Source organism: Pinus tabuliformis, chromosome J (genome assembly GCF_031772625.1).
Source record: "Pinus tabuliformis cultivar Carrire ecotype Pingquan chromosome J, CPIR1, whole genome shotgun sequence".
NCBI lineage: Eukaryota > Viridiplantae > Streptophyta > Pinopsida > Pinales > Pinaceae > Pinus > Pinus tabuliformis.
In genome coordinates this window covers 1,328,491,729-1,328,563,817 of record NC_142295.1, presented here as the reverse complement: position 1 = coordinate 1,328,563,817, position 72,089 = coordinate 1,328,491,729, and the positions used below count along the sequence as shown (strand labels likewise).

The following is a 72,089-nucleotide window of genomic DNA, read 5'->3' as shown; positions in this document are numbered from 1 at the left end:
GATCAAGAAGTGCAGAAGATGACTAATGCTAGTCAACTGGTAGAATGGAAAAAATGTGTGGCTAGAGCAAGGAGAATCCTCCTGGAGGGAGTTCGAGATCACATTGTCTCGAGCCTCCATGGGAAGGAGACTCTGTTTTCGATGTGGAAAACATTGAAAGATATTTATCAGAATAGCAACGATCAGAGGAAACTGGAAATGAAGGAGAAACATCACAAGATCAAGTGCAAAAAGGGCAACACAGTCTTTACGTTGCTGAATAAGCTCACCACCTGCAGGGATGAGCTTGCAAGTGTAGAGGTCATGACTATTGATGACGACATGGTGAGTCTAGCACTCCTCGGTCTTCCAAAGAGCTGGCATAGCTACTAGGACTTGGTTAATGGAAGAGAGACACTGCTAGATTGGGAACGACTTCGGTCGGACCTAATGTAGGAGGAGATAAGGTGGAGCACCAGGGATGGATCTTCATCAAAACAAGATGATGAAGAAAATCTAGCTTTAGCGAGTAAAGCTGAGAAAGGGAAAGGGAAGACATCCCAATCCAAATCTTCTCATGGTGGGAAGAAGGTTGACAAGTTGAAGGTGTGATGCTTTCATTGTCATGAAGTGGGCCACTATGCTATGAATTGTGCACAAAAGAAATCCAAGAAGGGTTCCTCAAAGGGATCTGATGGTGATGCACTAGCTTCACAATTTGAGCTGGATTTCTTGCTTATCACATGCATGGTTTCATCCATGGTGGGATGTGTTTGGTACCTGGATAGTGGAGCTTCTTTCCACATGTCGGGTGACAAGAATCTTTTCAATACATTGGAGGAGAAGGATCTCCAAATGCAGATCGAGATGGGCGACAATGGAAAGTATTGTGTCTCAGGTGAAGGTACAATTGTGTTTCAGAGGGAGCATGGTGCTCCTCTCACCCTATCTATTGTTAAATATGTACCAGGTTTGAAAAAGAATCTTGTGTCTGTTGCTATGCTAGAAGATAAAGGCTATGATGTAGTCTTTAGTAAAGGAAAAGTGTTCCTGAGGCATATCGGCACCGGACAGACCAAGCGAATAGGGATTCGAGTAAAGAATCTCTACAAGCTGGAGGTAGATGACTATGTTGCACTGAGTTCCAAAGCAGAGGTGGTGCAAAGCCAAGATGTTGGCGAGCTGTGGCATAGAGAGACTGGGCCACTTGCATCACGAGGCCTTGAAGATCATGCAACAAATTTCTACCAGCTTACCCAAGGGAAAACTGGAGCAAACAGATACATGCAAAGGATGCACCCTGGGTAAGTATGTGAAAGCTTCCTTTCAGGATCGGGATAGTAGAGCTGGAGCAATCCTGGAGCGAGTTCACTCAGATGTATGTGGACTATTCTCTATAGCTCCATCGCTAAACAAAGGTACTATGTTATTTTCATTGATGATTTTTCTCATAGATGTTGGATCTAATTTATTCAAAAGAAGGATTAGACCTTCTTGAGGTTTTGTGAATTTAAAGCCTCGATATAGAAAGAATATGGGAAGAAAGTAAAAGCCTTGCATAGCGACAATGGTGGAGAGTATATCTCCCAGCAGTTTAAAGACTTCTGTGCAGTAGAAGGAATTAAACGGGAACTGATGGCACCCCATAACCCACAATAGAATGGGCTGGCCGAAAGGAAGAAAAAATCTATTGTGGGAGCAGCTCGAGTGATGTTGCATGACCAAAGCCTACCACTTCATCTGTGGGTTGAGGAATGCAATACAGCAGTGTATCTTCAGAACAGAAGTCCTCATCGTGTTTTGGGGATGAAGACGCCTATGGAGGCTTTTTCAGGGAAGCAACCAGATTTGAGTCACTTTCGTATCTTTGGATCACTAGTTTTCTGTCATGTGACCAAAGATGCTGAGAAGAAGCTAGACCCAACAGCTGAGTTGGGGATACTTGTGGGGTACACATATACACCCCAAAACTATCGTGTGTTTCTGCCTACCAATCACAGGACCATAGTGCGCAGGGATCTGAAGTTCGACGCGCAGAGAGCCATGTGAGTGTCACTTGAGAGGTAGCTCAAGTTGCATGGCGATGAGGAACTTTTAGTTCCAAAGGAGGAGGAGCCTCCTGATGATGTGGATCAGCCACATGCAGAGGATCTAGTAGTGAAGACCATCACTCCTGGAGAGTCTTCCAGAGACAGGAAGAAACACTCGTGGGAAGCTGACAGATTGATCCAGGATGTGAGAGAGAATGTGGGGCAGCTTGTAGGTTTTAACCCTGTACAGAAATTACTTGCATACGAATTCTAAAACACAGAAAATAAACAATGTGAGAGAATAACACATAAAACACATATACACAGAGATTTTCCCCTGGATCCCAAAACCGGGACTACCAGCTTGATTTTTCATTATGTTCCTTTCAATGTTACAATACATATTTATACATGCCGAAGCATCCAATACCATGGACCGAAAACCATCACGTCCAAAACCATGGACCGAAAACCATAGGTAGGTTTGCCCAGCCTAATATAGGGTCCAAAAAAAAATTTCCCGGGGCACTGCCCCAGACCCCATAAAGGGGGGCTACCCACCACCCTGTGACCCCCCCGATGCGCAATCAGCGCAACAAAGGGGGGGCTCCGCCTCCACTTTGACCCCCCGATTCACTACATAGGTTAGTCGTGGAAAGGATATAACACAACCCAACATTCTCCCACTTGTTGTTTTCTTTCCACAAGGGGCCACAGGAGAGCTTAGTCATTTTTCTAGCCCTAAAATGCCCATTGTTTCTCTACACCAGGAGAACTTCTCAAAGCTCATAGATTTTGTCAATGCATCTGCAGTATTCTTCAAAGTGTCCACCTTTACCAGCAACACCTTTTTGTCTTCTATCATATCCCTCACAAAGTGATACTGAACATCAATGTGCTTTGTCTTTGAATGATAAGTAGCGTTCTTCGCTAAGAAAATTGCACTTTGGCTATCACAGTCTATCCTTATAGCTCCCTATACTAACCACATACTTGAACACAATCTCTACAACAAAACTACTTCCTTGCTTCCATGAGTGGCTGCCATGTATTCTGCCTTTGTAGTTGATAGTGCCAATACAGATTATTTCTTACTCATCCAACTGACTGCACCTCCAAATAGGTTAAATACATACCCACTTGTAGATCTTCTCTGATCCAAATCTCCAGCCCAATCTGCATCAACAAAGCCATGGATATACAAAACTGTGTCCAATCCTATTCTTCCTTGGTAGCACCAACCATAATCTCTAGTGCCATGCAAATACCTGAAAACCCGCTTCACTGCTGTCCAATGCTCCTTCCCTGGTTTTGACATAAACCTGCTCAATACTCCCACTGCATGTGCAATGTCTAGTCTAGTACATACCATTGCATACATCAGGCTATCGAATTCACTTGCATATGGAACACGGGACATATCCTCTTCCTCTTCTTGTGTCTTGGGACACTGTTCAGCAGATAACTTTACACCTACAGGAATAGGAACCTTCACCGGTTTACTATCCTACGTATTAAACCTCTACAATATTGTCTCGACATACTTCCTCTGGTTTAACCAAAGCTTCCTCTTTGCCTGATCTCTTTTAATTTCCATGCCCAAAATATAGTTTGCAGCACCAAGATCTTTCATGTCGAATTTGGAGGACAATTGGGTCTTCAAATCCTGGATAACTTCTTTGTCATTTCCAACCAGCAACATATCATCCACATATAAGACCAGATAAATAACATGTTCACCAATTAATTTAAAATACACACAATGATCTACTTTGCTTTTGGTGAAGCCAAGTCCCCGTATAAATGTATCAAATTTATGATAACACATCCTTGGTGACTATTTTAACCCATACAGAGACTTCTTTAACTTGCATACCAGTTCTTTCTTACCCTTCACCACAAAGCCTTCAGGTTGCTTCATGTAGATCTCCTCTTCCAGATCCTCGTGAAGAAATTTTGTCTTCACATCCATTTGTTCTACCTCAAAATCAAAAGCAACAGCAATAGATAAAAGTAATCTAATAGGAGTTACCTTGGCAATAGGAGAAAAAATATCACCAAAATCAATTCCCGGCACCTGGGAATAACCTTTTTCTACCAACCAAGCTTTGTATTTCTCCACCTTTCCTTTTGCATTTGTCTTCTTCTTGAACACCCATTTTCTGCCAATGGGCTTCCTTCCAGCCGGCAACTCCACCAGATCCCAAGCCTCATTTTTGTGCAAAGATGCCATTTCATCAACCATGGCCTCTTTCCAGAGTTTTCCATCCTCTGAATCTACTGCTTCCTTCACAATTCTGGGATCATCATCAATAATAGATAAAGCAAAATTTGAACAGAAATCAAATGGAATATACCTTTCTGGCTGCCTTCTTTCTCGAACTGATCTTCTCACACCCAGAATTTGTGGCTCTTCATCTTCTGATTCCTCCTCTGCTGTAGAGTCTGATTCTTCCTCCTTTAGCTCAAACTCTATCTTCTCAGGTTCCTTTGGTTGGAATTCATGTTTAATAACATATTTCACCTCTCTAAACACCACATCTCGGTTGTACACAACCTTCCTTGTTGCTGGGTTCCAAAGCTTATAACCCTTTAAACCATCCTTATACCCAATAAAGATGCACTTTTCAAATTTACTATCCAACTTGGTTCATTTCTCCTTTGGAACATGTACATATGCATCACATCCAAATACCCTCAGATGTGAAAGAGAGGGTTTCTTACAAGTCCATACCTCTTGTGGAGTTTTATCCTCCAACACTGATGAAGGTGATCTATTGACCAGGTAACATATTGTCTCCACCACCTCTACCCAGAATTCTTGTCCTAACCCGGCACCACTGAGCATGCTTCTTGCCCTTTCCATCAACGTCTTGCTCATTCATTCTGCAACTCTATTTTGCTGAGGTGTATATGGAGTAGTCTTCTGCCATGCTATACCACACTTCCTATAGAATTCTTCAAATTCCTTACTGCAAAACTCTCCACTGTCATTTGTCCTCAACACCTTTATCTTCTTCTCTGTCTGGTTTCCACCAGAGCCTTAAATTCTTTAAACCTGTCAAAGACTTCAAATTTCTTCTTAAGGAAACATATCTATGCATTCCTTGAGAAGTCATCTATAAATGATACATATTACACAGACTTACCCAGTGATGGAACCTTCACAAGTCCAAACACATCACTATGCACAAGCTCTAATATATGTTTCACCCTCTTACCACCAGAGGGGAAACTCACCCGATTCTACTTCCCATATACACAATTTTCACAGAAATCAAAATCTAGAGAGCTATTATTCATACCTTATACCATACCTTTACCATGAAGTATTCGAAGGCCTTTCTCTCCAATATGTCCAAGCCTTTGATGCCACAACATGGTCTTCTCTCCAGAGACCACTAGATTTTCTGCTCCACTTTCAGGAACCACAGAACTGTTGCACCCATCAACAACAGTGCTACCTTGCAACTTGTACAGAGTTCCAATCCAAACTCCCCGCATCAATACCAGTGCTCCTCGAACCATCTTGCAGGTATCTTTCTCGAACACTGTTTTTACACATGCGCCATCCAACTTGCTTACAAAAATCAGATTTCTCGCTAATGCGGGAATATGCAGAACAACCAGAAGTGTTCTAACCCTTCCACCTTGCAACTTCAGCTTTAATTTTCCGCGACCAATGATTCTAGCCTTCCTATCATCCCCTAATAAGACATCACCACCATCGTATTTATCATACTCACAGAACCACTCTCTATGGGGAGCGAAGTGAAAGGATGCACCTGATTCAATCAACCATGCCTCATGATCTACATGTGTACTTGAAGAAGCCAAGTACACATCCCCACCTTCATCTGAGGTGGTTTTTGCCTCTGCAGAAGGAGCATCATCAGATCCCTTTCCTTTATCAAGAGCTTTAGATTTACAGTCCCTTTGTAGTGCCCTTCCTTTCCACATTTCCAGCACACCACCTTTACAGGTTTTCCTAGAGATTTAGATCTCCCACTTGATGACTTATTTTTGTTTCTGTTCTGGGACCGTCCTCATACAGATAAGGCATCACCATTCTAGCTCTCCATATTTTTCCATCTCATCTCCTCCGTCAGCAAGGATGAGACTATTTCATCAAACTGCAAGTCAGTTACATTGCTACCTATTGCAATAACTAGACTATCCCACGAATCTGGTAGATAACACAACAGCTGATGCACTTATCTTCATCTGAAATTTTAATATCAACAGATGCTAATTGACTTACCACAGTATTAAATGCGTTCAGATGCTCTGTCACCAAGTCTCCATCTTTCATCCTCAGGTTATACAACTTTTTCCGTAGGAATAGTTTGTTCACCAGAGACTTAGATTGGTACAAAGTCCCTAACTTGTCCCACAAAGCCTTCACCATAGCTTCTCCTGATACATTCAGCAATACTGAATCTGAGACACACAATCATATTGTGCTCTTTGCCTTCCGATCTAACTTCTTCCATTCTTCATTGGACACTCCCGTTGGTTTAGTACATGGATCTACCACAATCCATTGATCTTTATCCACCAACAGATCCTCCATCTTGAGTTTCCACAACTCAAAACTCTGACCATTAAATTTCTCGATCTCTATCTTTCCACTGCTCACCATCTTCTTTCACCACCAGAATCGATCTCGCAGATCTCCCACTGAACAGGGTCTACCACAGGCTCGAGCGAAACCCCTCAGCAACAAAGGCATCCCTCTGAAGCAAAAACAGCTTCGATACCAAATCTAGGTTTTAACCCCGTACAGAAATTACCTGCATATGAATTCTAAAACATAGAAAATAAACAATGCGAGAGCATAACACATAAAATACATATACACAGAGATTTTCCCCTGGATCCCAAAACCGGGACTACCAACTTGATTTTTTATTATATTCCTTTCAATGTTACAATACATATTTATACATGCCGAAGCATCCAATACCATGGACCAAAAACCATCGTGTCCAAAACCATGGACCGAAAACCATAGGTAGGTTTGCCCAACCTAATATAGGGTCCAAAAAAAAATTCCTCGGGGCGTTGCCCCGGACCCCGTAGAGGGGGGCTACCCGCCCCCCTCAAACCCCCCTGTGACCCCACCGTTGCACAATCAGCGCAACGAAGGGGGGGCTCCACCCCCCCTCTAACCCACCAGTTCACTACGTAGGTTAGTCGTGGGAAGAATATAACACAACCCAACAAGGCTACATGGCCTTGGTTGGGGAGTGTGTAGCAACTAAGCCTTCTTCTTTTCAGGAGGCAATGCAGCAACCAGTCCGGGTTGATGCAATGGTAGAAGAGTACAATTCTATCATACGAAACAGTGTGTGGTATGTTGTCCCTAGACCTGGGGACAAGTCAGTGGTTCATTCCCGATGGCTTTACAAGGTAAAGCAGGCAGCTTATTACAGTGTTGAGAAACATAAGGCAAGGTTTGTTACCTGAGGTGTCTCACAGGCAGAGGGATCACATGCAGCCATACCTCCAGGTAGGAGGTGGGGCAATGTGGAGTGATAATTCCTAGGAGGAGGGGAAGGATCCTTTAGGTACCCAATCTCTTTGATTCAACCATGCTACAGGAGCCCCAATGAGGAGTAGCAGGACTGACTGATTGGGTAGAGACAGATGCGGATGGAGTGGCAGAGAGAGCTACAGTGCAGGAGTCCTAGGACTGTGTAGAGCTAGGAGGCTACAACAGTGCGAGATGCATGGAGTGTTGCAGCAGCTCAGAGGTCAGAGAGGGAGCACTTGTCAGCAGCAGGTAAAGCTTCAGAATCAGAGTATGTTTCTAGCCCAACAAAGAGGTCAGTGGGGCGTTTTTTGTTCCAAGAGTTGCTAGAGCAACCACACTTGGTAGATGTGTTGCATGCAGAACATTCCAAATGTACAGGATTGAGTTCATGTTGAAGGCTTTCTTGTTGAGAGGGGGTGCTGAAAATGGCAACAAGAAATGCTAAAAATAGCACTGCTATAAATAGCAGTTTAGGTACTAGCGTTGGATTGAGCAACAGGGAATGAAAAATGGAAGTGCTAAAAAATAGAAGTTCTATTTTTAGTAGTACAGGTTGGATTCTTATTTTAGTCAGTCCTTGGACTAAACATAGGAAGTAAAATTCGAATTTGATATCAACAGCAGTTTGAAAATTAATTAATTAATTCATCTTGAGTTAATTAGTTAAGGAAATTCAATCTTGAAGTCTATGTGAGGACATGCAATAGTTTCTCCATTAATTGAGGAATTTAACCTTCAATTAAAGAGATAAGGATGAGTTGTAATATTGAGTTGTAATCAGTTGACTTAGTTTAACTTAGTTAAGTCCAGTTAGATTAATTTAACAGTTTGTTAAATTAATGAGAGTTCAGTTAGTTAATGCTTGCATGCATGTAACTACTGTAATTCAGATAACTGAGTATTCACTCATGGATAACTCATGCATGTCAGTTAATTCAGAGACCCAGTTGAGATCAGATGGAGGGACAGTGTACTATCAGTTGCTAGAATATTCCTTGGTGAATATTCCTTGCATGCAGAAGGAATATTATTCCTTATGGATTGCGCAGTTGGACCTGAGGTTACAGTGATTGTGATGAGGCCAATTCACACATGTGATATCATTGGACCCCAATCAAAATTGTGCAAGGAAATAGAAGGCTTGGAGGGCTTGAGGAAGATATATTCTGTTTGTTGAGTCTGTGAGCAGTATTGTTGTGAGTGCAGAGAGATCAGGATAGCTTGATAGCTAATTCTTTTTGTAACTTGAACAAGATTTCCACTTGTATGATAATACAGAGTTGGGGTTTTAGGTTGGTGCTTTCCCCGATGATATATATTCTGTGTTATGGTTGATTACTTCTCATTCTCAGTTATATATGTTCATGCTTTATGATGCTCATATCTGTTTAAGCTTCTGCAAAGTTTATGGTAGAAGTAGATCAAATAATATGCTTTAGGACATTGCATATATCAGGTTGATCTACAGGTGAAAATTCTACAGGGGCGGGATCCTTGAGGTGCCCAAACTCTTGTATCACATATGGCTACAGGATATCTTAACGACAGTATCATGATGACAGGTGTCGAATGGAGCAAGGTGTGATGGAGCGGGAAGGTAGTGCTAGAGTGCAGAAGTCTGTAGCAGCACAGTGGAGGTTGTAGCAAAGCGAGAAGCACAGAAGAGGTTGCAGCAGTGCAGTGGCAGCAGAGGGAGCATAGAATAGCAGCTGAGGTAGCTTCAACATCAAGAGGCTTCTAAACTAACTGGGATGTTAGTGTTTGGGTGAAGTCAGTTACTTACTTCTCGGTAATTGAGTTGCAGTGCAACAGTTAGCAATAGAGTGCTATGGGCAGCATGATGCAGCATGTTGAGAGTGAGTTGCAGTACATATGTAGCAGTGGCAGTGGCAATGTCATGGGTAGCAGTACAGGAAGTAGCAGTGCAGTGGATGTAGTGCAGCAAGCCTAGCATCAACACAAGTACCGATGCAGAGGATCAGTGTGATGTTTCAATGGTGAAGCATTACTAGAGCACATTCCTTGCTAAGAGGGAGTGTGAATTTTGGTAGCATCAGATGTGCTCTAACCATGAAAATTGGTGGAGAGGCTAAGAAACATGAGATATCCAAGACCCTGAAATAGTTTGGACAAATTCTACCCATATGAGGAGATATTAAAATAATTAATATTTTTAATGGGGTTCCTAAGTATAAACTTAGGAAAAATAAAATATTAATGTGTATTAACATAATATGGGTGAGAAAGTTCTAAATAATGAGGATCAAGCCAGATCTAATCTTAACCATTGATTAGGGACTTAATCTTGGTCGTTGAATCATCAACAAGAAAAGTATAACAGGAGGCTTGAGGGTCAGTTGGAGATACACCAATAGAGATTAGTGAGTTTTCTTTTCTAGGGCGAGGTTTGCTGAGGAAATCAAACAAGTGATCAGTTGCAGTGAGGGGCAGTTCGACAGGAGGCTGAATAATACATATCAGGGAGGCAGGAGAGTGCCTGAAGAGGCAATGTAGAGCATAGGAGGGTTGATGCAGAGGCAGCAAGGGCTAATGCATAGGCTAAGGAGGTTAGTGAGAGGACGCAGAGGCCATAAAGGATAACATAGAAGACGCAGAGAGCTTAAGAGGTTACGGTGAGGTGATTCTGTGGGATAGACTGAGAGCTGATTGGCTGACATAGAGCCAAAGAGGGTGACGCAGTTCCGAAGAGGGTACGGCAATTCCATAGGAGTGCGTGGAGCAGCTTTCGTTGTCTAGCACAAGAACAGTTGGAGTCACTATGGGATTGTTCATCGAGTTGTTGATCAACTGGAATATCTGTCTCTGGATAGAGGTATTGTTGCCAGGGATATTCTATTAAGGGTGAGCCATTTCTGGCACCTAGTTGTATTCAGAATCTTCTTAATAATAAAACCCTCTATTTGCTGCACCGGTTTTCCCACATTGGGTTTTCCTGGGGACGATTATCCAAAAATAATGGTGTCCCTTATGTTGTCTCAGTTTATTTCAGTTGTTGATCTGTATATTTATGAAGGTTTCATTTTTTTTACTTCCATATTTATGCATTTAAATAGCTTGTTAATGCAAAGAACAAGTAGGATATAGTAAACCAAAAAATTCAATATGGGTTTCTGATGTGTTAGATTCAGGAATTTTCACAAAGTTTTGTTTATCATTTGCGGTTAAAAGGAGTGCTCAAACTGATGACCCGAATTATTCCCGCCAAGCTCTACATCGGAGGGGTAATTCCGCCCCCCCACACTCCCAATGGTTAACATGAGGCGGGGGGGAGAAAAGTGATTTCCACTGAAACCACTTGGAGGGATGTGGTGTCTCTTAGAACATTTTGGGGGGTCCCCTCCCGAAACTACTTACCACCTACACCCCCCCACCCCAAAATACCACCATCTTCCGCCAACTATCCATTACATCTGCCACTCCATTCCACCACCTGTCTTCTCATCCACCACTTCACTCTCGACGTTTGTCCTACCATGTCACCACCACCACGCCAACTAGTCATTCAATGTTCAAATATTTATCGCCAAATCTAATATTGAACGTTGTTGCATTTAATGTTCCTGTTGTTTATCCGTTTTCTCTTAAATTTTCCCCGCTCCATAACATTAAGTTTTCCGTTATGCAATCAATTGAACTGCTATAAAAAACCTCGAAAGCCTACAATTCGCTCCTTTCACCACACCATTTATTTTTTAGGTCGAAGATCGAGTTGCCTCCAACTTTCAACATTCTACCGCAATTTTTCCTCCACAAAGTTGACCAAATTTTACCTAGGTAACCTTGTCCTTTAGAATTCTTTCTATCAAGTATTTTTTGATACTGTTCTTTCGCCTTCCTATTGTTCCATTTCCAAGATATCAAAATGCAAAGGAAAGGGGAAAGTTCCAGAGAAAAATCCCATGATTCCCCCTTGTCCCAGATTTTGATAAATCCCCTCTGATCGACACCTAGTATAAAATCTTCGAGACCTACTATGAATTTGACCTTTACGAACTTCACAAATGGGAAAAAAAAATTCCTTCACAAAATTGATTATTTGAAAGTTTGGGAATCCCTTCTCCCTTAGTTTATTTTCCACCAAACTCACTTTTTTCTTGAATTATCCACTTGGTGCCATCTCCGATACCTGCCAACCCAAAAAGTTATTATTTCCCAAAATAATGAGGTCATTTTCTCAATTTCTCCTTAAAGTATTTTCCAGGCCCTGCAATTTGAATACCAAGACTCCCATCATCCTTTCTCAGTTGATGTATTGATGGAATTATACAAAAGGCTGACTTTCCCTCAGAGAGCACAAATATTTGAATGTTTCCTTCCCTAACAATACTGAATTACCTCGAACCAATCCTCCATACCTAGTCTTGATCTTCCTAGAAATGTCCAAACAAGTAATTTCTATGGTAACCTCGCTTCTTTGGTATTATAATGATCAATGGGTAGATGAAACAATTCTGGGATTTTTGTTAATTTTTGCAGTTCGAAAAAATCCATCCATTCTTTTCAATTACATTAAATTTATGTCCAATGCAATGCATGATCAATTTGTAAATTTCATAACCGAAGGTGTTTTCAAATATCAATCGGTATTGGTTTATCTTATGTTATTTCATCATTCGACAGGTTCAAAATTCCTTTACAGAAGATAGATAATGAGGGAAATCCTTTGTCAGTGATTCCTTGGACTTCTTTGGTTATAAATAACTCAGAGGAGTATACTTACACTGATTTTGTTGATAAGTTTCTACATAGCTCATTATGCTTGATTTGCAATGATGTGATCCCGACAATTTCACCATAGATAAAGATGATATTGCACTTGTCAGAGAAATCAAAAGTTGGATACTGATATTTATACCATAATTATACTGAAATTAGAATATATGAATTAGAGTTACCTCCTTACAGGTTACCAGATTTTGTACTAGTCAAAATATTTGCATTAGAATACACTAGAAAAATGTTGAAAATGGATGAGATGTTCTTTATATCCCACAAAAAGAAATCATAGTTCAAGCTAAAGGCTAATATAGGTCATTATATTGTCAACACTAGCGCTGCAACAAAGGAGGTGGAAGTTATTTTAATTCAAATGAAATTTAAGCCTAGTTTCTCTTGGTCGTATCATCCTCTGGGCATCATTTCATAACTTAGATTGAAACAGAGGGTACTTCCTATGCACATACACCGAGGCCCAAAATTGAACAGTTATCTAACCAAGAGGAATGGACAGAGGGCACTTTACAAGATGCTAAAGAATGATTGGTTAGTCATTCATCCATGTAGACACCTATTCCCAAGGAAAAGGAGGGGAAAAGGGAGAGAGAGGCCATGTCCCCTACTGAATCTGAAACATAAGGTACAGAATTTGTTGTTTTTAAACGAATAAAGAAGGACCCAAACAGTAGTCAAAAATCAGACCCTCAATTTTGACCCTCAGGTGATTACTATCCAAGATGAATCTCTAGAAGAAAGGGATACACAGAAGCTACCCACAGTAGTTTTGACAGGAACTCTTGTCACTCCTTTTCCTCAAGTTGAAGAAACAATTCAGTCACCTACTATTGAACCAACAATTTAGTCTCCAGTTTCTTCTAGTTCTCAAATTTCAACTCAACAGAGTATATTTTCAAGGTACAAAGAAATAAAGTTGAAAAATGAAGCATTAAAGGCTTCAACTTACTCAAAGTTTTGGAAGCAGACAATAAAAACACAACATAGATTTCTCTCTGCATTCGACTCAGAGAAAGGACAGTTCTGAATTGCCTTCATGGAACCCTTATTGCTATCTCCCAGGAGTGTTGAAGACTACAAAACCTCTATTTTCGCAATTGATACAAAGAAGATAGATGAAATCGATTTACACAAGCAAAGAGGGGAGTTGATCTTTTTAACAATTACCAGTTCAGCCATGATTGTTTCCAAATTACAATCATCCTTGAACAACATGCATTCTAAGTTGAAGATTGAGAAGATGTCCTCATTTTATAAAGACGACATAATCAAATCTCTAGAAGATTTGATAATAAAGCTAGGACATGACCCTGCTAATATCAAGGCTGCAGAAGAGATCCTAAAGAAAGAAGAGGCAAATATTCAAGCATTAAGAAAGCAATTGAAGTTGCCATACATGGAACATCCTCAACCTAAATAAGTTGCTAACATAGAAATGGAAAAGGAAAAATTATTAACAATAGTTGTTGAGAAGAATGCACAAATACAAAAAATGGAGGAGGACATGGAAACACTGTTAAGAGAAAAAGAACAGTGGGAAGAAGCAGGGACATCTACATCATGCACAAGTACAACAGTAGAGACTTCAGCAAAGGCAACATCTTCATATTCTACAAAATAGCTTGCTAAAGCTTTGGAAGAATGATCATCAGTTAAGGCGGAGAAAAAGAAGTTATCAGCAGCATTGATTCAAATGGAGGAAAATAAAATTAAAGTTGATAATGCTTATTTAACAGAAGAACTTCAAGCTCATTCAACAAATTCATAAATATGAAGACCAATCTTTTATCATTGAGATGTTGGCAAAGGCCAAAAATAACATTTGAAAGAATATAAATGCTAATATAACAAATATGTGGCCATTAATTCAAATCAATTTTGAGCAAGAAGAATTCATGCAAAGAGTTAAGACAACAATGAAAAATACTAAAGCAGATTTAGAGCACATGTGAGAAGAGGCACGAAAGATTATGAAGTTGTTAAACTCCAAGACCAAGGATGAAGTAGAGGACCTAAAAATTCCAAATAGGACAACAAAAATAATGGAGGTTAAAAGAGTGTTAACAAAAAAGAATTTGATGATACAACTAGAGAATAATGTAAAGAGCTCAAGTTTCAAGTTATAAGATTCAACATAAATTTCACACTACTGTAGCGAAAGGGTCTACCTACTATGGGGAATTCTAATGGAAAATTGATTCCATTAGAAAACTACCATGAACAATTGTGTAACATAGTTGTTGATGCTTCAAAGTTTGTAAAGGCCAAAGGAGTTATTAGTGGAGAAGCATTTATAGAAGGCCTATAGTTTCATTTAAATATTCAACATGAGATTCATCACCTTTTTTTCAATAAGGAAACTTTTGAAATTTACACTGAGGTGGATGAAAGGTTTAGAAACATGATAAACTTTTCTATCCCAAATGAAGAAAGGTAGGACCAGTTTCTAGAGTTGATCGAGTAAGTACAACTGAAGCCTTAAAATTTCGACAGCAGAGAAACAACATTTGCAGCAAAATAGCCACACTTAGCACTAGATTCTTTCAAAGACTCAACATTTTACCAAACTTTCCTTATCTTCTTCTTCTATATCTAAAATATTTTTGTATTTAATATATATTATTTTGTAAATCTATTTTATTTTGAAGTTTGATCTGAGATGTAAAAAGTTTTTATAAATACTTAGTAAAAGGACTTAGAGAGGGTTGGAACTTGTATGAAGAAAGGAGCCACATTTTGATGTAAGTTGTGCATTGTACTGAAGTGATCAATTTGCAATAATATAGAGAAGTTTTGTTCCAGGATTCCTGTGTCAAACCATTTAGTGATGTACTTTCTCATGTGAAATTATTATTTTCTCAGTTTTCCATATGTTTTCTATCTTTATTGTTTCAAGAAGATTAAGAGCTAGATTTTCTTAAATGTACTCTGCTCTGGCTTGTAAACAATATTAATGTTTTCACTCTGATGTTAAGTATAGAATTAATCTCAGCATGCTCTATATTTAATTGAACTTAAGTCATTTTCATCCTAAACACTCCACAAATACTTTAAAAGATCCAAAAGTTTTCATATCAGGCCCTATTATAGTTGCTAAGTTATTTTTGTATTTAATCACCCTAAGATTCATGACTCCATGCCCAATGGACTTTCCCTACAATTTTCAAACAAATATTTGAAAAACCAACCTCATAACTCAATAACTAGCCTAATATCTTAAAACAAAAATCTAAATCAAAAAGAGAGATCCCTCTCTGAAACTCGAAGGGCTAAATCCCAACTTTGCAAGTGGTTTTGTGGTTACCTATAGGTTTCTCTCCACAACCTTGAGAAATTACGGAGTGATAACAAGGAACAGGATAAAAGATACAGGTGCAGGTTGTGCTTAATCTTGAGTAAGCATATTGTATTCATCCAGATTCTTTGATTAATGCAATACATATAGTAAGGGCTTTTGAGTAGTTGTTTTCCCCTAAATAAAACTTTGTTCATGTGTGATGTTTCTTTTTGCATGTCTATAATTCTTGTTTTATATGGTGAATTAAATTTTTCAGATGATTAGAGTAGCTTCAAGTCTTGTGATTTAGCAAATTTCATGAGCATTATTGATTCTACACATTAATTTCTACATGGTATCAAAGCTAGAATCACTGTAGAGAAGATATTTCAAATTTTTCATTGTAGGAGATTCGAATTTGAAGACCAGTGTTGCAGGTTTTCTTGAGGAGTGAGAAGATGGATTCTAATGGACTCAGGCTCGAGTAGGCCTTGGAAGGTACCTCAAACTTTTTCGCATGGAAAGAAAAGATAGAGGCAATATTGGATGATAATGGGCTGCTATAATACATCAAGACAAATGTAGCAAACCCCTAATCATATGATGCCCAAAATCTTGCTTAGTGGAAGAAGGATGTGGCCAAAGTGAGGAGAATCATATTGGAGGGAGTTCGAGATCATATTGTCTCGAACCTCCAAGGACAAGAGACTTCATTCGCAATGTGGAAAGTATTGATGGAGTTGTTCAAGAACAATAGTGACCACAGGAGCCTGACACTCAAGTACAAGCTTCGAAGTATCAAGATGCAAAAGAATGAAACAATTTTGCAATGCCTGAGCAGATTTACATAGTATCATGATGAACTTGACAGGGTCGGCGTTATTGTCCCTGAAGAAGAATCGGTATCTTTATCCCTTTTGGTCCTTCCCAAGAGCTGACATAGCTATCAAGATTCAGTAATGGTAGAGAAAAACTATCGATTTGGGATCGGTTATGGTTCGATCTAGTGCAAGAAAAAATAAGGTGGAATGTCAGAGATGGGACCTCTTCCAAAGAAGAAGAAGAGGAATTTTCATTAGTCAGCAAGGGAAAGAAGGCCAAGGAGAAGAAGTCCCAAGGTGAGGCTCATTCCAGCCAAGAGGGCAAGCAGAAATACTTGTCCAAAATCAATTGCTTTCATTGTCATGAATTCGAGCAGTATGCCACAAAGTGTCCACATAAGAAGGCAAGAAAGAAGGATCCTGCAGTAGCTACAGAAGGTGATTCTTTGGCTTCATAGTTCAAGCTTGATTTTACTCTCATTACATGCATAGCCAACACAGTGATGGGAAGTGTGTGGTATCTCAACATCGACGCCTCGTTCCATATGACAAGGAATAGATTTTTTTCTAGTGACTTGGAGGATAAAGGTCTCCAGATGAACATTGAGTTTGGAGATGACGGAAGGTACAACACGGTTGGGATTGGTACAGTCACCTTTTAAAGGGAATCAGGCTCTCCTCTCAGACTCAAGGATGTGATTTATATTCTAGTTCTAAAGAGGAATCTTGTCTTCATTGAAGTTTGGAAGATCGTGCCTACAACGAGATCTTCAGCAAAGGAAATGCATTCTTTAGACACACAGCCATGGGACAGGTGAAGAAGATCGGGGTTTGAGTCAAGAACTTGTATGCACTTGAGGTAGAAGATGCATGCATAGCCTTGAGGATCAAGGAAGAGACTAGAAATTTGATGGTTGAGAGGGAGCATGTTAGACCTTTCAACATGCAGCCTCAGAAGAAGACTCAAGGAATTTGTGGAGCATCCACAAATGGAGAATCATAAAGGAGGCAAAGTGGAGACATCCACTCAAGCAGAGACCTCTAGCAAGGGGAGATTTTGAGCCAAGTGGGAAAAGAGATCACATTCAACCATACCTCTAGCTGTGAGGTGGGGCGATGTGAAGCCCTAGTCTAAAGGTTGCATAAATTTGAGCAGGGCCCATTGAGGCATTCTCCTCATGGATCATTACCTTGCTACGGGGGCCCACAATATTCAATAACAGGAGGATAAGTGCCAATCAAATACTGAGGAGTGCAGAGGAGTGTTGACAACAGAGCAAGAGGCTTAGTAGTAGAGTCAACAGCAACACAATTTTCCTAGTAGACAGATGTAGACACTGTTGATTTAATCTTTTTTGGATTCTTCTTAGTTACAGGTTTCAGGAGCAGAAGAAGTAGTGAGAAGTGCTGCATGCAGTACATACCAAAGATGCTAGATCGGGGTAGTTAAGAATCCCTTTCTTGCTGAGAGAGAGTGTTGAAAATGCAGCAAGAAAGTCACAATTTAATTTTTGTCTTAATTAAATTGAGGAAATTAAAAATTCCATATCCGTAGACAACTTGAAAGATTTAACTGAGGTGACATGGCACTTGTCACTCAGTGAATAACACTCAATTCGAGTTAATGAGTTGAGTTTTAATTTACTTGTGTTGATTCCTAAAATATAGGAGTCTAGCTCAGTTAATTCAAGTTAGGGGCATGAAATTTAGTTGTGTGCAGTGGGTTCCTAAATTTTAGGAGCCTAGGTTGAGTTAATTTCAACTGTAGCAATTTAATTCAATTAAATTGAGTTATGGTCAGTTAAACTAGTTCTAACTGTTGGAGGAACTAGTGGAAGGTCAAGTTGTGGAATTGGAACTTCAACCACACTGAGTGACCATCTAGATTACTAATCAATGAGCCTAAATTAACTCATACATGCAGAGAATTTGAGTTACCTAGTTGAGATTGGAGTTCAAGGGCAGTGTTCTATCAATTGTAAACTCTTCCAAGTTGTACAGGTGGTGCATGTAGTTAGAGAATTGACTTAAAGGAATTGCACAATCAAGATGAGGGAATTTCCTAATTAATGGGGGCATAATTCCCAAGGGAATAATGCAAGGAATTGGGAGTTTGGAGGGCTTGAAAATTGGCTAAGTATTGGTCAAGTTCAGTCAATCAGGCAGAGGATAGAAGATACAAGTGTAGGTTGTGCTCAAGTTTGAGCAAGCATATTGTATTCATCCAAATTATTTGATTAATGGAATATAGATAGTAAGGGATTTTGAGCAGTTGCTTTCCCCTAGACAAATCTTTATGCATGTGTGATATTTCCTTTTGCATATCTATGATTCTTGTTTTAGATGGTGAATTAACTTCGGCAGATGAGTAGAGTAGCTTCAAGTAAATTTCATGAGTAGTATTGAATCTACACATTAATTTATACAACAAAAACATAACTTCCCAACTCATGAAATGTTTGTAGCATTAATTTGCAACGTTACATGTAAGCATTGGTATAATTCATTACATGCTTGGAGTGTTAATTGGCATTATTGATAGTGTTACATGCTTGCAGTGTTATTGTTCGTCTTGGTATAATTCATTAAATGGTGGCATTGATATATGCATTATACATTAGCATTGATATTATTATTTTATTGAGTATGTTATGCTGGTGAGCTATATTATCATTGATATAATTTGATGTTCGTTACATTAGTTATATTGGTAACATCACTTATACAACTTATGCCACACTTGAACCCACACTGTAATTAAATGCAATACTAACGAACATAGATACACACTATAGAGTATTATTGCATTATTTATATGTCGAGGGTTTTTGGAAGAATTTGCAATAATACATATTTTGTTTTGTGAAAGCAGTAGCAACAAAATTTAAAACAGTGTAACAAAGATGAATGGTTGCGTTGAATTCTTGGTAGAGAGATTGAAAAATCAGTTGCATTGAGTTGAATTGGTAGTATCTAATAACAATGTGTTTATTACAATGCATTCATTGTTTTTATTTGGCATGTTTTCATATCCTTCACTCTTCTTGGTTCTTTGTATGTTGTATCCATTATAATTGGACTTTGTTTTGGAGTTTAGTAGCCTCTATCGTTTGCTATCGTCTCAAATAGTTTTGGACTCAAATATTATTATTATTGGAGCAAATTCAACATCATTCTAGTTCAATAATCAGAGGAATGTATAGTGCAGTCGATATATTGTAATCTGATTTCAATATTGCATTCCAATTTGAACCAGAAAATGCAACACCATTCCAATTCAATAATCGGAGGAATGTACAGCACGGTTGATATATTGTAACTTGATTTCATTAAATTTTATTTTATTGCATGTTTGTTGAGGTTATAATTATATGGTATTCATTGAGGTTGAATGGTTATATGGTATTGAAAAATGTGGTAACACTTTTTAGATTTGAAAACTTAGAGAAAGAAGCTCTATTTCAAAAAATATAGAATATATGTGTTGGTATGCCTTGGAAAAAAAACATCCTCATGATGATTAGAGCCTAAGTCAATGGGTGGTAAATGGGTCATATAGCCAGAATACTCCATCCATGACTCCCCTTCAATTTCCAGCCACTTGAGCTACTCGAACTGCTCACAACACTCACTTGATGGATAATTGAAGACAAACACCTCATTGGAATATAGTCACAATGAGCCAATAATTACTTGAATGATGAATCTCTACAATTTGGTGCTTCATCTTCACTATTCAATGATTACACCAAAGTTCCTGGGCATTGAGGTCATTGAGAGAAAGGATGTATGGGGCGGTTGATCTAGTCTCCTTAAAAACATGTTGATTTAATTGATGGAGAGACAAAGAAGATAAAACAAATAATTCGCACACAAATCACACGAGCTGCGACTTTTCTATTGATCACACAAAACATGATTCTTACAATGAACCCAGTGAAGGGTATTTATCCTTTTCCAACTAGTGACTTGCCTAAAAAATCTTGACATGCATCCACATGCAACAACACACTAAAAATCGTCTATCACTTAACTCGACTTGACTCAACAATCAAACACTCAACCCTCAACACTCAGTTAACTAACTCTCTATGTTTAGCTAACTCCTCATGCGGGAGTAATTACAATTTCTAACACTCCCCCTTAATTACAATCGTATGACTCAACATAATTCAACATAACTCAACTAGCACACAAACATGCCTGCTGGTCTATGTCTCAACTAGGCTTACAATGACTCAAGAATATTACAATTTTGCATTTTCTTTTTCTCTGCTTCCACATTATATATCCTCGAAATTGCTTCATTCTCTATTGAACTTTCTTTTTGTAGGCTTTATTCACTTGTTGCTGCTGCAATTTTCTTTGACTTGTTTTGAACTTGTTCTGAAAAACAATTGGATCATGTCTTCTACACCTTCCTCTTCAAATATTTGTTCAACTATGGACTGTTGCCACAACATTGCATCTTCAAACTGTCTTCTTTGCTCTTCATATTCATGACTTTCTTTCTGCCATATTTCTTGATAGAAAAATGTTATCTCTTCTTGACTCCATTGCTAAAAAATGGTTTCAATGCATTCATCTTTGTCTTCATAAACATCCATATCATTCTTTTCACTTTCATCATCAGGTATTGCTGCTTTTCCCTATAATCTGCATCAAATTTATTAACAACTTTGTTTTCAAATTTTTCGCCCATGCTATTTTAAACACTTGCATATTCAGAAACAATGTTAAAAACATCTTTAATATGATTCTCTTCAGTGAAATCTTCCTGCTTTACATCTACCTTCTTTTCAACTAAATGGAGGTTGCTTTCCACTGTTATGCTATTAGTAGATATTCTCATAAAAAACTATTCAATCACTTTATTTTGTTCTTGATCATCAACTGCTGCTAGATGGCATACTGCTTCATGAGCAGTTCCAACTACTTCATATCTAGTTGCTACAGTGGCAGCTTCAACTTTCAATGTTTCATAAAACATTGCGCTTACCATATTGTCACAATCAATCCCTGTTTCAAAAAAGAAACCACACATATCATCAACATAATGTTTATCCACACTATGGTGGCATATCTGAGCATGCATGTGCTCATTGACAATTTCAACTTCACCAAATCCATCAATTGCGGATGGATTCACCAATTCACATATAACTTTGCAGTCATCATCCACATGTGTCTCATCACAGTGGGATTCACCATCATCTGTATCATCCACATTACAGTGGAGTCCTTGAGCATTTATATGCTCTTTCTCTGCTTCACATACAGAGGCTACTGCTTCTCTCTCTGCAATCTTTGTTGCATCTTCTTCATCCATATGCATGCTTGCATAATGGGTTTCAATTTTATGGTCTTGACAACCATCATCCACTTTTGAGTGGGATTCTCCAAACTCTGTTTTCCTCTCAGAGTCTTGCTCATCTACTCTCAGATCTGCAACTAACTTCTTTACTTGTGACATAACATGATGTTGCATGTCACTCCCCCTTGCACCAAACTCTACTTCCAGGAACTTCCATGCTTCCTTGGAAGTTGTAGCTTTTTCTACCTTGCACAAACACTTCTCATCCAATGCCTGTTTTATAAAATTCAATGCTAAAGCATCGCATACTTCATCATATGGGTTATTAGACTCGTACTCAATTAACTCTTTAGCTCGAAGAAAAGTTAACATCTTGATAACCCAATGATCAAAATATTTACCTGTAAACATAGGAGGTGGTAGCAGATCAAAGCTACACCAATCACCCTCGATTTCTTCTTTGTCTTCAGCTAGACTTCTTAATTCCTCGGCTGCAGCCTGAACCTCTCTAACCATGGCAATGATCTTTGCCTCTTCTTTTTTATTTCTTTTCTAATATGCTTCAGTTGTGTTTTGCGACCCATGACTGCAGTCATTCCTCTGTTTTATAAATTATTTCCTGATTGCATGAGGCTATCTTCCATATCGCCCCCAAAAAAAATATAATTTTCAATATACACCCCCGTAAAACACAATCTTCACCACAAATCAACAAAAAAATTTTGCAAACAAACAAACTTTTGTAAAACCCTAAATACCCTTTCCAATAAAAAACCTTTTTCCTTTTTTTTTAAATAAAAAATTACCTTCATGTATGAATCTTATTTTTCATTATGCTCATAAAACATTCACACTTTTGAATTCACTTAAACTTCAATACATCTTCCTTTTTAAACTTCAACCCAGATAAACCTTCCAAATTTTGGGCGGCCGTTTTAAAATACCCCCTTTCAATTAAACCTTGGCTTTGCCCATTTTAAAAACTTTGACTTCGTCTTCTAAAAAACCTTTGGAAAACTTAAATTTGTTCGAACGCTTGGGCGACTCACATGCGGAGAACGCAATCAGCACTTCGGCCCTCACTTTGTTTTAAAACGAAACGAAAACTAATGCTCCACGAACTGTTGACGGCGACTCCACTGTTGGCTCAGGACGGTGGCGACGACACATTCCTTTCTTTGCGGCGGCACACTAAAATTACTTCGTTATTCTCGGTCGGTGTGACTTAACGCTCACATGGTGCGATTCTGCAAGCAGGCTCTCTCTGTTTGAATGCGGTTCTGCACGTAGGTTCTCCCGGTTTGAAATCCCAAGCTTTAACTTAACCTAGCTCCATACCAATTTGATGGAGAGACAGAGAAGACAAAACAAATAATTTACACATAAATTACACAGTTGCGGATCTTTTATTGATCACATAAAACATGATGCTTACAATGAACTCGGTTGCGGATCTTTTATTGATCACATAAAACATGATGCTTACAATGAACTCGGTGAAGGGTATTTATCCTTTTCCAACTAGCGACTTCCCTAAAATATTTTAACTTGCAACCACATACTAAAGATCATCTATCACTTAACTGACTCTCTATATTTAGCCAACTCCTCATACTAAAGTGATTACAATTTCTAAAAAAAATCCAATAAAAAACTACATTAAGAGAGCAGTCTACTTGAGGAGAGATCCCAACTTGTACGTGAACAATATCACAATGTGATACTAGGCCATATGAACAAGAAGAAGTCAATAAGAGAGGCAATTCGAGGTAGAGCAAAAACTTCTCTAGTCAAATGAATGAGCAGAGGATAAGGATGCGAATGAGTTTTACCATGTACACGTTAGTTGACATATACAGGGAGGGGTGAACGGTTGTGGTTTTGGGTGTGTGTTTCCTACGCCAGTTCACATTATTGCAGGGTTATATTACTAGATGGGAAGGAAATACTGAATCATTTGTACACGAATGTTGTGCATTCAGCTATGCATGCTCATTTATGGTCCCCACATCAAATCCATGAGTCACGCCAGTTCACATTATTGCATGGTTATATTACTAGATGGGAAGGAAATATTGAATCATTTGTACACGAACGTTGTGCCACATCAAATCCATGACTTTTTCATATTGATAATCATGTTATGCTTTTGTTTTATGTTATCGAAGTATTCTCAAAAGTGGGGAATAGCAATAGCCTGGATCCTCTTCTGACCATAATAAGTGATGGATAAGACCATAATAAGTGATAGGATAATTTCAGGATGAACTCCAGAACTCCAACGCCTGTTGTTGATGGTTTCATTGCACTATTCTCCTTGTAGATGTAAGATAATGATATAACAAAAACTAAAGCAGAAGAATTTTGTATTGTTCGAAAATATCTCTAACGCAGAAACTTATTATATCATTCACAGATAGTTAGACTTGAAACCTTTATAGGATTCAAGCATTATAATAACAACGACTGTGTATCCAGCGTCAATGCTATTTATATAATAGGTCGATACGGTGACATCTATTATATATTGGGAGGTCGATACTATTGCCATATTATAACAGGTTGATAAACTCTGTTATGGACTGTGAATTATTTGGTTTGGATCAATTTTCGTTCCCGTTATTAAAACCTATAACTGAGAGATGCCCACAGAGAGAAATATCAAAGAGATTCTAATTCTATTTCTACGTTAATCTCTGGAAAAATGGGTTTCCAGTGGCTCTCCCGATTGACCTCTCCCAATATAGACTCTGTCGAACAAAAGAGTTGGCCAATATAGAATTTCACATGCACGACAATTACTCATTATTTCATCATGTAAAATCGTAAGCATTGGTGGTTGCAGTGTTATCTATCCAATTGAAGACCCCAGACATGTATTGATCTTTTTCCAACTTTCTTTAGAGCACTCAAGTAAGAGCTAAAGCTAATGATATGCGCACTGTATGTTGCTACCAGACTTTACTGTATATGACCCCCTTTTTGAGCAAACTGTATCGAACTCAATTCATGATGCCATGCATTCCCATTGATCCTTAATTATGAGAAAGCATTCCCATTTTGAAGCATAGTTGAAGTCGACTTCAGAGCATTGATGAACAGGATGTAAAAGTACAAGTTGATTACTTCAATTGATGGTTATTTCTACATCAATGGCAGAATATAAACACTATTCATATTTTCTTACAAAACCCCTTGTCATTGTTGTCAAAGGGAAAGGTGTTGTTTAAGAGGATTGATACTGAAAAGAGAAGTAATTCTCACAAGAAATAAGATCAGCCTAAAGTTCAATTTTAATACCTTTATTTTTATCAAATTCAAAAGAGGAGTAGTTTTATATTTCTATAAGTTTATAATTTCAATAAAATTGTATTGAAATTATGAGAGATTTTTACTTGAAAGAGTAGCTTTATTTGCTTATTAACTGTTTCTATTTTTATATTAATTATTTAATTATTCAAAATCAAAAATTAAAAAATTAAAAAGAAAAAAAATATAAAAAAAAGGCTTAGTCTAATTTATAGATAAAATAATCATTTTACAGGAATTTACTAAAATACGGCAATATAATTCAATATTTTTTATTATTTAAAATAGGTTTTTGAAGACATAAATGGATTCAGCACCCTGGAAAACCTCTAGGACACTAGAATTATGAAAATTAAACAATTTAAACTCAAGTTTTTAAAAATATCTGTCAATTTTGATTAAAATTAACTGGAAAAAATGTTAAAAATGTCATTTCATCTATAAATTAGACTATGCCTTAAAAAAATTAGATGTAAAGGAAAATGAAAAAAAAATGAAATAATAAAGAATTTCAATTGAAGGTATTCAACATTTATCATGATTAAAATTAACTAGTTAAAAATGTCATTTCATCTATAAATTAGACTATGCCTAAAAAAAATGAATGTAAAGGAAAATAAAAAACATGAAATAATAAAGAATTTCAATTGAAGGTATTCAACATTTATCACTAAGAGAACTAAGTTGGAAACACTAAGTGCAAAATCAATAAAAGAGTAATCAAATCTCTTGAGATGCAAAGCTCTTTTAGAGTGAAAAGATATTTGATTCCTCTTATTAATTTTTATGAAATTTATGATGATATCTATGCACACATTGCTCTTCATTTTATATTTAAAAGAATTTTTACACTTTTATTTAAAATATATATTTATATATTCAAAAATTGTTTTAAATTTTTTTAGTGATTTAAAATATGGAACATATTTTCATACTAGTTGAGTAGCAATTGAATTTATATTCAAAGTATTGCAAAATTTAAAATTCAAGTTTAAATTTAAATTTTCTCAATATGTGATTTAAAAAAATAAAAACACTTAGTTTGCAAGTAGAAAATAAGGGAACGGCAAAGAAATTAAACATTTTAGGTAATGTTTTTAAATAGACTATATTAGAAAGGAATATCATGGGAAAAATCATGGGTTAATGTTTACATGACATGACAACATCTCTACCATATTGGGCTATATTGCACATGAATACCATAAACCAATACCATGGTGAATATAATTTTTATTTACAAAATAAAATATTACATGTTTTCCATTCTAAACTCAAAAATAAAACAATAATATAAAAATCAAAATAATATAACTAAATAACAATCCAAAAGCACATTAACTAAATGAATCATATCATAAAGGAAGTACTAAATAGATAAAAAGAAAATGTATAAATTGCGATTCTCTCACTTTGAAACCAAACAAATAATTAATATTATAATTGATAATCCTGGGAAGTGTGTATTATGTAAACGAATATCCTACTTACTCATTAGTTTTAGCTTTAAAATAAAATCTCTTTGGAAGATATTATGTGCATTGCATTATTGCGTTATATTATACAATTAGCATGTAAAATTTATTTAATTTTATGAATTGATTTATTTTAAAAACTTGGAAGAATGATTGGTATTCCCTCTATCTGAATTCAATTCCTACGAATACCATAATAAACTGAGGTAAATTCAATTCCCACGAATATCATAATAAACTTTGAGGTAATAGCCTCAAGGCAGGTTGAAAATAAAAACATATAGATTCCTCACTTAAAATATAAAGATATCTTTAATACAAAAATATTTTTTTCATATATATAACTTCAAATTTAATTTTGGATTTTATTATGAAAGGCAATCTCACACCGAAAAAAATATTTGAACTTATTGTCAAGACACACAATATTTGATTATATAATTCAAGAGAAAAACTACTCTCAATAACAGAAGTAGATCGATGCATATACTCGATCCATGTCATTGCATTTCTAGGACAATGTATTTTCATTTCGCGTAAACATTTAACCATTTTTTTCAACAAACAAAACGATCTGCAATTTATTGCACTCCCAAAAAAAAACTTAATCTCAATAGCGTAAATAGATCCTTGCATGTTAAATTCTAATTTTAAACAGCGCGCGGTGGTTTTTGAAAACCACCCTGGTCTCCCCGCACTGCCATTCACCAAAGGCGGTATCCGTAGCTGAGGCTCCGACACAATCACACTCCGCCACGCGTCCTTAGTACGACGCCGAAAACCGCTCTCCCCGGACGCTAAAGGTAGTTTTGTTTGCGCGACCTTGGCGAGCGAATTGCGTTGGATCGAGTTTGGTGGCTCGGATCGGCGCGAAGCTGCGCGGAGGTTAACGACCGGGCGCGACAAATGGGGTGGCGACACGTGGCACCGAAGTGACATCAGCCAACCCCCGCCCGCATCAAATGAATTTTTTTTTGTCGTTTTCCTCGTTGACCGCCGTGGAGGAAACGTTGTGGTCTTTAATGCATTTACGTAGAATTGGGTGGCGGCTTTTAATATGGTTATGGGCATGTGTTTAATATAGTTATGGGCATATGTTTTTATATTTTTTTATATGTTTGTTTTATATATGTCGTAAAAAAAAGTCTACGTGTGGTAGTTTTGTTTTGTGCGTTGTGAGTGGTGGCTATGCACGAGAGTGCGATCTTCTTTTGTAATGGCACAGCAGTGCGATATAGAAATGGGTATGTAATGTCTAGATTTAGCCATTGAAGAATATAGAGCTGTTTATGTAATCTCCACAGCAGTGGAAAATCTGTGAGAGCAGCAGAGTTTTTTTTGGTTCCCTCTTTGCACAGAGGAAGAAATATGTAACAGAATGTTTGTTTTTAAATTAATAGAAATGTGTTGTGACTGTGTAATGGACTGTGTTCTGAGTTAATTTGTTTTTAAAGAGGTTCTCTGCAAAAGATCCTGGACAGAAGAAACAGAGCATTGTCTCTGTGGTGAATATTTTATTTGGTTTTGGCATTTTCCCCATTAAAAATACCCAACAGTGGTATCAGAGCAGGCTCAAGCTCTTTAAAGAAGTTAAAGAAGCTGAAAGGAGAAGGTTGTTGCTGCAGCAAAACTTCTCAGGCAGACAGAAGACTCAGACAGCGAAGGATTCAGGTATTCCCCAAAAGCATTTCTCTTGTTATTGCTGAAGGCAGTCAGTTTTTTTTTTTTTAAATCACAGTCAAGGATTTAAAACCATAGTTCAAGATGCAAGGAATGGCCAGCACAAGCACTGGTATGGGTATGTTTAATACCCAGCTTCCATAGTTTAATGGGAAGAACTATGACTACTGGTCAATAACTATGACAGCCCTGTTTGCCTCCCAAGACTTATGGGAAATAGTTGAGGAAGGTTTTGAACAACCAGCAGATGAAACTGAGTTTAATAGATTAACTCCAGCAGAGAGAGATCTGCTGAAGAGCAATAGGAAGAAGGATTCAAAAGCCCGTATGTTGTTGTATCTAGTAGTAGACCAGAGTATATTTCCAAGGTTAGCAGCAGCTAAGACAGCAAATGAAGCATGGCAAACCCTCAAGACGGCCTATCAAGGCATGGAGAGAGTGAAGACAGCGAAACTACAATTGCTGAGGAAGGATTTTGAGAATCTGTGCATGAAGGAGTCAGATAACATTGACTCATTCTTCACTCATGTGATTGGTGTAATCACACAAACGAGAACTCATGGAGAAACCATTGAAGATAGAAGGATTGTGGAGAAAATATTGAGGGTCTTACCCTCAAGGTTCGATGCCATAGTCACCACCATTGAAGAAACAAAGGATCTCTCAAACTATTCAGTTGATGAGCTACATGCATCACTGATAACACATGAGCAGAAGTTGAGTAGGAATGAAAACTCATCTCTTGAGCAAGCTTTCAAGACCCAGATGTCCTTTGGAAGAGGAAGGGGTCAAGGAAGAGGAAACCGAAGAGGAAGAGGCAGAAGCCAGAACAGAGGAGGAAGGAACAGCCCATCAAATGCACAAGGAAGTGGCAGCAATCCAAATCATAACCAAGGTCAAGGCAGCAGCCAACAAAGAGAACAGTATCATGCTCAAGGACAAAGGTATGATAAATCTAATGTTCAATGCTATTATTGCAAAAAGTATGGACATTATGCAAGTGATTGTAGAAAGAAACAGCATGATATGAACAGTAGACAAAATGCAAATGTTACAAGAGAAAACAACAGTCAAGAAAATGTCATGTTAGCTTGTAACATGGCTGAAACACATAGTGAAGACATATGGTTTTTAGACTCAGGTTGCAGCAACCATATGACAGGGAATATAGCCCTCTTTTCAGCCTTAAATCAGAATTTGAAATCAGAGGTCACACTAGGAACTGATAGTAAAGTGTCTGTTATGGGAAAAGGAGAGGTAAAAATATTTACAAAACAAGGAGAAAGGAAAACCATAGCAGATGTCTACTATGTCCCCGGAATGAGATGTAACCTCTTGAGTATTGGACAGCTTGTCCAAAAGGGTTACAATGTTTACTTTGTAAATGATGTGTGCACCATCATGGATATACCACCCAGCAAAAGATGCATTGCTGAAGTGAAGATGACAAGGAACAGGATGTTCCCTCTCCAGATCAGGGCAGACATGAAGAACAAAAGGGAAATGGCAGCAGTCACCCAAGAGGCCTTCCAAAGCGTGCCAAAGGATGAGAATTGGTTATGGCACTTGAGATTCGGGCATCTAAATTTTGGAGGTCTAAACTTATTGAGCAGAAAAGGAATGGTAAGAGGATTACCATTGATAGAGAAGCCGGACAGCCTTTGTGAAGGTTGTATATTGGGCAAACAACATAGAGAGAGTTTTCCATCAGGGAAAAGTACAAGGGCAAAGGCACCCTTAGAGATTATCCACTCAGATTTGTGTGGACCAATGCAAGCTCCATCATTAGCAGGCAGCCTATATTTCTTGACATTCATTGATGATTTTACAAGGAAGACTTGGATATATTTCCTTAAAAACAAAACTGAAGTGTTTGAGAAATTCCAAAACTTCAAAGCACTTGTGGAGAACCAAAGCGGGCTGCACATAAAAGTATTGAGAACTGATAGAGGAGGTGAGTATATCTCCAATGAATTCCTAAAGTTTTGTAGAGAAAATGGAATTCATAAACAGTTTACAACTCGGTACACCCCACAGCAAAATGGAGTTACTGAAAGGAAGAACAGGACCATCATGGATATGGCGAGGAGCATGCTAAAGGCAAAGCATTTGCCAAATGAGTATTGAGCTGAAGCTGTACATTGTGCAGTTTATATTTTGAACAGGTGTCCTACAAAAGCAGTCATGAACAAAGTGCCAAAAGAGGCATGGAGTGGGAGAAAGCAAGGAGTCACCCACATGAGAGTTTTTGGATGTGTGGCCTATGCACACATACCAGATCAGCTAAGGAGGAAGTTGGACAGCAAAGGGGAGAAATGCATCTTCATTGGATACAGTGATGAATCCAAAGCCTACAGGCTGTACATCCCATCTACTAAGAAATTCTTTGTTAGCAGGGATGTTCAATTCATTGAAGAAGAAGCTTGGGATGGAAGCATAGAGAAAACAGTGAACATTCAAAGCTGTTTGCCTCATGATGAAAATGAAGAGGAAGTGGCTAAAATGAATCCCCAAACAGCAGCACCAACACAAGAACAGCAAGGTACACCATTGAGGATCAATGAGAGTGCTTCTCCAAGCACACCACAAGGAGGAAATTCAAGTGCATCTTCAAGCACTTGCACACCAAATGAAAGAGGTAAGAAATTTAGAAATCTAAGTGACATTTATGATGAAGGAATGAATTCCTTATTTGCCTTGTATTGTCATGTTGATGATCCTATTCATTTCGAGGAAGCAATTAAAGATAGGAAATGGATAGAAGCTATGGATGAGGAGATGAATGCCATAGAGAGAAACAAAACATGGGATTTGGTTGAATTACCAAAAGGCAAAGAAGTCATTGGTGTGAAATGGGTCTACAAGACCAAGAGCAATGCTGAAGGCAAGATTGAAAGGCATAAAGCAAGGCTGGTTGCCAAAGGCTACAAGCAGCAGTATGGAAGAGATTATGAGGAGACTTTCGCCCCGGTTGCAAGAATGGAAACCGTGAGAGCAGTGTTGTCCATAGCAGCACAAAACAAATGGAAAGTCTACCAAATGGACGTGAAATCAGCATTCCTAAATGGAGTGTTAATGGAAGAGGTTTATGTGGAACAGCCTCTCGGATATGAGAAGAAAGGTGAAGAGCACAAAGTGTGCAAATTGAAGAAAGCTCTTTATGGGCTGAAGCAAGCGCCAAGAGCATGGTACAGCAGGATAGATTCATATCTATTGGATAATGAATTTGACAAATGTGAAGGAGAACCCACAGTCTACATTAAGGAAAAGGATGGTAAAATTTTAATTGTTGTCTTGTATGTAGATGATGTTATTTTCACTGGAAATGATATTCAGCTTATTGAGAATTTTAAATCAGTCATGAAGGATGAATTTGAAATGACTGACATGGGTTTGTTGAGATACTTCTTAGGCATAGAAGTAGATCAAAATGAAAAAGGAATTTTTATATCTCAAGCAAGATATGTAAATCAAGTTTTGGGCAGATTTAACATGCAAGAGTGCAAGGCAGCAATCACTCCCACAGTAATGGGATTAAAGCTCAGCAGAGAGAACAGCAGCAAGGATTTTGATCCTAGCTTGTATAAAAGCATTGTGGGCAGCCTTATGTATTTAACAGCGACTAGGCCTGATATTATGTATGCTGTTAGTTTGATTTCCAGATTCATGGAGAGGCCGAAGGAGGCACATTGGCAGGCAGCAAAGAGAATTTTGAGGTATGTCAAAGGTACCAAAATGTTTGGAATTCTATATCATGCCTCAGAACATTTAGATTTGGTTGGGTACACAGATAGCGATTGGGCTGGAAGTGTAGATGATCGGAAGAGCACTTCCGGTTATGTTTTTAATATGGGTTTAGGAGCCATCTCATGGGCTTCTAAGAAGCAGTCCATTGTAGCATTATCTACAGCAGAGGCAGAATATGTGGCAGCGTCAGCAGCAGCTTGTCAGGCAGTATGGATGAGAAGGATGTTGAGAAGCTTAGGCCAAGAGCAGGCAAAAGCGACAGTGGTCTTTTGTGACAATAGCTCAGCTATTGCTTTGTCAAAGAATTCAGTGTTTCATAAGAGAACGAAACACATCGATACAAGGTTTCACTACATCAGAGAATTGGTGAACAATGGCGAAATCGTCCTAGAACATTGCAGGACCCAGGAACAGGTTGCAGACATCTTGACAAAGCCACTGGTTCAGAAGAGTTTTGAATTTTTGAGAAAGTGTTTGGGAATGACCGAACGCGCGGCTGTTAAAATTAAAGGGGAGTGTTAAATTCTAATTTTAAACAGCGCGCGGCGGTTTTTGAAAACCACCCTGGTCTCCCCGCACCGCCATTCACCAAAGGCGGTATCCGTAGCTGAGGCTCCGACACAATCACACTCCGCCACGCGTCCTTAGTACGACGCCGAAAACCGCTCTCCCCGGACGCTAAAGGTAGTTTTGTTTGCGCGACCTTGGCGAGCGAATTGCGTTGGATCGAGTTTGGTGGCTCGGATCGGCGCGAAGCTGCGCGGAGGTTAATGACCCGGCGCGACGAATGGGGTGGCGACACGTGGCACCGAAGTGACGTCAGCCGACCCCCGCCCGCATCAAATGAATTTTTTTTTGTCGTTTTCCTCGTTGACCGCCGTGGAGGAAACGTTGTGGTTTTTAATGCATTTACGTAGAATTGGGTGGCGGCTTTTAATATGTTTATGGGCATGTGTTTAATATAGTTATGGGCATATGTTTTTATATTTTTTTATATGTTTGTTTTATATATGTCGTAAAAAAAAGTCTACGTGTGGTAGTTTTGTTTTGTGTGTTGTGAGTGGTGGCTACGCACGAGAGTGCGATCTTCTTTTGTAATGGCACAGCAGTGCGATATAGAAATGGGTATGTAATGTCTTGATTTAGCCATTGAAGAATATAGAGCTGTTTATGTAATCTCCACAGCAGTGGAAAATCTGTGAGAGCAGCATAGTTTTTTTTGGTTCCCTCTTTGCACAGAGGAAGAAATATGTAACAGAATGTTTGTTTTTAAATTAATAGAAATGTGTTGTGACTGTGTAATGGACTGTGTTCTGAGTTAATTTGTTTTTAAAGAGGTTCTCTGCAAAAGATCCTGGACAGAAGAAACAGAGCATTGTCTCTGTGGTGAATATTTTATTTGGTTTTGGTATTTTCCCCATTAAAAATACCCAACATTGCAGATACTCGATCCAAGCATGCTACAGCATCCATATTCTCAAAAAGACTTGCACCCAATCGAATACTACTAAGACCAAATCAAAAACATATCCATGCAGATTCTCAAAAATAATTGCATCCCAACTAACGTTTCCCTGGATGTCAATTTAGCCCCTACTATTAGTTAAATGCATGAAAAAGAAACCAATAACTACAGCTCAACTTCTATAAACTGTGCATCTACCAAAATTCTTACACAAAAATAAGAGGCTGACAAATGTAAGTAATTAACGTGGCAGATCCTTGCTACTTAGCGGATGACTTACCTGATCCAGCGAGAATTACTTCAGATTCTGCAGCATGGTCGGCAGTGGGATTGAGCTCATCCCAAGCTTCAATCCAAGTGACCATGGCATCTGCTAGCTTCTAGAAATACGGATCTATTACTCCAAGTTTCTCCCTTACCTGCTTTGACAACTCAATGTAGCATTGCTGGACAGAGGTACATTCCTTTGGAAGTGAGGCAGATCGAAAAAATAGAATAATGTCCTCTTACCAGAATATTCCCTTGTACTCTTTCTTCAAATTAGCAAAAGGGTTACTGGCCTTGCTGTGCCAAATGTATGGCAGCCCTGTCTTCACACCCAATCCCAAGTGGTCGCAGATGACCTTGACACACCATGCTACCCACATATCGTCATACCGACTAATAAGCTGGCCATCACCCATCAAGCCAAAATACATGGCAGGGCCAATCAAGTCCCGATTGATTGAAGGCCAAATTCATGCCACACATGGGGAACAGAGTACCCTTTGGAATTGTCAAAACTGCATCAACATATCTGGTGTTGCGTTCAGAAGGCTTGACAAGCTGTGTTGGGGCACCATGGTCAGGGATATTCATCCAGAGGCCATGAGAAATTGCAGTGGGTGTTCCATGGCGAAGGCTGAAGGGGTACCCACGAACAAAATCCGCGCGCTCTTTGTATGGATCATACACAGTATTGAAAAAGAATGGAGTTGAGGGGGAAAGCAAATTCATAATGTGCTGCTGGAGAGCATTGATGTCATTGCCGGAGGGATCATTGGCAACGAAGCAGTCATCATCAATAGTAAAGATTATTTCTTCTTGGAGACCATGTAGCCGAATCAACGGCAAGCACTGTCCTTGAAAGAGATGCAGGAGGCCTTGGGGCCGAGGATCCTCTCAATATTATTTCTGTTGTACAGTTCGTAATCAAAACCCTTAGGCACTCTGATGGTCTTCGACGGATCGCCATCCTGCACAATGATGAGATGATAGGGCTCACAGAATGGCCTCCACATCTCCAAGAATTCCAAGTTCCGGATCGTAGGTATCACGATGTCCCTCCTCCTTCAGGATTGGGGTCGCAGCACTCCAAGTCGAAACTGCCATTGTCACTAGATCAACTGATCTCCATGCCAAGAAACAAGAAATGAGGGAAAATGAAATACACACAACCCAATGTTCCACAACCCCAAACGACTTTTCCCTCTCAACCTTGATTTGGTTTCTCTACGTACGTACATATATATATATAGGTGTGGAAGAGCAGTCCCGAGCAAGGGGTTCAAGAGATTTGTTATTTGGGGATTCACGCTATGCCCAGACTCAGGTTTTGACAGTAATTTTGCTTTTATAAAACTTGCTTCCAAACAATTTTAAAGTAAATTGTCCCGACCAGTGATCAAATTTGAAGGGCAGGTCTTAATTTCATTTAGAAGGGCACATATTCAGGTCGCACTTCTATAATGAAAAGCATAAAAAAAAAAAGAGCAATTCAATTGACAACAGTAAATTATTTTCAAATTTCTTTTTATTTTTTTCACAGGAGAATGGTGGAACAACAACCCCATGGATGTTGTGTATAAGGCAGGTCTGATATGAGCCGCAACTATAATATCGGATGCATTTACCATTAATGGATAAACAGGAGACCTATATTCCTGCTCCAGTTCAGATAAGGATTAATTGTAGGAAATTTTTGTGACCAGAACGTTCAAGCCAATATACAAGTAGCTCAATCAAATTTAAGTTTATTGCATGAATGAAAAAATTCAGTAAAATTCTAAACAGGTTTAGGATTCAACAAAAGAGTGTACAAAGGTGTATATGTTTTTGGTATCTCCTTTTTTAATATGAAAACATACCAGGAATTGGGAATCCGCAAACAAATCAAATCCAGTATGCTAGGAAGCATGTTGAATGCGCTCCTCTCCAAGCATAAATCGTGCTTAAACCTTGCTTGACAGACGTTTGCTGAATGATGAATCTATGCTCCTCTCCAGCTTAAATCGTCGTCAAACCTTGCTTTGGGCAGCCTTCAGGACAACCCAGTGAAATTACAGACCTAATACATGGCCCATATTGACATCTAGTTGCTCTCAATTGAAACTACCAAATGTAATGGTATCAAAGGGTAATTGTGACATAATAATTAATAAGAACTTCCATCATATGCACAATTAGAAAAAACAACTCAAAAAGACACTGTTGTGGGAGCAACTCAGAAATTGCCAAATGTAATGGTATCAAAAGGTAATTGTGACATAATAATTAATAAGAACTTGCATCATATGCACAATTAGAAAAAACAACTCAAAAGGAAACTGTTGTTTTTGAAACGTTGTTTTTGAAATGGGAGTTTCTGAAATGGGATTTAAGTTTTAACATGAAAAGAAATTTACAAATTCAACATTCCTAAAATTCTAATTTCAGAAAAAATGAAATTTAAAAAAAAAAAGGTTGACAATTTGACAGCACTTCTTAAAAAATTTTAAGATATTATTCCAATTTTATTTTTAAATGACAAAAATCAATTTTTAAATGTTTTTTGACTGGTAAAATTTTCTCCCTACTTCTCTGACGTGCCAGAAACCCTTTGAAGGGCTCTGATGTGTTCAATCTTGATCCCTGGTCCCGACTCCATATCATCAATTTTATAAAAATTATTAAAATAGAAAAGCAAATTTTATTAAATATAAAATAATATAATTACCATATATTAAACACAAATCATCAAATTCTAATTACCCTGCTAACAAAACTCAGGAAACATAAAATACTTTAATGTCCCCATACTAAATGCAATCTACCAAACATAAAATGATCTAATTACCCCCATGTCAAACGCTTCTCAACTCATCAAACACAAAATGATATAATTACCACGGCATCAAACGCCTCTCCAAAAGGGCTCCACGTAGTTGGCACTCCTTCTTGTTGGATTTTGCCAGCTCCCTTCTTTAAAGGAAAGGGTGCTATGAGCCACATTTCCTCCCACGGTTGCGAACATGCCATATCATGTGCCCATTAAGTCAATGGGGTGAATGGGTGTGAACGTCCCATATTTTAGGTTAATAATATCTCACAAGTATTTATGTAAATTTGTTTTCTTTTTCTGTTTTTTTTAAGTAGGTTAAGCTTAACTCGGGGTATGGAAAAAGGATTGTTTTGTTTTTTTAAAGTATGTTAAGTTTAAGTGGGGTAAGGAAAAAGATTTATTTATTAGTGGAATGTTATCATTGGAATTGTTAACCTATTAGTGGGATGTTATAAATAAGAATTAGATGGAAGAACGATCTACCCACTAGTGGGATGTTATCACTATGTTTGCTAACTCATTAATGAGATGCTATGAATAGGAATTAGATGAAAAAATGATCTACCCACTGGTGGGATGCTATCACTATGATTGCTATTAGTGGGACGCTATCATCACGGTTACGAATTTTTGAAAGGTTGGAAAGCCATAATAAATGGCATGGCATATGATTACGAATTTGTTTTGAAATGTTGAAAAGCCATGATAAATGGCATAGGGTTACATTGTAATGGCATATGGTTAAACAATGTAATAGTTCCATACTTTACAACCAAACTGTTACCATTTTCGAAATGTTGGAAAGCCATAATAAATGGCATGGCATATGATTACGAATTTGTTTTGAAATGTTTAAAAGCCATGATAAATGGCATATGGTTAAACAATGTAACAGTTCCATACTTTACAACCAAACCGTTACCAAATAACAAATGCGCATATGATAATTGCTTGCCAAAACCACATGTAATGGCCACGGTTGTTATAACCGCCCAAAGCTAGCCGCACGCCCCATGTTTAGCGTTAACTATCTGAGTTTAGCGTTAACCGTGTAGTTTAAAAGTAATAAATGTGCACCAATTTTCACAAGGGCAGGATTTGATCTCCCAACCTACCTACTTCTAGTACAATGCCTTAACCAACGCACCTATGAGTATGCTATTGTAAAATTTTCCCACCAACTTTGTATTAAAGCCGACTTCATTCGACAATGGAGGGATGACAAAGAGTGTGGAGGAGCCAGCATGTTTTTCAACCAAAATTATTACTTTATTGTAGAGGCAGAACCGTGACAGGGCGAAACCATGATTTGAGGCCAGAGGCGGAACCATGATGGCATGCATTTCGAGACAGATTCTCGAAGAATATTCCTTGATCCCTGAAAGATTCCACGAGGAGGTAAATTTTCATTTTGTCTGAATGAAATGAAGTTTACAGACATTTTAACCGGAATTTCGCAGGGAATGCAATGGTGAAATCAGAATCACCATCTGAGTAGCAAATTGTAGATTCCCAAAAGAGCAAAATCTTTGAAGAATCTTGAGGGAATCTTCCAGATTCATTAGAGGTTGAAATTCATTAAAGCCATAATACAACCAAATTTATACTCAAAAGTCTCAGAATCTCGCAAGAATCATGATGGCGACATCAAATTTGTGATCTGAGTTGCAGATCTCTAGTCAGCCCAGAGAACAAAATCTTTGGAGAATTACGGGGAATCTAAAAGATTCCTAGAGGCCCAAATTTTGACGGTGTTGGAATTTGACAAATGGATAGTTGATTTTACACCTCTCGATGACACAAATTCATTGGTGTAGTCATTTTTTGTAGCTGAGCCTTCTAAATTTCATCCGTTTTCCATATTGGAGCGACTGTGTCAAATTTCAAAGCATGGACAATCGATTTTATGCCTCGACTCCATGATTTTGATGGTGCATTCAGATCCAGCAGCTAAGTATTCCATTCTTCAATCAGCATTAGAGTTGAGGTATATGAAGTGTTGTTGTCACGTACTTCTTTGATCATTTGTTGTGAGATGTATGATGTTGCTTCGGTTCCTCCTCAACTTATGATGCATAATATTTATGTCTATTTCATGTGAGATGTATTCATCATGGATTGTTATGTATGTTTTGATTGATATCCCTTTGTTGCCATGATGTCGGGATACTCATTGTCACCATGGGTGTTTTGATTGAGATCCCTTTGTTGTCATGATGGTGGGATACTCATTATCACCATGGGTGTTTTGGTTGAGATCCTTTTGATGCCATGATGGCGGGATACTCTTTGTCACCATGTGCAAGATTATTTCATACTAATAGGAGGTCTATTGTGAGTGATAGTTCCTGTAGCAGAACGTATTGTGGAGATACCTCGCCACTCATGTATAGGGCACATGTCCTTGTATGACAGAAAAAATAGTCCATGTACATCTTCACCATTTCCAGCACTGAATGAAGCAACCAACACCATCGTGACATCGGGCCCGGAGACACAATCCACACTGGACGAACTCTGTTATCAATGTCTCTTGTTTATGATTTGTTGATCTTTATTATGTTTCCATTTGCTTATGAATGCATATATGTTCATTTATGCTCTTATAAAATGAAATTCTAACTACATCACAGAAGAAAAAGATCTTGGTTAAATCCGAAAGTTGAGTCAACTCAGAACAAGCACATACTTTATATTGTCTATATTGAATCCATAACATAACAATTGGCTTAGTTCAACAACATGTAATGTAAAATTTGTTCATGTCTAGCATTCCTCATCATTCAAATCTTATTATAAGAGTATATGGACAAACAACATCAAGAAATGAAATCTCTTTTGTTTGAGAACAATTCTCTGTCTAGTTGATGTGTGCTCAAATGATACATAAATCATGAGCCCTAATGATGGATGGTTTGGTATTTTAACCCACTAGAGTTAAACAACATGGAACCGTGCACACAACACTTTCTTGTGTTAAAGACATCCAATCATTTTATCCATGAGAAAACTACAAAGAGAAACTTCAAGAAAGTTGTTGTTGAAAATTAAAAGGCTTCAAAGATACACATATTACCAACTTGAATATGGCATGTAATCAATATCAAAATAATCTTTTTGGTAATATACCCATTGAACACAAAATCTTGCACTTGGACATTAAAACTATTATTAAAGAGTATGATCTCATAGACATTGGCATATTGTGTTTACAAGAAACATTAACAAACTTGACTGAAACGAAGATTATGCTTGAAAAGAACTATTGCTAGCTATCAAAATTTTGCATTCATGGCTTTGTCACAAAAATAAATTGATAGGTAACTACAATTGTCAATTAGTGGGTGAGCTCATTGGTTCTCTCCATGTTTTGTTTCAGGGTATATAACCAAAAATTGTGAAAAGTGCTCAATTTGCGTGAAGGTGTTGTTGCTTCATGATTTTCTTACAAAGACTTAAGGAGGAACGATTGAATGATGCTTTTCCTCTCAACAATGGTATTGAAAACATATTGGGGTAATGTAAGAAATTCAATGCAACACCAAAATCTCCAATCCATGATATCTTAGTGTTTTGTAATTTAATCATAATGTAGTGTATGAATTATACACTTTAATATTGATAACCACCTACACTCTTAGAGATACCATGATGCAACCTAATTTTGTACCAATTTTTACATCATTGGCCTAAGGATGTATTGTTTACCTCTCATTGCTCATATCAGATCTCTTGTGCACTAGAATACTCTCCCTTGAGACACTCTCCCTTACCTTATATGAGTGACCTCCATTGGATTATTATTTAGCACTAGGATAGGGTTCCTTATTACTGTTTGTGCTAATTTTGAATCCGACCCAAGTAAATGTGTGAGACGCAACCAACAAACCCCACTAGATGTTGGCACTTTCAACATCACCTGTAAAACAAGTGAGGTATCTCTTATGGCACCTATGGGGCGGTGCGAGAACCAGGCTTCTGCAATAATGAGGGGAATGGGAATTCAATATATGAAAACATCCTATAGTGCCCATCTTCTTATTCGAATGCTTACCTTGATATTACATATTCAAAGGGATTATGGAAACATTACCAAATAGGAATAAAATTTTAAAAAGGGTGCCTCAATTACTCATATCAGTGAGATCGATTCATCCATACATTATAGCTTTCATAAATAAACAAGACTAAACACAATGTGACCGTCTTACAAAACATAGGAAAATCCAAATAAGTTGAACTTCAACCATCTTTTATTAATACCAAACACATACAACCTTACAATAGTTTTTCTCCTCCATTCACTAGCCTAAATCACCCGACTTCACAAAAATAGGAGACTTGAAATAAAAAAACATCTAACCAACCACTAACTTGCCAAGAAAGTCTTAGCCAACCCGAACCCCTTCAACTTTTGCCTCTTTATACAAAAATACATAGACTTGAATACCATGGGAAATACCTAGGAACACAATTACCATGGGAAGGCATGTTATACTTACTAAAATAGACCAAATTAATGCAGGTTCAATGATATAGTCAACTTTTATAATTCCCACCTATTTGGTTTTTACGTTACTCCTTTCTACGTGGTTCCTCGATCTGTGCCAATTCTGCACTCTAACAAAATTGCACGATGCTCTATTGTGTTGTTTATGCTCTGCATCTCTACACACAACTCTCAAAACGACCTCAAAATTACATCTTTTCTTCCTCTCAAACTTGGCCCCAACAATTACCTCCACCTTGCATTTGGTTTTCGGTACCTAATTTAACCTTGCTAGACCATTTGTGGAATTCACATGTTCTTTGGGTTCTATCTTAGGCTCAAATCCTCAACTTCATCCCATAATTGTTATGGTGCTTCACTTTAGGTCCTTAATAGCTCAAATCCATTTGGGAAAATTGGGGATCAATTAGCTTAATATTTCTAGGTGACCCCTATTAATCTATTTGCACCAAGTGTACTATGCCTTTCTTGGTTTGTGTTGCATTTGTGTGTCACAACCTAGGAAAAGAAATCCACTATTTGATGAAAATCCTTATGGTATGGACCTTTGAACCCATGATTCTTTATTAAAACACATTGCATATGGACTAGTCCAGTGTTCACTTACAGCTTAAGGTTGTTTCCTTGCTTTTTTATATTGCTATGTTCACCTATGTGAAACCATTCTAATTCCACTTCCATTCCTCAATTTATTTTGTAAGAACACTTACAGATTCATGCTAAATCTTGATTTAACTCTTTTACTCTATCTCCACGCTCTCAACATGTTTGTTCTTTTCATCTCCATCACCTTTTTAGGTACCATTGGATTTTTGGTTTTCTTTCTTCATTCAAGGCTCATAATTTTGTCGTAAAGCATCTTTATTGGCTTATCTCACTCACACCATGGATAATTCAACTCTTATACCTCAATGAAGCTTCTAGCACAATAAGGGAAAGAGAGATATGAATTTTCTAACAAAACTTTAGGTCACCATACAACATTTTATTGTTTCATTTTTTTATATGATATAGCTAAGGTGTTTTATTTCATTACAATAGATATAGTAGTCAATTATATTTTGTTGAAGCTATAGAATTTGTAATGTCCATTCAGGAGGACTAATTTTTTCCTCCAACTCAGTCACATCTCCCTTCTTTAATGCAAGCAATGTCAATTCCTAAAACAATGTTTTTATGGGTGAGTTCCTTCCTTTTTAACTCTTTCATCTTTAACAATTCACTAAAATAGCTCACCAAAGAAAACCAATGTATTAAGTCTAGTTCATATGTTTTCCTTTGTTTTTTGTTAGTACTTTCTATTTGTTATTGAGCCATAATTGATCTACAATCATAGATAAAAATAGCATATTTATGTCCACTTAAACCAATTTCGATTTATTGGACAGATGTTAAGCCCCTTTGTTGATAAAGTGAAACCAATTTCAAAAGGTCAATTACCTTGGACTTAAAATATGCACACACAAGAGAGGCTCTACACTGAATAGGGTTTGAACTTATGTTGCTTGCATGATGGTACCTTATTCACAATGTTAAAAGACATAATAAAAAAAACCCTGATTAATCTAAATACATTCTCTCCTCTTTCCTTCCTCTCTCCCCTCCTTAGGTTTCTTATTTTTGTCCTAAAACCAAGTGACAACTCCACCATCCTTGTGGTAGCATGATCCTTCACTTTTGTCATGACACTACACATAGCAATGACCAATGCACTCTATTATGACAACTAAGTGGCATAATATTTGTGTAAGGACACATTTTTTTTTTTTTTTTTTGCTTTATAGGAATTATTATTGGTGACCTTAAAGTGCAATGTGACTCCTTCCATTATCACATCTTTATTACAAATCAACATAAATCCATCTTAACTTTAAATATAATAAATAAAATAAAAAATACAAATACAAATTAATAAATACTTAAATTCTAATTGAATTTTTTTTTTATAATAACATCTTTTCTTGATTACAATTTTAAAAATATGCTTTTGATTGATTTCAATTTTTTTATTTAAATTATATTTATTGTAAATAAAATTTATTATATACACATCTCCCTCTTAGAATGGAAATGCACCCGATTAAGAAATATAGTTCCATGTTTTATACACATCTGTCGGCTTAGAATGCACCCGGTTAAGAAATATGGTTCAAATTCATGGAGATGCACCTTATTAACAAACACATTTCACATTTATGTAAAAATTGTATTAAAAATGGAATAGGTTAGAATTCGAACAAACAAACTTGCCTTTAAGGGGAAATGGACTACTTCAGTGAGATTTTTGTGCATAATCACAATTCAAGAACTTTACTACAAATGTCTTGCTTCATTTTCGAATGATCCACATGCTTGCAAAATATATATAAATTTCTGGTTAACCAAAAATTTAAATTATTACAATCCCTTTTCAAGTGACTTATATGTTCAACAAGAGGGGCTGTGCGGCAGCTAGTCCCTGCCCTATGTGAATGTCGAAAGCAATGGTGGGAGCAAATTGAAATTGTGAAGTGTAGTCTTGTGCATTGGCAGGTTTGCATTTGAGAGGCTATACACAACTTTCAAAGGTTGTCCATACATTATCAATAGACTCTACAAGCGAAACTATTACCATGCAACTGCGATTGGAAAACCATTATAGAATTTATCTAAACTATATCTGTATATCTATGTCACTTGCAGGATGCTGAGTTGGGATTATTATTTCGGTAGCAAAATAAATATATATATATATGAATTGTGTGTGTTTTTCTTGCAGGAAGTTGAGTTGGGAGAAGAGCGCAGATTACTTTTGGGCAACACACAGGACTACGAACCCCCAAGTTCTAATAAGGACCATGCAAAGGCCACCATCCCTAGAGAAATGGAGACTCATTACAACAAGCAATTAATGAAAATCAAGGAAAAATTTGAAGCACTTGAATGTACTTAGGGTATTAGGGTAGGCAAAATTTGAAGCACTTGAATATATGTAAATGTCTTAGGAAATAACTGCGTACAATTATATTGTACTTTTTCAGCTTCAGCTTCACGCCACTCTACTCAGTTACAACGCTGTCAATAATAATTGTATTCTTGTTTGCTTGAAATGGACCCAAAGAAAATGAAAAGAACAACTATGAGGTTGCATTAACAAGCAATTAATGAAAATCAAGGAAAAATCTAAAGCACTTGAATGTACTCAGGGTATTAGGGTAGGAAAAATCTGAAGCACTTGAATATATGTAAATGTCTTAGGAAATAGCTGCGTACAATTATATTGTAGTTTGTCAGCTTCAGCTTCATGCCACTCTACTCAATTATAGCGCTGTCAATAATAATTATATTCTCATTTGCTTGAAATGGACCCAAAGAAAATGAAAAGAACAACTATGAGGTTGCATTAACAAGCAATTAATGAAAATCAAGGAAAAATCTAAAGCACTTGAATGTACTTAGGGTATTAGGGTAGGAAAAATCTGAAGCACTTGAATATATGTAAATTTCTTAGGAAATAATTGCGTACAATTCTATTGTAGTTTGTCAGCGTCAGCTTCATGCCACTCTACTCAGTTACAGCACTGTCAATAATAATTGTATTCTTGTTTGCTTGAAATGGACTCAAAGAAAATGAAAAGAACAATTATGAGGTTGCATTAACAACTAATTAATGAAATCCAAGGAAAAATTTGAAGCACTTGAATGTACTTAGGGAATTAGGGTAGGAAAAATCTGAAGCACTTGAATATATGAAATTTTTTTAGGAAATAACTGTGTATAGTTATATTGTAGTTTGTTAGCTTCAGCTTCATGCCACTCTACTTAGTTACAGCGCTGTCAATAATAATTGTATTCTTGTTTGCTTGAAATGGACTCAAAGAACTATGAGGTTGCATGCAACCCATGTGTTAACATTAAAAAATATATATATTGATAAAAACAATGCAACAAATTTGTGGGTCCACATCATGCTTGCATGCAAGCCACGTAGCTACTTCGCAGTAGAGTATGAAATTGAGACAGGTACATGTGAATGTCTTAGTAAGAAACATAAAATGTTATGTTATCTGTCTGTTTTGCGTGGTTTTCTCATAGGCATGGTTTGCTCCAGTGAATGGTTGATGGAACTAGGTGTTGATTGAGTCTAAAATAGCAGAAACTGTTGAAGCACCACTAGAAGCAGAGGTGGAAGCACCAGAAATAGAACCAGTGGTTCTTTTATACTGAGAAAAAGCTACAATTTGAAGGCAAGATCCAGAGCTGGTGGGGATATAGATCCAGTCGAATCAGTTTACTTAGTTGAGCCAAGTGACCCAGCATCTTAAACCATCATCAATGTAGATCAAATGTCCACTTAGACCTTCGCACAGTGCCAGATATAAATAAGATATAATACAAATGTGAATTTAGTGGCAGTGAATGACTTTGAAGCGGTTTAACCCAGTAAATGTTCCAGTTATTGATGATGTCGATGAAAAACAAGTAGCATGGATGGAGCACCCAGAGCACATGCAATTTGGGCACCAACACCAGCATTTATGAATTGAGATCTGCTGCACTAATTGGGACAAAAGCATGGGCAAGGAACCTGACCATCGGACTGGAGAAGACTACGTAGACCAAAAACACATCTAAGGGGCACTTTTGTTTCGAAGATTGATTTCTATATAAATCCATCTCGTGCATGTGAATCTCTGAATACTGGTTCTGCCGCTCCACATAAGCATATTTTTTTTGTAAGATCCCGTTATGAATAAAGTGCTAGTGCATAGAGGATCTGACTCTTATCAATCTTCTAGTTCTCATCTCCCAAAGCCAACTAAAGCCTAGCTTTTAGTCCCCAGGAGTAGGAGTTCATCCTTTGCGAATGAGCTGGATTGCCTACTTCACTAAAATCGAGTGAGCAAAGAGTCCTGTGCACTAACTAGAATGTGAGCTATCAAGGTTCGCTCGGTCGAACACTCCATGTAGGTAAGCAACCATATTGAAGGTGTTGGTTTAACTCATATAATGTTGTGATTACAAAGTAACCAGTGTTGTTCAATATACTGCTACACAGAGAAGAGTGACACATTGAGAAAGTGTCATAATAGCATATATAAAGGAGGAGCTAAAGAGTGCCTGCAGAGATAGCGCAGTTATCATGGGCGATATTTTCACTGGTAAAGGACTGCTAGTAATTCAGTAGCATTTTTCTGCTTTAAATTCTTTAGCTTATTTCTTCTTTAAATTCTTTAGCGTCTTGAGTCGGTCAGAAAGCTCCTAAAGATGTACAGTTTTCCATGATAATTTAACTCCAAAATGTGCTAACTTTTTCAAAGCTCCAACGTGGATTCACAACATAAATAAATAAATGAAAAGTAGAACCCTAGAAATGAATTTTTATTTACTGATATATTTTATTTAAAGCTTCGATTCCTTTGGTTGGCCTTTTAAGGGACTGCGATGACGGGAATTCATTGTTTCTGTCTTTGCTTTTCGCTAAATTGTGTGCAGGAAGATAGTTGAGAAGAAAGTAGTATGTGTCCCAGTTGGCCCAGCGGATGGAAGGCAGAAGAACGATGAACCGCCCTCAGATAAGTGGGCTTGGTGAAAATACGGGTAGAAACCTATCAGAGGTTCTCCATATTCAAGGTGTTTATACTTTCACCCAAATTTTAGTACTTTCGAGTCTTAACCTTTCTTAACTATAATCTGTCTAAATGAAGAAAAGAACCCCAATTTCAGTATTTTTCAAGCCCTTTCAAAGCAGAAAATTCATCTCTGGTGTATTCTTTAGATATATCATGATAGAACATGTACCTCATATTTTACAAACTTCCTTTGGTTGTCTTAGAATACCTTCTACATCTTGGCCCGCAGCAGTGCCCTGGCGGACTGCGATGACGGGAATTCATTGTTTCTATCTTTGCTTTTCGCTAAATTGTGTGTAGGAAGACAGTTGAGAAGAAAATAATATGTGTCCCAGATGGCCCAGCAGATGGAAGGCAGAAGAAAGATGAACTGCCCTAAGATAAGTGGGCCTGGCGAAAACACAGGCAGAAACCTATCAGAGGTTCTCCATATTCAAGGTGTTTATACTTTTACCCCAATTTTAGTACTTTCAAGTCTTGACCTTTCTTAACTATAATCTGTCTAAATGAAGAAAAAAACCCCAGTTTCAGTATTTTTCAAACCTTTTCAAGGCAAACATTCATCTCTGGTGTATTCTTTATATATATCATGATAGAACGTGTACCTCGTATATTACAAATTGCCTCTAGTTGTCTTAGAATACCTTCTACATCTTGGCCCGCAGCAGTGCCCTAGCCAACGCCAGGTTCAACATGACCAGCTATAAATTGTCTTGTTTTCCTTTTGAAATACATTAACCATGGTTTTCGATGCACCAATTACTCCAGGTACAGTAGCACGACAAGCAAGGGTTATGGAGCCTGAACGAGCCACAGAAGCAGTCCAAAAGCCAAATCATGGGTACAGGGGCATATACTGCTCCTCCCTTGGTTTTTCTCCACAGCACTCTTGCAAGCACAAAACAATCCGAACTAAGGCACAGGACAAGTAGTAATATGGGCCGATGCAGTGGTCGGGCGAGCTGACAAGTGTGTACCCCCATGCAAAGTTTTAAACGTGGAGGAGCCAAATGCTGCAATTTTGGAAACCTTGTCACATAAACTGGAAACCTACCCTTGTCACATGGGCACATAATTTTAATTCCTAACATGAAATGTCATCCAAACTAATGCTAACATTAGTTTAAAGCTTTCATTAAACTAAAAAATGCACAAAAAATAAATGATTATAACATATGGTTTAATCTGCCTCCGCCTTGAGAAAAGGCCAAATAACATGATGAAATAGATTGCATACATTAATAGAGTAAATACTTTGGTTATTTGCAACAATCAAAACTTAAAACAACTAGAATTAATGTTCCAAGCTGGTCAATCAATTACCATAATCCCAGCCATGCCTGCGGGACTAATAAGTAGATACAAATGTTAAGGCGTACGCACACAACCTATTCCCCTTAATTCGATATGGTTTTTCATATCTCATACGGTGAATCGGCATATGCTACTGGTCAAATTGGTATTATACATCAAACAAATATTTAAATTATTAAGATACATTGCCAACCACCCCCACATGCTCAAAAAGTGAATACAAATCTAAGATTAACAAAGGTTTAATTTATTATGATCCATTTCCAACTGCCCCGCATGCTCAAAAAGTTGGGATCAAAATTCGAGACTAATTAAAAATTTAAATTATTACTTTAAAACATTAAAAAATAAATTAGTCCATTAAAAATTTGACAAGCAAGATGCTCTCCATAACAAAACAAGTACAAAGTTGGTAAAAGCCAACCCAAAGGCTGCGATGTGGACAAGATCTGGAATAACCGCTCACGAGCAAAGTTGGTCAAAGTCCCATAAGGGGTGCGATTTAACTCTTAGTGTGCACCAGATGTGGCACGTTGAAGTTGCACCCGTCCCAATTCGAGTAGCGTTTGCGTAGTCGGGCAAAATCTGGTGGACCATCCCCTTGCTTGAAACCGGTCTTCCAACACGTCCCTCTCCTCTCCGCTATATATATATATGGGTGCATATACAACAACTTAACTGGACCAGACCTAAGAGAGAAGAGTATGTTCTGGTGGCCGAATAGGTAGTGTTGGGTTTCATTTTCATTCATTTCTCCCTTATTCCTACTTAGTTGATCCTCATCCTGATCGATCTTCATCCATCCAAGAAGCAACAATGGCAGGTTCTACTGCTGCAACCCCGATCCTGAAGGACGAGCTAGACATAGTGATACCCACTATCCGGAACTTGGATTTCCTGGAAATGTGGAGGCCATTCTTTGAGCCCTATCACCTCATCATCGTGCAGGATGGCGAACCATCGAAGACCATCAGTGTGCCTAAGTGTAAGGACCTCCGGTTGTGGTTGCGACGGGCGCCGGGCGAAGTCACCGTGCACGGGCGCACGGGCGGGCGCGGGCGCAAGGGTGGGCGCGGGCGCACCGGCGGGCGCGGGTTGCACGACCGGCGGGCGGGTCTGCACGACAGGCGGGCGAGGCTGCACGGCGGGCGGGTCTGCACGACAGGCGGGCGGGTCTGCACGACGGGCGGGTGAGCGCACACGGAAATGCGACGAAACCGTGAACAGAAATGCGACGATAACAGAAAACATGTAAATTCGACTAAGTGTTGAGGCTGTCTTTATAGCAAATTGGAAGAGGATTAGCTTGAGAGCAGGGCCGACACTTGGAGAGCGTTTATAGGGTGTGTTAAAGGTATTTTGGGGGTCGGCCAAGGGGCTGACACCCCACATGAAAACCCATGTAAAAGGCATATATATAAGTGAGCATGGAGGCTCATTTGAACAACAAGCATTCGAATATCACTTCTACGCATAGAGTAAAGGAAATCTGCGCAAGAGGGGTAAAGGCTACGCATACCTCATGCGTAGGATTACCTAAGGTGCAGATTGGAGTTTCTTATGCCGGTTGGAGTGTAGAAAAGCGTGCCGAGGTTCGGGTGATTTGTGCAGTCTTGGTGTAAGACTTGGCAAGGATTCTTGGTGGCTCGGGTGAGCACCGTCCTTTGTGCAAGAGATGCACAAGATGTTGTAAAGGCAGGATTGCCTCTCGGTTGTATTATTTGGTTAAGTGTAGACTTGGTTTGGCAAGGAACACTTGTACATTATAAATCTGATATTTTAATAAAATTGCCGGGCAGACTCACATTACGGGGAGTTGCCCCTCCCCTTTATACTTGTTTGCAATTGTTGATGTTCTCGGTTTATTGTACATGGTTAATGATTGAGAATGATCTTCTTTAAAGTATAAAGGATAACTCTTTACTTAGTTGCAAGAAAACATAAGTTAAAGTAAGTTTATGTTGGAGTAGGCGTAGCCCATAAACGTTAGTATTGTTAAAAAGAAAGCGTTTGGTGGTGCCACACCTCGCTACAAGCGGTTGGAAGATCACCGCAGGTGTAGGGGCGTGACACTAAGGGTTTCGATTACGAACTCTACAACAGAAATGATATTAACAGGATACTTGGCCCCAAGGCCTCCTGCATCTCCTTCAAGGACAGTGCCTGCCGTTGCTTCGGCTACATGGTTTCCAAGAAGAAATATCTTTACGATTGATGATGACTGTTTTGTTGCCAAGGATCCCTCTGGCAAAGACATCAATACCCTCCAGCAGCACATTACGAATTTGCTTTCCCCCTCAACTCCATTATTTTTCAACACACTGTATGATCCATACAGAGAGGGCGCAGATTCTGTTCGTGGGTATCCCTTCAGCCTTCACCATGGAACACCCACTGCAGTTTCTCATGGCCTCTGGATGAATATTCCTGACTATGACGCCCCCACTCAGCTGGTCAAGCCTTTGGAGCGCAACCACAGGTATGTTGATGCAGTTTTGACAATTCCTAAGGGTACTCTTTTTCCCATGTGTGGCATGAATTTGGCCTTCAATCAGGACTTGATTGGGCCTGCAATGTATTTTGGCTTGATGGGTGATGGGCAGCCAATTGGTCGCTATGATGATATGTGGGCAGGATGGTGTGTCAAGGTTATTTGTGATCACTTGGGATTGGGAGTGAAGACAGGGCTGCCATATATTTGGCACAGCAAGGCCAGTAACCCCTTTGTTAATTTGAAGAAAGAGTACAAGGGAATATTCTGGCCAGAAGACATCATTCCCTTTTTCCAATCTGCCACACTTCCAAAGGAATGTATCACTGTCCAACAATGCTACATTGAGTTGTCAAAGCAAGTAAGGGACAAACTTGGGGCAATAGATCCATATTTCCAGAAGCTGGCAGATGCCATGGTCACTTGGATTGAGGCTTGGGATGAGTTGCAGAATCTGAAGTAAATCCCAATGGACCAGTTAAGACGTCCACGAATTAGCAAGGATCTGCCACATTAATTACTTGCATTTGTCAGCTCTGAAGAATGTCTCTTCTAATTTAGTTCATATTGATTTTTGTAGATATTAGTGTGCATTTTCACCCAGTTAGATAATAGTAGGGCCTACATTGATATCATGGGAAACATTTTGTTGGGATGCAATTATTTTTGAGAATCAGCGTCCAGTAGCATGCTTGGATGAGTATTTGCATGGATCTGTTTTTCATTCAGTTAAATAATATTAGGTCGTACATGGACATCCGGAGATCCATTAGATGGTGTGCAAGTGTTTTAGAGAATCTGCTTGCAGTATCATACATGGATCAAGTATCTCCATGGATCTGTTTCTGCTATTGAGATTAAGTTTTTTTTTAAGTTGCAATAAATTGAAGACTACTGTGTTCGTTGAAACAAATGGCTACATTTTTGGAACTTCAAAGAGGCTGTTATATTCTTTTCAGATTATTTTGTATAGCTGTAATAAAATATGGCTGCACAATTAAGAAAACAGTCCAATCCACCAATAAAATAACCCTGCACAATATTACAAATGCATCTTTTTGAAAATGAATATTTCCTTAAGGTTGACTGGACATAATCGGTAACTGGTGAGAGTTATCCTGAGCAGGCCCAGGATCAAATCCAACTGGCTGCCACTATAAACCTAGGCTAGGTGCAGCGACCTGCAAGCCACACATAGCAAGAACTTATGCCTCAACAAGAGCCGAGACGTCCACTCTGGGGTCGCCTACTCTTCTAGCCAAGACACAACAGGCCATGTACTCAACGAGATTTGAACCTCCGTCTCGTGAGTTTCACCCAACGAAACTTACCGTTAAACCCCATATCACTATACCCTCCAAACATGATTATTACTAGCATTTCCACCTAGGGTGCAAAGGGCACGCAGGCAGACGGCCTTAAACCGAGGGTTGATTGTTAAGCTTATGAATATCTAAAGTGTTAGAATCTTACAATAAAAACGACTTCAACATAATGATGTTAAAATTAGTTATATCATGATTTTTATATCGATGCTTTATTTTCTGACAAATTCAATTAGTTATATCATGGTGTTAAAATTAGTTATATCATGATTTTTATATCGATGGTTTATTTTCTGCCAAATTCTGATTGCGGTAATGATGTTAAAGTTAGTTATATCACGATTTTTATATCGATGCTTTATTTTCTGCCAAATTCTGATTGCAATATTTTAGTTGGTTATACGATTGAAATATTTTAGTTGGTTAATGAGACCCAGTGAAGCCTCATGAGACTCGGTGCATTATAAATACTACCTTTTAAACGTATTATATCGTTTATCATCGATGTCCTTAACATATTGGTTTTACGATTGAAATATTTTATTTAGTTAACGAGAGATTAAGGGAAGCTTTATGAGATTCGGTGGATTGTTAATATTAAACTATAATTTATTTTAAAATCAAAATATATTAATTAAATTTTATTTTAAAATTAAATCTAAACATAAAAAGTTAGGGGAGATGTTGACTGGTGTGAATGTTTGTAAACTTTTATACATGGACTCAATCAAGTATTAAGTAATTTTTCATTCTCTAGTCAAAATAAAATAAAATAATTAATAATGATAATTATCAATAAAACATTTTGACGTGGGTAAAATACATAAAACTAAAAATAGAAATAAAATACAATATAAAATTAATAATTAATAATAAAACTAGTCTAGATCCATCTTAACTCTGGATCTACCAAGTGCCAAGAGGGATCAAATATCATGAGATACAAATCTCTTTTAGAGTAAAATGAGATTTTATTCCTCTTACCCCTTGGTAGATCCAGAGTTAAGATGGATCTAGACTGGTAGATAATAAGATTTGAAGTTGTCAAGTCCCACTAGCACAACCGGTTGACCATGGGCCTCCTTAGCAAGACAACCCAAGATTGAACCTCATTGAGGATCTTGCGCACATGCTAGGGCGAGGAGACACACTAAAATCTAGTCAGCTATCATTAAACCCTCCCAACTACTTGAAATATAGTCCACAACTGCCCTTCTTAGTAAAAAGACAACGAATACATCCAAATTTCCTTATGGTATAGTGAGTCTAGTGTTAGAGTTAGTTGGTTATCTCATATTGATTTGTGTGTTCTTTTTATATGCATTTGTATTTTTCTCCCTTTTGTGGTGTTTTTTCATTTTCTCTTAACATGAGAGTGGTTTTATATTTATATTTTTTTGTTGGGCATCATGAAGATAATGAATGGCATTAGGATTAGGTTGTAATACCTTGAATCATCATCCCAAAAAAGTAATCACCTATAATCATCCCACTCACTCTTTCTGGTGTTCATTATTATTCCCCTTAGCACAATAATGATTCTACATCTATATGTTTTCATTAGTCATTATGAAGACACATAATGAAGTTAGGACTTGGTTGTCATACCATGCATCATCACCAAAAAAATAACTTATGTTAATAACTAGATGAGGTCGGTTAATGAAGAGATCTCCAAATATGAACATTTCATTTTTGTTTTTTGTTGATTTCATTGACTACGAGATAAGGAAGTATGATACAATTTACATTTTCTATGTCTTAATATACCTCTCTTCTACACTTCACTTTAAAAGAACACTTCATTTCAAAAGAACATTTTGATCATCTTAATTTGGGGATTTAATTTGAGTTTGGGTCTTGGTTCATGTTTACTAAACTTCATGTTATAGGACGTCAAAGGAATTAATTAATTTTGGAGATTACTCATGAAAATGTATGCATGTGCTAATTACCTTAAGAACAATTTGGTTAGATTTCAAGAAAGCTTATTATTTCACCCAAGATATGGTTTTAGTAAGAGGATTGTTTGAAATACATTCAAGATGACGTCTCATGCAGGGTGCAAAAGTTGGAACCCTCTGTCCTAGATGGTTTAATTAGAAGTGAAATCATGTAGGTAAAGTAGGTTAGATGTCATCAATGCATAAAGTGTAGTCCTAGGGTTTAAGGATGTGTAATGTACCCAATTTTTGGATTACCTTGTGATGTGTTTAGAGGAGATTTCCATAGCTTGTGTAAGCTAGGTTATAGGAACAAGATTACACCATTGGTGGGCTTGGACGATTTGGGCGAGTTTTTTGGGGTTCAATTGGGATCGCTTGCAAATTTCATCATCGAGATCAGTTTTGCACAATTCGATCTTGGTTCTATTACATCCCAACAATTCCCATAAAACGAGGTTATTAACAGACATATTTTAATTATTTACACTTAAGGTGTTATTTGGGGCTGGTTATTTGAAAGAACATTTTAGTGTAATATTTCGTTGGAATCAGGATGAAACGATCTACAAGGATGATAAAAAGGGGCTTTGGGTGGTCAGTGAAATCATGGTGGTGAATTAAGCATTTCTGGGGGTTAAAAATGACTCTAATTAGTTAACAAAAAGTCATTTTTAAGGAATTTAAACTTCTGTGATCCATAACATTGTATAGAAATCTTCGGCAAAATCACATAACCAATATTTCGTCGACGCGTTTCGAACCAACCAGTGTGGTTCATCGTCAGGACAAGATGAAGAACTGATCTGGTATTTCGAGCGGGCACGCATGCAGGTTACTAAGTTGAAATCTGATCTGGTATTTCTTAAGCGTTGCAGAGATTCCTCGGTTATTCCTAACTTTGCCCGGATTAAGCATAATCTGATAGCCGTTAGGATTTAGCTGTTGGAATCTCTGCACACTCTATTTATTCTCGCTACGCCAGATCAGTTCTTCATCTTGTCCTGACGATGAACCACACTGGTTGGTTCGAAACGCGTCGACGAAATATTGGTTATGTGATTTTGCCGAAGATTTCTATACAATGTTATGGATCACAGAAGTTTAAATTCCTTAATAATTTCCCTGCACGGAGAAGCCGCTGCTAAAAAGGTCCATCTATTCGAGCGGGCACGCATGCAGGTTACTAAGTTGAAATCTGATCTGGTATTTCTTAAACGTTGCAGAGATTCCTCGGTTATATAGCCGTTAGGATTTAGCTGTTGGAATCTCTGCACACTCTATTTATTCTCGCTACGCCAGATCAGTTCTTCATCTTGTCCTGACGATGAACCACACTGGTTGGTTCAAAACGCGTCGACGAAATATTGGTTATGTGATTTTGCCGAAGATTTCTATAAAAAGTCATTTTATTAAATGAAAGGGGAAAGTGTTTTTTGAGAAAAAGGCCGAAGGGAGCACAAGTCACTTGGAGAAATAAAGAAGATTCCACTTGAGCGACTTTATCAATAAAAAAATAAAAATAAAGGTGCTTCTAGAAGATCAAAGAAAGGTCTGACAAATATTTAACAAGGGAGAGGAAGTCACTTCATGGGAATTTTGATTTGTGATTATTTATTGATGATTGATTAAGACTCAAGTGAGTCTAACACGAGGATTTTAGGTGAAACTCTCTAACTAGTTTCAGTGGACTTCGAGTACCACCTTAGTTGGCTTACAAAGAAATTATTCAAATTTCTCATTTGTACTTCATTATAGGTGATTTTGAAGCAGTTATTCGTGGGCCGAGTTGATATCTATTTTTCAAATACATTTTGGAGGTTGAGTTATTATCTATTTCAAGGGTTAATCTTCTCCAGCTTAGAGGTTGATTTTCTATAATTTCTCAAAGGCCGAATTATGCTTATCAAGTGGGTTGAATTGTTGGCATTGAGAGGGGTTGAATTTGCATTATCTTGGAGGTCAAGTTTCTTCTTCTTTGTGAGGTTCAAGTTCTTCAATTTTCCAGAGGTGGCCAAGTTGGCACTGATGGAGGAATCAAATTGCTAAGAAGGTTGATTTCATATTCCTAGAGTTTGAATTGCTGGTATTTTTAGAGGCCAAGTTGCCTTTTCTTGGAGGGTCCAATTCACTTTCATAAGGAGGTCAATTTCTTTATTTTGTTCCAAAAATTCAAGTTTATTAATTGGACCAAACCACATATATTTCCTAGAGGTCAAGTTTACTATCCACAGGTCGAGTTCTTCCATTGGGCTTGTGTTCATCTTGAGAGGCCAAGTTCTATTATCTATTGGTGATTGAGTTGTGAATCCAAGATGAATTTGTTGAGGGGGGTAAGTCACTTATTTTTCCAATCCAAGTCTAATTTTAAAGCACCAATTTCACTCTTCTTGTTAGTCGATCTAATCTAGTCTATTGTCAGAGTTGGATCCTAGGTTCATCATTGATTTTGCATCAAGATTCCAATCAAGTTAATAAAAGCCTTTGATTTTCCCTTCATATCTTCTTAATGAATGTGTTCATTACTTCGCATTACAAGTGTTTGATGAAATATTTGTTCACTAAATGTTTTACAAAAATCATCAAAGAAAATTGTAAAATTTTGTTGGGTTGAATAGCGTATTTCAGTATATAATATATTACGGTGGTATTAGAGCATGATATTGGCTAGTTTTGGGCCTTAAGAAAAGTACCCATGGGAGGAAAACAAGATCCAAAACCAAACAACATGGCAACTACCATGAACAAAATCAAAATGCAAAAGATAATGATTGAGATGATGGGGAAGTTGACTAATACCAAATTGAGAAATTAGAGCCATTCTCCTTTGTATGGAAGAGCCACTAGACACACTATGCCAAATGTTTTGGGTGATACATTGAAGGGGAAGGACATGATTATAACAGAGGTGAAGTCATTTGCAGCAAGTTTGAATGTGTACTGGTCATTGGGACCTTACATTAAGGAATCCCTCTCATTTTGAGAGTTTTTCAATTGAGAGATAGGCACAAACCAATGGGGTTTCATACGAATTACGCAAGAATGATGGAATGGGTCAAAGCATGGGAATCATTAATAGTAGCAAAGGAAAACTAAAATTGTAGATATGAAGATGAAAAAGTAGTTAAATGTTGGGAAGCAAAAAGTAATGATCTAGGGGATTAAAAAAGTGCTCAAAATAACTTGAAACTAGTGCTAAATCGTAGATCTCGTTTTTCTGACTCCAACGACGCTTGAATCGCCTCAATTTGACACCATATGTGAAAGTTGTTGTATTCCAAAGATTATGGCAAACAACTAACAAGGAAACTTATAGGGTTGATTGGGATGCTAACTAGGCAGGTCGTATAGTGATTTGGGATGATGTCACTAGGTTAACTGGGCAATACGAATGTTAGATGAGCCAATCCTGTGTTGACACGTGGCAAGGTTGTACAGGTTAGGTTGGCAGACTTTGATTGGTTGTTGTGTTTCAATTTGACCAATGAGGAGGCCCCACGTGGCCCACTAGGAAGACACCATGTGGTCCTCAAAGTTTGTGCCAAACTTTTGGTTTGTGGGTCGACAAGCCTCTACTGGGTTTGATCGCACAATCCCATAGTTACAAACTGATCGTCAAGCCATTAAAACACCGAAGTAGCTTATTAATACTCTGTGGAAAATTTCTATTTAAAATGTAATTGTTTTGGAGTTGGCGGGGGCGGGGTGGAGCTAGACACGTGGCCCCAACCCCAGGTCATATGACATGCATTGTGACCATGGTGGAAGTGGAGGGGGTAGACGGTTAGCCTAACCCCTGGTTCTATTTATGGCAAGAGACCATGGACGGGGGTTGCAGAAGAGGGATGGAGTGCGGCCCCATCCCACGGCCATAGGGCCCTCCACATGACCAGGGACACAGAGCCAATGGGCGCATGAGCTCTGACCCAAATCCTTGTCCACAAAGAATACCATATGACTGACCCTAGAGGCTAAAGAATCAATGTGTGGTCCCTATTGGTGCATTGAACAATTTGACAAATTGCACAATTTTCAGCGGAATTTTCGTCGACCCCATGCCAATTTGTCGCTCGACAGTTCTACCAAAGGAGGAAAACATTGCCAGCTTTGCCAATTTGTCCTTTTGCAGGACAAATAACAGAGAAATGAACAAGGAGGCCTATCTTGGCCATTTTTTTAGTCTTTTTGAGCCTAAGAAGAGCCTACATAGGGGTTTTGGGTGTTATGGACATAATGGAAATTTTTTATTTTTTATTTTTTATGATTTGAGCATTGTATGTTGATGTAATTGACAGTTTGAGCATATAATATAAAGGGCCAACATTGGAAGTTGGACCTGGAGATGTAGCCCAAGAGAGGTGAACTTCGTCATCTAATTATTGTTTTGAGATGTTGCATGTTGTCTATTTTTTTCTGGTTAAATCTACAAAACTTAATTAGAATTAGTATGTTTATGTGCTTTTGAAATTTCAATCCATTGCCCACAAGACATAAATTGGCTTGCAATTTTTTTCAAGAAATATTCAATTTTTAATTTCAGATCAGTTTGGTATCAGAGCATGGTTGTTTTGAAAGTTTGATTATTTTTTCAAGTGTTTCTTGAACAATTACAAGGTCTAAATTGAAGAGAGGAGGAGTTCTTGAAGAACCAAACCCTCAAATTGGTTCAAGGAGGTCACAAACTCCAAAAACTCCACTAGTCATGACACATGAAGATGGACAAGAACTGATGTCATATTTCAGAAATGCTCTCTATGATATGTTAGAGATGGTGAAAGGGTTGTACAATGAAAGAACAATAAGGTTGCAAGGATAAATTTCTAATCAAAAAAAAGGTAATGGCAGTGATCGGAGCAAGCCTCTAGCTCCACCTCCTCCTTCACCTCCATCCTCATCTCCTTATTCACCTCCTCTGAAGGCCTAGGAATCCCTTGATCGGTAATGGTCAGATACATGGTAAAGCCTAACGGTGGAGACGAGAAAATTCCTCAACGTATTGGAGAAGAAATTATGAGGCATCCAATCTCGATTTGGTTTTGTGATCTCGACACCAGTTTAGGTGAGGTCACAATATGGTGAGGGTGGAGGTGGTTTAAGCTCTAGATTCCCTTTGTTGTTTATGGATTGGTTAATCCCATGAGATCCCACATTCAGGCTTGGAATATGGCAAGGGGGTGATTGGCTGAAATAAAGGTTTGGTTCATCCAATCTATAGTTGGGTAGTATGTGGAAGTCCTAAACCTGGATGGATTTTTCCTATGTTAAATAAGAGCTAAGTCCCTCTTGCTTTTGATGAGTAAATGTACTTGTTATTATGTGGTTTTAATGGTTGTTATCTCATTGTTATTTATCTGGTTATATGTTGGTTATAAGAATGGTTATTTGATAGTTCTTAGTCATGGATCTTTTCATTATTTTACTTGTAATTGAATGAATAATGAATGTAAGACCTAATTGATGTTATGAAAACTAAAGTGAGAAGGCAGTGACGTGTAGGTTTCAGGTTTACCAAGTGTTTGATGGAATTTCAATCCTGGTTGGGTAAGGTCAGGCAAGTCCTAGTTTCAGTTTTGGTTTACATGCATTATTTCTATGTCTTTTATGAGTTCTGTAAGTTTCATGGAGTTCTGGGCAGAGACTGGGTCCTAGCCCTAGAAAAAAGCCTTAAATCTCACAGTCGTTGGCATAGAACTGGAAGTAAAAGGCTATAGTCACACTCAGACAGGCTCTTGAGAGAGAATGGAGGCTCTTGGTCACTTGGAGGGCTTGTAATGGGAGTGATTAGGGCTCTAAGTCAGTGAAAAGGAAAATCATCTTAGGGGATCCACACCTGGAGGGGTTGGGTTGCTCCTGAAGGTCTTGTAGCACCTGAGGGAAGTCAGTAAGGTCTCAATTTGTTGACTCCATTTCCTTAAGGTCATATAGGAGTTTGAGTCTTATCATAGTGACCCTTAGCTCATGTTTACCACAGGCAAGCCGATGAAAGTGGGTAAATGTGGGAGGAGGCGGTTATAGGGTCGTACTAGAGCAGGTTGTGCTCTCTTGGGTAAAGTCTGAAGTTGTCAAGGTTATGGTTGTCATACATGGGGTCATGGTATATAGTTTACATGGTCATGAATGATGTTATTATGTTGTTATGCTTATGTGTTAATATGATTATATGGATATGCTTATGATTATAAATGTACATTCTAATGTGGACTAATCTTGCAGATGAGATAAACCTCCCCTGAACATCACTAAGGTATGGATTTAGTTTTGGTATCTATTTGGTTTATCTAACATGGTACACTTTCAGGAAGAAGAGAATCAAATATGACGAGAAAAATGGTATACTACAGTTCCCATGACTCTCCATATAGATCAGTTGGGCAGTAAGGAGAAGAGTATTCTATTGGTATAGTAGATACATTGAGGAGATTTAGGGAAGAGATTAGAAGTTGCAAAGCAGAAAATGACATGTTGGTTGAGGTTCATGAAAGGATTTTGAGGGATCAGGAGAAGCAAGTAGAAGATAATGTGGAAATCCTTCAGATCTTTTCAAATTTACAGAGACATGGACAGTTGAGGATTAGTCAAGAGAAATAAGAGAAAACTAATGGAGCCTATGGTAGGAGGTATTGGTCCGGATACAAGTTGGATAGAGGGGATACATTGGATACACCTGACAGGAGGACTGGTATGTATGGGCATCATTCCAATTCCTTGTTCGAGAGACATCATCACAATCATTACCATCATCATCCTTATAGGAGGCATGAATACTTACCTGAGGACTTCAAGAAATTCAAGCCTCCTACATTTGATGGAGAGATGAAGAAGGAAGAAAATGCAAAGGCATGGTTCATTGGGATGAAGAAATTCTTCAGATTGCATAGCTACTCAGAGAACATGAAATCCAAGATATCCACCTTTAGTCTTAAAGGGAAAGAAGATATTTGGTGGGAAGATGTGAAGAATTTCAGGGGCATTCGGGAAGATGAGTTGATTTGGGAGGATTTTGAGAGACTCTTCAAGGAGAAGTACTTTTCTAATAGGTATTATGATGACAAAGGTACAGAGTTTTATGAGCTACAGATGGGTTTTATGATAAATGTTGAGTACACTAGTAGGTTTCTAGAGCTATTGAGGTATGTGCCTTATCTCAAGGATAAGAAGGATAAGATTTAGAGGTTCATCAGTGGGTTTCCAACAAAATATAGAGATTGGATTGAGTTTTATGATCCTGGATCGCTAGAGGAATTCATACAAAAATTGAAGCATTTATGAGAAGTCAAAGCGCAAAGCTAAGCCTAAAAATGACTTGAAGGGAAATGAGAAAGTTAAAGGGAAGTGGCCACCGAAGCGGGGAATACCTCAAGATGCAGGTGAGAAATAAAATGTGGTTCCTTACAAGAAGTTCAATATAATTGAGAAAGGGCATGGGTCGCATCCTGGAGAGAAGAAAACTAGAGGTGATGGTAGAGGACAGTTGTAGTGTTGAATATGTGTCAAAGATCATCGTAAGAATTATTGCCCATTATATCAGGGAGGTAGGCCTCAAATATATAGTGCTCAGGAGGCGTAGATAGTTGGGGATGTTGTTCATAGTATTCCTAGGATCTATGTAGTTGTGGACAACAAGCAAGCATATCACTTGGCATCCATTACTAAGATGGAGGGTAAGATTTGTGGTCAAGTCATTTCTATTTTGATTGATCCTGGATCTAGTTATAGTTATGTTAATCCTGACCTGGTGGATAAGTGTGGCTTGAGAAAATAAGTGTATGCAGAGTCTTGGATGGTGCAGTTGGATATAAGTAATAAGAAGAGAGTGCATCACTGGGTAAGAGCATGTGCATTCGAGTTGAATGGTATACCTATAACAACACATTTGAATGTAATTCCATTAGGATCATATAGTATGGTTTTTGGTATGGATTGGTTGTATCTTCACAAGACAAAAGTAGATTGTGATGACAAGGCTGTTGAGTTCCTATATGACAATGGGGAAAAGAGAATCCTGTAGTTTCAGGATGTGTTCCTAGTAGAGATTTCAGATTTGACTCCCCACACGGAAGTGGATTTTTCTATTGAGTTGGTACCAGGGTAGCACCAGCATCAAAAGAACCTTATAGGATGAGCACACCATAGTTGGTGGAGTTGAAGTTGACATTGAAATAAATGCTTGATAAGGGATACATTAGGCCAAGTGTATCACCTTGGGGTGCACTAGTATTTCTTGTGAAGAAGAAGGATGGTACTCTCAGGTTGTGCATTGATTACATGAAACTGAACAAGGTGATGATCAAGAACAAATATCCGTTGTTGAGGATTGGTGACTTGTTTGATTAGTTGAAGGGAGTAGCAGTGTTCCCAAAGATTGACTTGAGATCAGGATACCATCAAGTACACATTAAAGAAGAAGACATCTATAAGATTTCCTTCAGGACCAGGTATGGGAATTATGAGTTTGTTTTAGTTCCATTCAGTTTGAATAATGATCCAACTACTTTTATGCGCTTGATGAAAAGTGTGTTGTGTCCTTATCTAGACAAGTTTGTTATTGTATTGGTTGATGACATCCTGATATATTCTAAGAATGAGGAAGACCATGTCAAGAATTTAGCAACAATGTTGAGGTTTCTAAGAGAACATCAATTGTATGCCAAGATTATCAAGTGCAGTTTCTTTCAGGCAAAGGTGCACTACTTGGGACATCTTGTCTCCAATAAAGGCATAGTTGTAGATCCAAAGAAGGTAAGAGCTATCATGGAGAGGGAATCTCCTAGTAATGTGGATGAAATCAGATCATTCATGGGGTTAGCAGGTTACTATAGGAGGTTCATCAGGAACTTCTCATGCATTTCCTCCCTTATTACATCATTATATAGGCAAGCTAAGAAGTTTGAATGGATAGTGGAGTGTGCAGTCAGTTTTGAACAATTAAAGCAATTGTTGATGAATGCTACTATAGGAGGTTCATCAGGAACTTCTCATGCATTTCCTACCCTATTACATCATTACATAGGCAAGGTAAGAAGTTTGAATGGACAGTGGAGTGTGTAGTCAATTTTGAACAATTAAAGCAATTGTTGACGAATGCTCTAGTGTTAAATATTGTAGATCTGTATAAAGAGTTTCTAGTGTGTACAAATTCTTGCAAGATAGGGCTTGGTGGAGTCCTTATTCAAGAGGGACAAGGGATATGTTATGAGTCCAAGAAACTGAATGATCACGAGCAGAATTATCTGACTCATGATCTTGAGTTGGTGGCTATTCTTCATGCCTTGAAGACGTGGAGACATTATCTTCTTTGAAGGAGGTTTTTGTTGATGAGCAATCACAGTGAGTTGAGATATCTACTTGACCAACTGAATCTGAACTTCACACAAGCTAGATGGTTGGCCACAATCAATGAGTTTGACTTCGAGATCATATACATCAAGGGTAAGGAGAACAAGGTTGCAGATGCTCTCAGTAGGAAAGTGCAGTTGAACCATGTTGCAGTAGTGAGCTCATATGGGACATATTTACATGATCAGATTTTATAGGTAGGACAACAAGATGATAGGTACATAGAGCTTATGCACAGGCTACAACAGGGTATAGGTGACCAAGATGTATACTACCATCTCACGACAGATGGCTTGGTGAGATTTAGGGACATGATTTATGTGTCGGATGACAGTGAACTCAAGAAGTTTATCTTGAGGGAGTTTCATGTAAAATTGTATTTAGGTCACCCAGGATACCAAAATACATTGATAGCAGTGAAGAAGTTCTACTATTGGCTGAATCTGAAGAAGGAAGTGGAAAATTTGTGGCTAGATGTTTGGATTGTTAGCAGGTGAAAGAAGATTGTAATAATCTAGGTGGATTACTTCAACCTATTCCGATTCCAGAATGCAAATGGGAGGTCATTTCATGGATTTCATTAAAGACCTTCTGAGAAAATCGAGGCAACATGATTCTATCATGGTTTTGATATATAGGTTGAGCAAGGTAGCTCAATTTATTGTAGTAAATACTACCTATTCAGCGAGTGAGGTAACACAAGTCTTCATTAGGGAGATCATGAGATTGCATGGTGTTCCAAAGAAGATTGTGTCGGACAGGGATGCCAAGTTCACTTCCAAGTTTTGGAAGAAGTTGTTAGCAAATTTGGGGACAAATTTGGCCTTCAATACAACTTATCATCGACATACAAAATGGACAGACTGTAGGATATGCTGAGGATTTATGTGATGCACTAGAAGAGGAGATGGGAGGAGTACCTTCCATTAGTTGAGTTTTCATATAACAACAGTTATCAAGAGTCATTAAGGATGAGTCCTTTTGAGGCATTGTATGGGTGGAGTTGTAACACTCCCATCAGTTGGAGTGATCCAATGAACAAGGTACTTATTGGACCGGACATGTTGGTAGACATGGAACAAGAAATGCAGGTTATAAAGAAGAATCTAAAGGCAACATAGGACATGCAAAAGAGTTATGCAGACTAACACAGGGCATTTAAGGAGTTTCAGGTTGGGGAGCATATGCATTTATGAATCAAGCCCAAGAAGAGCTCCTTGAGGATTCAATCATGTGCCAAGTTGGAACCACAAGTTATTATGGGCCTTTTGAGATCCTTGAGAGGATTGGACTAGTGGCCTACAAACTTGCACTGCCTCCGAAAGTGAAAGTCCATGATGTTATTCATGTTTCATTGCTTAAAAGATATGTAAAATATGTTGATCATGTTATTGATTCATATGTATTGTAGGTGGATCAAGAAGGAGAATTGCAGCAGAAACATCTCATTCTCCAGAACAGAGAAATCAAGCAAGTTAAAGTGCAGCGGAAGCACTCTGGGTCTGATGAAGCTACATGGGAGATGGTTGATTAGATGTGGGTTATGTATCCTTCATTGTTTTCTAGTAGAGGAAAATGAGTTTTTGGTATTGAACATATTTATGTATGGTTGCTATTGTAAATACCGCCATGAGATGTGTTATAAAGCTCCAATAAGCGGTATGGTTTTCATGTTATCATGCTTTTCATGATGGTTTTTCTTTTGAGTATGTTGTTATTGTAAATATTGCAATGAGCTAGGTTATAAATCTCCTTGGGCAATATGTTTTGATTTTCAGTGGTTTTACTAGTTCTAGGTGTCACAGAACACTGAGGATGGTGATCCCCTAAGGGGGAGGGGTCTGTAACAGGCTTGGGTTAAAAGTTCATGTAATAAAAGTTAATAAAGGAAATATAATACCATAGTCAAGGGACACTTATTCCAAGATTAATGTTTGGAAACATATCCTAGTGGGAATCACTTGATGTGTTTATGGCTAAGGGGAAATCGACAAAGGTAATGGCAAAGGCTTTGAAAAGGAAAAAAAGAATTATTGGTATTTTATTTATGAAAATAAAGGAAATTAGGAGAAAATGGAGGTGAAAGGTCACAAGTTGCATGTGAGGAGGAAAATGAAGGAAAATAATGGAAAATTGAAGAAATTAGAGGCATGAATAATAAAAAGACATCAAAGCATTAGTTGGTAGCCTTTTTTTTAGTTCAATTTTGGAATTAGTTTTCAGAGAGGAGAAGAGCACCAAGAGGAGAAGGAAAGCAAACAAGCAAAAGAAAGGACAAGGAAAGCAAAGGAAGGACAAGGAAAGAAAAGGAAATCAATGATCAAGTTGCTTCAATAGGAATACTTGCAGGTAATAGATTGCATGTATGATTTCCTAGCTGGTTTTGGCATGCATGGTATGTGCATGTTGGTATTTGGTTCTCTTGTTTTCATTGGCATGGGTTTTGTCAGGTTTGACAGTGGATTTTAGCCTAGACTTTCCATTTTCGGAAAGCCATGGTGTGATGGGGTTGTTTTCGGTTTGAGCTTTGCATTACCGAAAGATTTTGGATCCGGGTGAGGTGGTCTCAAGAAAATTCCCAAAGGCCTAGGAATCCCTTGACTGATAATGGAAGGATACACAGTAGAGCTTGTGGGTGGAGATGAGAAAATTCCTAAAGGTATTGGAAAAGAAATTATGAGGTATCCAAGCTCGCTTTGGTTTTGTGATCTCCACACCGATTTAGGTGAGGTCACGGTATGGTCAGGATGGAGGTGATTTAACGTTCGGATTCCCTTGGTTGTTTATGGATTGGTTTATCCCATGAGATCCCACATTCATGCTTAGAGTATGATATGGTGGTGATTGGCTGAAAGAAAGATTTGGTTCGGGAAATCTATGGTCGGGTGGTACATGGAAGTCCCGAACCTAGTTAGCTTTTTCCTATGTTTAATAAGAGCTAAGTTCATATTTCTTTTTATGAGTAAATTTACTTGTTATTATGTGGCTTTAATGATTGTTCTCTCATTGTTATTTATCTAGTCATATGCTGCTTATAAGCATGGTTATTTGATAGTTCTTAGTAATGGATCTTTTCATTCTTTTAGTTGTAATTAAATGAATAATAAATGGAAGGCCTAATTGATATTATGACAGCTAAAGTGAGAAGAAAACGACCCTTCATGTTAAGCCTCATATAATTTTTTAGATCATTATGTTCAGATTTACATTCATGACCTGTAGCTTGTAGGTTTACAAAGTGTTTGATGGAATGTCAGTCCCGGTTGGGAAAGTTCAGGTCAAGTCCTGGCTTCAGTTTTGGTTTACAAGCATTTTTTTTATGTCTTTTATGAGTTCTAGAAGTTTCATGGAGTTTTGGGCAGAGACTGGGTCCTAGCCCTATAAAACAACCTTAAATATCGCAGTTGCTAGCATAGCATGGGCAAAAAAAGGCTATAGTCACACTCAAGCAGATTCATGAGAGCGACTAGAGGCTCTCAATTTCTTGGAGGGCTTGGCAAGGGAGCAACTAGGGCTCTAAGTCAGTTAAAAGGAGAGGCATCTCAAGGGATGGACACTTGGAGGGGTTAGGTTTCTCATGAAGGTCTTGTAGCACTTGAGGGAAGTCAGTAAGGTCTCAAGTTATCAAATCCATTTCCTTAAGGTCATATAGGAGGTTGAGTCTTATCATAGTGACCCTGTGCTCATGTTTACCCGGGCAAGTCGGTGAAAGTGGGTAAATGTAGGAGGTGACGATTCCATTGCTCGTGATTTTTGTTTTTCCAGGTCTTTCTAGGATAAAGAATAAATTTTTTCATGTCATAGTCCCATTTGGACTCATTGTAATGGAGGAAAATATTTATTTTATCAAGAAAAAGCCATTTATAAGCCCAAGAGCAAGTCGACCCCAAGGAGCAGAGAAAGCTAGTATAAAGGAGGGGAATTTGACCCTTAAGAAAGGCTATATAAAAGAGAGTAGTTCAACCCATTTGGACACTCATCAAGCACAAGTTCAATTTGCAAGATAATATTCTCTTGTCTCACTTCTAGGGTTAGTGAAGCTACCAGTTGTAGAGGGGGGTGAAATTCTATTGTAAGAGATCGAAATTATGTGAAGCAGTTGCAGTGGGTTGAAGTTGAAACATCATAGTAGCAATACTAAAGTTCTGGAAGTAGTCTTGAGGAATATGTTGCTAGGGGTTGGCTTGGGGCTTGGAGGGTTTGTTGGATTTGGTCTTTGGCTCTTGGAAGTATCTTTGTAAGCAAATTATCAATAAGAAGAGAAGTATTTTTTCTAGGTTTTCCCCTGACTTGGAGCCTATATCTTGTGTACCTTATCTATGTTATAGATATGATATGAAAATATAAGGCAATGAAAATAAACCCAAGAAATAACAAGATATTCGGCCCATTATTACATTATTCCCTTGGGTACCTCCCTTTGTACCACATATTATCCTCCATAGGTATACTACAATCTATTTGTTATCTTCATTATTTTTGGAAATTGTTTGGTGAACAAAATTAAAGAAGTAATAAAAGGTTAACTAATATCACAATTAATTATCAAGATAAGGAAAATGTTATAATCTACAAGTCTCCATATTTTCCAACAAAATCAAGGGTCAATCATAAAGGCCTATATTTGAATGGAAAAGAGGAAAAATTCACAACCAACAAAATTACATTTGTGAAGTCAAAGACATGGTAAAATTAAAATTCTCATGAAAATAAAGAGTGGAAATATATGAATCTGGTAGCACACTGCTAATCCATCCTTCTTGTGGTGGATTGTGAAAAAGAAATGACATAAGTTCAAAGACTTAGTCTACACTAGTGCTTGAAGGAAGATGAAATCCAATCAACTAAAACAAGAAGATAAAGAGTAAGAGGTATGCATCATGTAATACACCTTCTATTTTTCATCGCTATAATAAGAAATGCCATAGAGCTACTAACTTTTGGTATTCTAAAGTACATATATTTTTTGTAGGAAGAAAGGGCAAAGTGCTAACAACAATCAATACTCAAAGGCATATTCATTTTCTGGGAAGAAAAGCCATCTTGAGGCATCATGTTGGGATGAACAAGCCACATGCCATAAGCCAAGTTTATTTTAATGGAGGACTAGTAAGAGGCCTTCCCCAACCCAACAATGTACTCAAAGGCATCAAAAGAAAAGAAGGATGTAGTAGTCCATGCAATACTAAGATTTTTTTCCACCACTACAGGTTGAGTGGACACTAGGAATTGAATTGTTAGATGCTTCATCCCATAAACTACATGACTAAGAGAACAACAATGTGGAGAGTGAAATCTAAAGGAGATGAAAAGCTACTAACTTAGTTCCCAAGAAGCAAAAAGTGTTGTATATTTGTAACAACACAAGAGATTAGACTAGTGAAGAAGGTAAGAAGATGTTTGCTGGTAGTAGGAGAGATTAGAGAAGGATCTCAAACATGGGCTAGTGTTCAATCATTATATTTTTTTGAAGAAATATTTGCCAACATATGAACCAACCTTCTAACGGGTGAAAATTTTGAGCAACTGCACGGTAAATGGATGTTGGACACAATCCCATATCTATTCATTACAATTAATAAATACATCACTTTGACATAGGAGATTCAATAATGAGCCTTTGTGCTAGGCACAAATATTGCATGGTATATTTGTGTTGGGTATTCTTTAAATTTGATAAAGATGGAATTAACAAGAGAATCAAAGTGCCATGATCAAAGAGAATGTTTGACCTCTAGAAAAAAAGGAGGAATGATGGCAAGGATCATTTGAATCCACTTTAGATACAATTAAAATTACTTCCAAATAACTAACTAACCAAGCACATATAATAATTCATTTTTTCTTTCATTCACCACCAAGATGGGCCATCTTCAATTTTATGAATGAAATAGGTTTGCACGCTAAAGATTTGAGTGAATTTTGGTTGAAGAGTTTGAATTTGGTCATTACTAAGCACTAAGAGGTAGTCAACATACTTTTTCACTATGGAAGCATGCAAACTAATGACTAAAGGTAGAGCCATAGCCAAAGTCAATGTTATAGCTCAGAGTAAGAGTTGAGAGTCATCTTCATAGGAATATATAGAAGGCACATCTATCGAGAGATTGGTTTCCTTTATGCATTTCGAATGGGGGGTTGTGATCTGAAATGGATCCAAACAATAATGAATTGTTGCAAGGCTCAATGTACAAGTGCAATTTGAGAATGAATGAAGGTTTAAAAAAAATGCAAGTTAAAAAGAAAAAAGAAAAAAAACAAAATGTTAAATAAAATAGGGGAGACAAAGAGTGAGGAACAAGAAATGAAAGGTTAGTCTCTTGGCCTTCTCATTATCTCCCAACTCTCCTATATCTTTTTGTAACTTCTCTCAAATGATATTGGCTAGGGGGAGAGAACGCCAAGGAAGAACAACTATGTATATTGTTGAATGGCCATAGATTCATCTATTGGCTAGGGGGGAGAATGCAAAGAAAGAGCAACTATGTTTATTGTTGAATGGCCATAAAATCATCCATTACAATGTAACCTACTTGAGTAAACACTTGAATGCATGCTAGTTTCCATATTTGTGTTTTCAAGATAAACACGTAGCCTATTGTATCTTGAATGGTTGAAATATCTCTCTATATTTATGAGATAAAAATATATGAGTTATTTCATGCTACATGTAACCATACTAATAATTTATAAATATTGCATATAGTCATATTAATAGTAATTATTTTATTTAAAAAAACTATTTATATTTATTAATATTACACTTAATTTAATAACTAAATTATAATAAATTTTCCTATAATAAATTTTTTTTTTAATAATAACAACCACTATATTTATCCATCACCACCCATTTACAATAATCCATTTTACCCCAAGATTAGAGATCAGTGGTTTTCATAAAATATAGTGCCAATTATCAAGTTTCTAATTCCATTCATAAAAAAAAGTGAAATTTAGGAACTTGAAACTGTAGCATGAGAAGACCAACCTACAAGTTGAGAAATGCATTTCTTCAGAGATCAATGGTTTCCATATAATATAGTGCCAATTATCAAGTTTCTAATTCCATTCATAAAAAGTGAAATTTAGGGACTTGACACTGTAGCATGAGAAGACCAACCTACAAGTTGAGCAATGCATTTCTCTAGAGATCAATGGTTTTCATATAATATAGTGCCAATTATCAAGTTTCTAATTCCATTCATAAAAAGTGAAATTTAGGGACTTGAAACTGTAGCATTAGAAGACCAACTTACAAGTTGAGCAATGCATTTCTTTAGAGATCAATGATTTTCATATAATATAGTGCCAATTATCAAGTTTCTAATTCCATTCATAAAAAGTGAAATTTAGGGACTTGAAACTGTAGCATGAGAAGACCAACCTACAAGTTGAGCAATGCATTTCTTCAGAGATCAATGGTTTTCACATAATATAGTGCCAATTATCAAGTTTCTAAAGTTTCTAATTCCATTCCTAAAAAGTAAAATTTAGGGACTTGAAACTGTAGCATGAGAAGACCAACCTACAAGTTGAGCAATGCATTTCTTCAAGGTTGTACGTTGCCAATCTATCTCCGTGGATACCGTACACAGTGACACGATCCTGCCACTGTCAATTGTTCCTTTATTAGGCCGTACGACGCTTACATGTGGAACCATTCACTGAGTGGGTGTGACCTGTTCATGACAAGGCACTGGGCAGTATGGAAAGCGTTGTTCTGCTTTGAGAAGGCTAGAGCGATTATTGTATGAGATGAGATGTTGAGGTTATAAAAGAGTGTGGCATATAAAACGTTTTTTTATCGGAGAGAAATGAAGAGTCGTTTCCAGGTAGACCATAAAATTAAAAGGAAGTTGAAATGTTTTCGTTTTCCTGTTTTTTAGTTTTTAATTAATATTTGGTGATAATTAGCATTAATATTTTGTGATATAATTATGTTGTTAAGTATGTTTAGTTTGGATTAAGGTTTTTAGAATTTAAATTTAATTATTAATATTTATTTAGTAGAAAGTAAGAATTTAATTTTAAGAGAATATTCATAAAATATTTATAGTGGTTATTAAGGTAGAGGTTGAAATTTATTTCAAAAATATTTATGTTCTATTTATTTTTGAATTTAAATATATAAAAAAATGATTCATATTTATTATTTTTTTGTTGTTTTATTATGTTTTTCTTATTATATGTTTTTTAAAAAGTATATATATGTTTAATTCAAATATTAATTTTTGTATTTTTATAATTAATTATAATAATAGTAATAATAATTTAAAATAAAATTTTGATTTAGTTAAATCTTATGATTTTTTAAATTTTGGTAACATGATATATTGCATGAAGTAAGTGTTTTGATGTTTATTATAAGTTGATGCATATTTGTCTTTACCAACCATTTAGTTTTTATGACTATGCATTTTTTAATTTTTTTAATTGCATTTTTTAATGCAAAAATAAATTTAATACTTTGAAAACACTAAAAACACTTAGATTATATAAACTTAACAATTTACAATCATAATTCCAACATTTTTTAATCAGCCTTTAAATAAAACTGATTAATAATCTACCAAAAGAACTAAAAAAAATTAAATGTTTACAATCCATTTAAAAACAAATGTTAGGTGAACCTTTGGTGTGAAAATTAATGGTGATTGAGAACCTATCAACCCTTTGTTTGTCTCTTGATTAGATGCTATTGAATGGTGCAGTTACTAGCATTACCTAGTTAACCATCGATTACTTGATTTTGCATTGATATTTGAGAGGATTATAATTCATCAATCAAGCTACGATAATCATCACTAATAGCATGTAAAGCCATGATGGTGTCTTAGTTCTGTTACATCGAAAAGATTATTCTTAGTAGAGTAGAGTGGAGTGGAGTGGAAGTGACAAAAGAGAATTTGTGTTTTAATCAATATTAACATTTGTATTGATATTACTAAACTAATAAATTGAGCATCTTTATATGCATGTTGATTGAATATTGAGAAGAGAAGTGTTTTAGAGAAATTGTATTAAAAATTATATTGAACACAAAAGATTTAGAGATCAATTTTGAAGATGAGGCAATTAGAATTGCAATGAA

At 37.5% G+C, this 72,089-nt stretch overlaps 2 pseudogenes; one reads left to right on the top strand and one right to left on the bottom strand.

Moving 5' to 3' along the window:
- Positions 1 to 21,253: 21,253 nt before the first annotated feature.
- Positions 21,254 to 34,738, bottom strand: LOC149232203 (UDP-arabinopyranose mutase 1 pseudogene; annotated as a pseudogene).
- A 13,978-nt stretch (positions 34,739 to 48,716) lies between these two features.
- Positions 48,717 to 51,063, top strand: LOC149232202 (UDP-arabinopyranose mutase 1 pseudogene; annotated as a pseudogene).
- The last annotated feature ends 21,026 nt before the right edge of the window (positions 51,064 to 72,089 follow it).